Here is a 70,959-nt window from a genome sequence, read left to right as displayed (position 1 = left end):
TCGGTAGCCCCTCCATTCCATGGCAATGCATGTGGCGTTCTGACTTCCGGTTTGGTGCTGATGGACTTTTCTTGTTTCTTTCCTTCTTTACTTTCTCCACCTTAGTTTTTGCACGTGGCACTTTAGAATTCCAAATCAGCCCCTCAATTTTTTTCTTTCAAATTTGATCCCTCTTCTTTTGATTATTATTTTTATTATTTTAGATGGTTTATAGATTTTGATTATTTTTTTAATTTCATCATCTTTTAATTTTTCATCTATCAAATTTGATCTTCATTCTTTTTATTGTTGTTTATTTTGTTTTAGACAGTTTTTAGAATTAATTTGTTTTTACGAATTCATCCTCCTATTTTTTTCTTATGTGATATCCTCATTTTTTTTTCAATTCTTTTTTGCTTTGACAATTTTTTTAAATTTTTTTTTCTTATGATTTCATTCTTTAACATTAAATTGGTTTGAAATTGAACTTCTTGATTAAATCTAGATTCAGGATTTCACGGGATGCGAGTTTAAATGATTAACCCCGATTTAGGAGATTCACATGGGTTTGGTTGATTTTCTTTTTAAGCTAATTTTTTTTTAGTTTCATTCTTCAATATTTATTTATATTTAAAATTTCATCTTCATTCTTTAATCGAATTTGGGGTCAGTTGTGACTCGGTCAAGGCCATGCCGGAAAGAGAATAAGTGAAGGAAAAAGAAAGAGGCAGATTGTCCAATCAGTTTAATTCTTTATGGTTGTCCATTACCTGAGTTGTTGATTTCGCAAGTTAGCATGAGTCAATAAAATGTGTTGCCATCTTTTTATTTCACTCTGTAGATTTTTTTGTGATTTAATCCTTTGAGAGTCCGTGTCATATTTGATCTAGGGTCAGGTAGGAGTTAAAATGATGACGACATTAATTTTTTTTTTTATAACCAGATCGCCATTTGAACAAGGCGACCAATTTGCTTTTGACCTGTTAAGTTGAATAAACCACACCAACATGTTTTCCATTTATTAATGCATATGATGCTCGATTAATTTTAAGTTTTTATCTTCATTTCAAATATTTTATTGCATGCAGAAAAGAAAAAAATTGCGACACTCACTTTTGTTTTAACACAGTCGTTGGATTTTGATCTGGCTCGCAGTGAAACAGCCCCACTCCTAGTTTTTTTCTAAATAAGAATCAATTATTCTTTCTTTTTTATGTTAATTTTCTTAGCTTCTAACTTTAAATTTGTATTTATTTTAAAATATTGGGTCTACAAAATCAGTTTTTCCAAAGTTTTTAGTTTAAATTGAATATTTTTATCTTTACTTTTTTTTTTCCCTATTCTTAAACAATAATAGTCTTTAAATTCTAGAGTTTCCACATGAGTGTTTAATGGATTTTGATAATAAAATTGGATGAAAAGAGGACGAAAGTGTAGAAGTGAAAACTTGAGATAATAGTAAGGGTAAAATAGATGAATGCAAAAAGTGAAGGGCAACATTGGTAGTGAGTCTTTCCGGGGTATTTTTGTAGTTAATCCTTTTCTTTTTTGTGTTTTATCAAAAGAAAATTTTACTCTTCTTGTTGCAACAAACTTTATGAAATGTGCTAGTTATTGTCAGCATAAAGCACTACACCTTTCTAAATGCTCGACATGTTTTGTTATATTGCTTGCATGTGCTGTAAGAACACGCAATCTAGATCAGTGTTCTCTATTTAGACGTGGTGGTGAGTCATTGGTTCATTTTCTTTGTTAAACTCGTAGCTAGAGATTAGCAGTCTCTGTTTCCTTAAGATCAAGTGAAGATGCCAATAATTGTTGCTCAGATTCTTTACAACTGGGAAGCCAATTGAAATTGTAGGAATAAGTAGCATAGAAAGTGTTCATTATTACCTTCTTAGTGCCAAAGAAACAGCCATAAATTTCGGGACATGGAACTTTCCAAGCTTGTTTAGTCTGATCTGTGGTTAGTGGGATGTTTCCTCTGTGTTTGTGCTTCTATTTAATTTTCTAAAGTTTTTTTATCTGTTTCTCTAGTGTCTAAGCCTTTCATTTTCTTTAAATTTTAGTGTAAACCATATTGTTTCACTACAGTTTCCAAAATGTTCCTTCTCAGTCCCTATAAAGTCACAATGTCAGCATTTTGTTTCAATCCTAACCCAGCTGTCCTGGTCCTGTTTGCTAATGGAAACACGCAGATTTCTGATTTTATTTCTTGAACAAGACCGTCATTATTTCAATTTTTTCCAGCCCTTTTCTAGTTTACTTAATAATTGAACTCCACTAAATTGTGTTCTTTGAACATAAGTAAACATTTTTTTTCTGAAGTAAAAGGAATGGTACCAAATTGGATGGAAGGGTTAGGATTGAAATATTAGATATTAAAGCTTTTTAATGGATAGGGCCAGGAGGGGGGGTTTCCAAAATTCGTTAGTGTCAAAAAAAAAAATTGATGGGGGAGCTTCAAAGAGATTGCAGTTCCTCTGAGCTAAAAAATTGCAGTGTTGAGTGTGAGTAACTTGGCAGAAGAGACCTGGTAGTGTTATCAATCTTACCTATAAAGTGCTTAAGTGGAAGTGAAAATAATTAGAATCTATAAGCTTGCCAATCATTAGCGTGCATCAAAGCTTTCAAAGTGACTAAAAGAGTGATGAATATCTTAGAGATATAAGTTGTTGTTATCCATTTTGGGGCCCCACATAAATATATAAATAAATCAGAAAAAAGAGAATAAAGAAAAGAAACACAAAATACAGGAAAAAATTGAAAAAAGTTGGAAAAAAAAAAATATAAGTGGGAAGAACATGAAGAACATCTAGAAATTTGCCAAAGATTGGTTAAGAAGGATCAAAATATCCAAAGTTGAAAAATTTATTGTTCAACTTTGACTAGTGAAGGCCTTATTGACAAGAAAAATTCAATTTGAAAAGAACAATTCAAAATTAGATGTTCAAGAACTCAATTGAAAATTTTCAGGGTTTAATTGCAAGGAAAATTGGCTTTTGAGTTCAATTTAGGCTTTAATTGAAAGGAATTGAAGTCTAGGGGTTGAATTTCAATTTTGAAAAGCTAATTTGGTCAAATTAAGGGCTTAATTGTATAAATATTGAAGTTTGATAGGCAATTTAAGACTTGATTGAAGAAATTCAAAACCAAGGACTAAACTATAAAAGGTGCAAGACTTCAAAGACTAAAATAGGAAAAATCAGGGGGGCAAATTGAAAACAATTAAAAGTTTGATGATCAGTTGAAGGTTATTTTTCATAAATCGGGAATCAAGGACCGAATTGGAAAAGATGCTGAACTTTGAGGCTGACAATTGAGTTTGGCAGGGGTTACATTGCATGAAATTTTAGTTGGGAGGCAATTACGGGTGCAATTAAAAGAAATTGGAAGAATAAAGATTATATTGAAATTTGTCAAATCTCAAATTAAAAACCCTAATTTTTAGAGTTTAACCTAAACGATGTGTCACTCAGATTTAATGAAAGGATTAAATGAATGATAACTGTGTTGACTGATAGCTATCAACCCCTGAAGGTTGTAAAAGAAAATTATTTTTTTTTGGTTCAGTGGTGGTTTTAGGTATGTTTTGACTGATAGCTGTGGCTGTGGTTGTAAAACGTTCTTCAACATATATGCTTTACAGTGCCTTTTATTTCAAATGATGCTAAACAGCCCCCGAAGCTTCATTTTATACCTTCTACCTTCGTTATAAGGCTTTGAAAACTCTGATGAGGCATTATCCAATACTTGTTAAAAAGATTGCAGTGAAAGGATCGCAGATGCTTACAATTTTTAGTTATGAAATAATAAATCTGTTCGATATAATTATTATCAAAGTGATTATGTGAAGACGCTGCATGCACTACTGGCATATTAAAAAAAAACAATATTGTCTCTAACAATAGATTTTTTTATATAATATTTAGAACTGCTATCATGTTTTTTCAATTTTGATTATTAGCAACTCTTAAGGGAATTTATTTGGTCTCTCCGTACTATTATGGAACGGGATTAACACATAAAGGAGTAGGAATAAAGCTGGGCTATATGCACTTCGAATTTTTTAAAGTAAACAAAAAAATACAATGTTATTTTGTCTTTCAAAGCAATAAAGGGCTTCCATCCCATAAAGCATGCCACCCTTGCCCTTTTTATTGATATTTAATGTCTTATAAGTTGAATCACATTCCACGCCATCAACTTAAGCAATGGAACACAATGCTCCTTTCACCTTGTTGACCTTTGAAATTAACTTGCTTTGCTAAATGCTCAGTCTATGGCATGCAACAGCTACCCGTATAGATTATAGAATGAAAACTTGTAGAAGAAATGTGAATGATCAAAATGTGAATGATCTCTAAACTTTTGCTTCTTAGATCTTAGCTTGCATCATATTAATATCAAAGGAGAAGAAAAATGAAAGTGACAATGCCTCATTGTTTTTGTTTTTCAAAAATTTGTAGTTCCATGAAACTTAATGTGTCTTTTTTTTTCCCGTAATTTCTTTTGTGATGGTGCCTTGCTAATTAGGTGATAATGAAGAAACAGCCATGAAACCCTGTTTGTTCCCACCTTCCCTGTTTTTCTCCTTACTTGCACAATAAGTGAACACTGGGTTAGTGGACTTAAGCATCCATAAGAAAGTCTCTTATTTAGCTTTTTATTCATGGAGGTATTGAAATTTTGATATATTTGATTAATGCACTAGGAGTTCTGAATCCAGTTTGTTGCTGCATAACTTCACTGATTTGACATGTGAGCTTATATCTACCCTTCTAAGATAATTTTGTTTGTTGTTCTGGTAGTAATAAGTTATACTTCTCCTTCATTTTGTTAGATTCAATATTGCGGCAGACTTGATGGATCAAGCCAAGGATGCTGGGGAATTGGGTCTTGCTGGGATCTTTGTTTGGATGCGCTTTATGGCCACAAGGCAGCTCATATGGAATAAAAACTACAACATCAAACCACGGTAAAACATTTGATAAATGAGTATTATGAAAAACTATTTTATCTAATGAGCGTCAGAGCTTTTTGATATGAAATTTTTCACGTTCATTCCTCTCAAAAATGGACTTCAAAAGCGACTAACCCAACCCAGCTACACTTTTCATTGCTCTCTGAAAGGAATGACAAATTATTTCTTATTAGTCGCTTACCTGTGCAGTGAAATCAGTAAAGCTCAGGATAGGCTTACAAACTTGGTTCAGGATATTTATGCAAACAATCCACAGCATCGGGAGCTCTTGAGAATGATTATGTCCACTGTTGGTAGAGGAGGTGAAGGGGATGTGGGACAACGTATTCGGGATGAAATCCTAGTGATACAGGTCTATAGTGGATCTTTCTTTCTTTGCTTTCTCTATATATTTCCTTAGCATGTGAGTTCATTGTAAGACTGATTAGCTAACTATTTGTTGATTCTAGAGAAACAATGATTGCAAAGGTGGAATGATGGAGGAATGGCATCAGAAGTTGCATAATAACACCAGTCCTGATGATGTTATAATCTGCCAGGTGGTGGAAATGTGAATTTGATATACACTTTTAGTGATTTCAATTTTTTTTATATATATATATATATATATATATATATATTACTTCTTCTTTCAGGCATTAATTGATTACATTAAAAGCGACTTCAACACCAGCGTGTACTGGAAAACTTTGAATGATAATGGAATAACAAAAGAAAGACTTTTAAGTTATGATCGTGCCATCCATTCTGAACCAAATTTCAGGAGAGATCAAAGGGATGGTCTCTTGCATGATCTTGGAAACTATATGAGGACTTTGAAGGTGAGTTGTCCAAGTCATTAATATCAAAGCTTCATGTGTAGTTCACTTAGAACATAAAGACTGCACTTGATTTGTTATCAATGTCTTACTGATTTTCATGTGCAATCATTGTTTGCTACATATTTTTCTTGGTTGGGTGCTTCTTACAGATAATGGTTTTCAATCAAGTGCTAAACACGATATGATTTATGTCCTGGTCAATTTAAGAATTTTTTAAGCGTGTGGGATAATCAAATGGTGTGGATTGTATGAGCCTATGTATGGAAGTTGATATATTGTTTGAGATCACCTAGGAGGTGTTGGTCGGCTAGCCATACTCTATGGTAGTTAATGTTGGTTAATAAAGAAGCAGCATCTTGATAAGATTAGCATGAGATAAGGTATTTAGAACTTTATATTGTTTGTGATCGTCTGTGAAGTGTTGGTGGGCCATCCATGATCTACAGTAGTTATAGTTGGGTGGTGAAGAAGCAACATCTTGGTAAGATTAGCATGAGACAAGGATGTTGAGATATATCTATACTAACATAATAAAGGACCATATATGAAATGTATACATCCTTTGGAAATGCAAAAGGTGGCACCAATTCAAGACAGGTGGAGGGGAGCTCCATGGTTTAAATAATGCCTGTTACCTATTGTAAACCCATTACACTATGGCAATGCACCCTATCTTGTTGCTTCTGTTTTGACTTGCTAAATAATGACCAATTTCTCTTTCAAACCCTCGGCACCTCCTATGGAAGAATTGCACCCTGTTTAGTTTTTGGTTCTCCTATCTCTATGAATTTGACTGTTAATGCATGACACGTGCACATGCGCAACCAGTTGTTGGTTGAGATTAGAAGCCAGATTGTAGAGGGACGAATTGGTGGCTGCTTCACTTAATTGAGATGGGAAATTTGCCGAGGAAGGCACTAGAAATGCGGAAACAAATGAAACAAGCTGAAGGAATACTAGATGATTATTTCAAAGAATTGTTATGCTGGTTTTAAAGCAGTGTACAGGAAGTTTAGATAATAAGAAACTAAATGGAGGATATGGATCTAAGTAGCCAACACCAAGTTGATTGTAGCTGATCATATATGTGTTAGTGATAAGAATTCTCTATTTTGTTTATGAGTCTATTAAGCTGTAAACTATTTGCTTTTGATGTTAAGTGAACTTCCTTTGACTCCCACCCTTGGCTTCAATATTTTGATATCGATCTAATTTTTTTTATTTTGAATTTAGGCAGTTCATTCAGGTGCAGATCTTGACTCTGCTATTGGAAATTGTATGGGCTACAGATCTGAGGTAATGCCACTTGCTGAAGTTGCTGCACAAAGTTTTCTGTCCTTGGGTTTGATAATACTTTTCTCTTCCCTCCTCAGGGTCAAGGCTTCATGGTTGGAGTGCAAACAAATCCCGTTCCAGGCTTGCCATCTGGTTTCCCAGTAATGTTTTCAACTTCATTTTGAATTTTCAATCTAGATGTCATCTATACATGATAGAATGCTAAAATCAGCTGTGTATGTTCTGTATCTTTCAAACAGGAATTGCTTAAATTTCTACTAGAACACGTTGAAGATAAGAATGTAGAAGCACTTCTTGAGGTAATAGAAAATTAGATGCCAGAAGTTGTAATTACCATTTGCGCTTGTACTTCAACCTTGGCCCTTTTGTTTATTTTAATACAGGGTTTGCTAGAGGCTCGTCAGGAGCTTAGAACTCTTCTATTTAAGTCCAATGATCGTCTTAAGGATCTTTTATTTTTGGATATTGCACTTGACTCCACTGTTAGGACAGTTATTGAACGGGGTTATGAGGAATTAAACAATGCTAGACCAGAGGTAAATCTTACTTGTCAACAATTACTTTTGGCTATATGCTATGTTCACTTTGTGTTATTCTTAACAAACTTTTATCCAATTTTTTCTCTACATGCTGCTTTAGTTTCATTCTGTAATTTATATATCTTCTTGATAGCAGAAAATTATGTACTTCATCACTTTGGTTCTTGAAAATCTCGCACTTTCATCAGATGATAATGAAGATCTTATTTACTGCTTGAAGGTAAAATTTGACTTTGGTACTCTCAAATATGTGTTTTGACTTGCCTGTAAGAAAAAATATGGTATTGTAATTATTTAGATAAATGGAAACATTCCACTATCGTTTGAACTTCCTTTTATTGCATATGCAGGGATGGAAACATGCACTAAGTATGTCAAATAGCAAAAGTGACCACTGGGCGTTATTTTCAAAATCAGTCCTTGACAGAACTCACCTTGCCCTTGCTAGCAAAGCAGAATGGTACCAGAATGTTTTGCAACCATCAGCTGAGTATCTTGGATCATTGCTTGGAGTGGACCAGTGGGCTGTATGTTTCAATTGTCTGAAAGTGAAAACCTTTTTCCTCCATATTCTAGATTATTTGTTTACCCACTCTCATTATGACTTATTTCAGCTGAACATATTCACTGAAGAAATCATCCGTGCTGGATCAGCTGCAGCATTATCTACACTTCTTAATCGACTTGATCCAATTCTTCGGCAGACTGCTCATCTTGGAAGGTTAGCATGTTATTTGTGCTAGTGTCTATGCAACTAGCTCCTGTTTGATCACTAGGAAATTAGGGATTTTAATATTAATGACTGGTAAAGGAAATTTCCAATCCATTCAAGTATCGTACATCTGAACAGTAAACATAGGAAAATAAATACGTAGCAGTACCAGACTGTAGCTCTGAAATGCTATTGTGGTTGTCCTGGAACAGCTGGCAGGTTATTAGCCCAGTTGAAGCTGTTGGATATGTTGTTGCTGTGGATGAGTTGCTCACTGTGCAGAATAAAACTTACAAGCTCCCAACAATCTTAGTTGCAAAACGAGTAAAAGGAGAAGAAGAAATTCCGGATGGTACAGTTGCTGTGCTGACACCCGATATGCCTGATGTGCTATCTCATGTTTCTGTGCGAGCAAGAAACAGCAAGGCAAGCATCTGTTAGTTTGAATTTATGTCCAATTCTTTGCTGGGTAATGTTTAGAGGAGAACATTGTCAATGGCAGGTTTGCTTTGCTACATGCTTTGATCCTGATATTCTGGCCGACCTTAAAGCATATGAAGGGAAATTGTTGCATCTGAAACCGACTTTGGCAGATATAGCATATAGGTTATCCTATTGTTCCATGGCTTGCTTACCCATTGTTGCTCACAATCTGCACTGTTTCACAACTATTGTACTGAACTTTGTTTTTACCAATGATGAATCACAGTGAACTAAAGGAGGGCAAGCTAGCAGATTCAAGTTCAACTAACTTGAAAGAAGTCAGTCCTTCACCTATAAAGTTGGTCAGAAAGCAGTTCAGCAGCAGATATGCCATATCTTCTGAGGAGTTTAGCAGTGAAATGGTTAGGCTTACAAAATGGGATATAATCTATGTTTAATGAACTGCTTTATTTTTCTCATTCTAGAAATCAATACCAGGTCCCAATGGTCGTTTGAACTGTACATTTCTGGGTTAGTGAAATATTTATGAGGATTCTTTTATAGGTTGGTGCCAAATCACGCAACATCTCATATTTGAAAGGAAAAGTGCCGTCTTGGATTGGGATTCCTACATCAGTTGCTTTACCATTTGGAGTTTTTGAGAAGGTTCTAAATGAAGATTTGAATTGGGTAATTGCAATTTCTAAATTTCATTGTCTTTTGCTAGCAGTTTTCTATGTCTAAATCGACCCGACTAGCTGGCTCAGTTCAGATGTTGATTGCAAGATGGGGTGAACACCATTTTTGTTGTTTAATGGATGCATGCCAGATAATGTAGAAATTCAATAGGAGGGCTTAAAATTTTAAGAACCAACTTGCAAATGAATTATTTTTTGACAAAATGGAATTTGAACAAGGCAAATGCCTGACCTGAGAGTAATGAGAGGACATTTGTATGATGCACATCCACAAACCATCCACCCGTTAATGTTGTGCTAGGTGTCAAGATTGGTTAATGAGAGTAATGAGAGTAATGAGAGGACATTTGTATGATGCTACTGTATTTTTCTTGAAAGTCTTGATGTGGAAGAAAACAGTTACTTCTTTTGTCCTTCTTTGATATCTTTGGCAAATAGTAAGATATTGTTGGATGTGCAATATGAACTCATTACTAAAATTAATTATTATCAATATCTAAATGAGGATGACTTGAAGTTACTCAATGGTCAGCAGCAATTTAGTTTTTGTCAGCTTCAGAAGGTATCTGATTTCTGGCATGCACTCCTGGGTCCTGGGATCTAGCACTTTCCCTGGTAGATGTCATTGTTTAGAAATTTTCCACCTGACTCTCTGTCTCCCCCTCCCGTTAACTTGCAGGAAGTGGCCAATAAGTTGCAACTGTTGAAGAAAAACTTGGCAGAAGAGTCTAGTGCTCTTGGTCAGATTCGCCATACAGTTTTACAGCTGGCTGCACCACCACAGTTGGTATGCTCTTTGTACTAATGATGCCCAAAATTTATTTCAGTCAACATAAATAGATATATTTATATCTCCAGCAGAGGATATCAATCATAAACGAATATATATCCCCCTTGTTTCCATCCCCCCTTGACTATCAATCAATCACAAGTTAGGCAACATACATGCAGGCATTTCCAGATCTATATATGGGTCTTAAATCCTTAACTTTGGTTGTAAAATCCTGGCGATGGGAATATCCTTTTCATTATTTTGGTACACTTTACATTTGTTTATGGCAAATCAATTGTTTTATTAGAAGCAAAGAGGTACATATACATGGAAGTGACATGATTGGCCATGACTTTCTGGTGAACCAGTAAATTTAAATGTTGTATCAATGATCGTTACTTAAATTTAAATGTCATCATTAAGGCTAGAGTAAATTTTAGGTCCAAGAGCTGAAGACCAAGATGCAAAGTTCTGGGATGCCATGGCCTGGTGACGAAGGTGAACGAAGATGGGAGCAAGCATGGATGGCTATAAAGAAGGTAGACTGCTTTCCTTTGCTGGAAAAGACCATTTTGATTTCCAGATAATTTTGTCAATGTCTTGCTCTGTTCTTCCTAGAAGAACTCTCACATCCTTATGATGGTTTGTGGTTGACTCATATAATTCTGTTCCATCAACTCTCTTCGTGATTTTATGACAAGTGGGCATATTGTGATTTCTTATAAGCCTACCTTGGAGAGAACTAGGTCTTTGATTGTATAACTGGAATAGTATCTCCTGCTTGCTTGTTGTAGATGTTGACAGGTACCCCTTTCCTAAATGTTTGATGGTCCCCTAATTTTATCCGTGTTCAAACATGGCATGCGTGTGCTATATTTTGATCACTGTGAATGCTTGCCTGTAACTGTGCCTTGCAGTGTTTCTTCCAATTCTTGTCAAGCTTATTTAATTATGTTGACTATTTTATTTCTCTGTTCATGGCATTGATCTATTACATAATTCCTTGTCAGGTCTGGGCTTCAAAATGGAATGAAAGGGCATACTTCAGCACAAGAAAAGTAAAGTTAGACCATGATTATCTATGCATGGCTGTCCTAGTTCAGGAAGTAATAGATGCTGATTATGCATTTGTTATTCATACAACCAATCCATCTTCGGGGGATTCATCTGAGATATATGCTGAGGTATTGTATTTTTGGTTCACTGTTTGCTTTTTCCCTCTGGAAATTCTTTCACTTTAGGTGGAAGAAGCAAAAGGCATTGATTTAGTGCTCCCTCTTGATATAGGTGGTGAAGGGACTTGGAGAAACTCTAGTTGGAGCTTATCCTGGCCGTGCATTGAGTTTTATCTGCAAGAAAAATGATTTAAACACTCCTCTGGTAAGCACCTTTCATATATTTTCTTTAGGTTGTTTGAACTTTAAAGTGGACATGGAGGACTTGCAAATTCAAGTACACTAATTGCTTGTATTGTTGCTTCCAGAACTGGATCTATGCTATAGATGATGATATCCACGGTGCTAATAAAGCACCCTAGTTTTTCTTGTTATGTTTACCGTTTGCACTTACAACTTTGACATGCTGCAGGTGTTGGGTTACCCGAGCAAACCCATCGGGCTCTTTATAAAACGTTCTATTATCTTCCGATCTGACTCCAATGGTGAAGATCTAGAAGGTTATGCCGGTGCAGGCCTTTATGATAGGTATAATAATCAGAAAACTCTGAGAGGGTGGATATACAATGAGTTTAACAGGGAAGAAGGGACGGTGGATAGCCGGAGATTGATAATATCAAATCAGCACTTGAAATTTCTGCAGAAATAGCTTAATCTGTTTCAAAACATGAGTGGCAGGAAGTCTGGTAGAATTTAGCTGCAATCATATGAACCGGATACCCTTGATGGGCTTAAAACCTTTTGATAGGCTAGATGCTCAATGTAGCCCAGAAATAAATAAACCTACGTGAAAACTAAATCATACTGAAAGGATTGCATTATTATTATCATTATTATTTGCTCATCAGTAGTTCACTATTTTGCAGTGTGCCAATGGATGAAGAAGAGAAGGTTGTGCTCGACTATTCATCCGATCCATTGATCACTGATGAAAACTTTCGACGAACAATCCTCTCTAGCATCGCTCGTGCAGGAAGTGCAATTGAAGAGCTGTATGGATCTCCTCAAGACATTGAAGGTGTAATACGTGATGGTAAGGTCTATGTAGTTCAGACAAGACCCCAGGTGTGATCTTCTCTTTAGTTTTTCAGAATTGGATTGTGCTAGTCGGAATTGTATAAAATAGAAAAACCACAGGGAAATGAAGAAAGGGGAAAATATATGAATAATCAAGAAATGAAAAGAACAATAAATTCAAACTACAGCATTGAGTATAGTCAAGCTTCTGTTGACTGCAATGATATGTACACTGTCATTTACCTGCTTAATAAAACCACTGATGTGTATTTATTAGAAGTGTTCTGGCTCCCAGTTGAAACATCATATGCTACTGCAGTTCGATGCATCATGCGGAATGCAACTGCAATGTAAAGAAACGTTATGTGCCAGAAACCTAATAAATCAGTGTTATTAAACCTGGCTTAGCTGACCAGATCAGTAAGTGCTGGATAGATTGACACAATAAGCTCTTGCTACTTAAAATTGCAATGTGGATTATTTGTTACTCGTCAAATAAAAAATTTAGAACGTACACTGCTGATTGATTGGCTTGCTTGGGTATAAAATCTTAGATTGAAGGGGGTGGAAAGAAAGTACTGAATGAGTGCGTGTTGGATACATTTAAATTCCAATAGGCATAAGCAATTTTAATAAGCATAAGCAATGTGTTAATTATAAACAATGGGTTAATTCAAATTTATCCAAATCATTTAAAAACTCAAAACAATGTTGTTTAAAGTTTTTTTTTTTTTTAATAAAACAATATATAGTTTTTTTTTTTTAAAAAAAAAAAAAACCATTCATTTATTTAAAGTAAACTTGAGTGCAAACAAGATTTTAACAAGATAACTTGAATTTTACAGGTTTAACTTTTTTTTAAACTAGCCCTGATCAAATCCCAAATTAACCGGGTTTATGAGTCGAGACCAAGATTTAAAAACAATGGTTCAAATGGATGCCTAAACATGGAGCAGGAAACTATTGTTCAAATAGAAATGGGCTTTTAATGGGCCGGATTCTGGTCATCGGCAAATGGTAATTACAGCATCATCTTTAGTGGGTTTAATCTGGATCCCGTGGTTATAAAAGGCTTCTTGTCTGTTCATGAGCTGCTTTATTGAAATGGCATTATAATGCTTAATCATTCAACCCTGCAATGCTTATGGCTGGACCCTTGCAAGCAACTGTGGCATCTCCCATTTATGCATGCAGGATCTGAGAAGAATGGCCATCAATATAATTAAGAAGCAATGATGCAAGCTAGATTCTGTTTTCACGTCACAAATGACTGGCCTCGAATGATAAAAACTACATGTGCATAGCACGCAAGGTGGAAAATCAATCAAAACACATGGATTTGAATAATCATCATGTGTCTTCCCGGCAGCAAGCAGTTCCCCCTCAGCTGTACTTTGTTCGAGCAACATCATCATGCTGCACATGGCCATTTAATAAGGATCGAGAAATGGACCATGAAAACGATGCCGTAAGCATGCTACAAATCAACAGAGCACGAGTTGGTAGCAAATTTAAACATGCCACCCACCCTCCCAAATCATAGTTTAGGCATATATATAGCAATTTGGAGCAAAAGGGGAGGTCAGCGACGTATGCATTTCAATGGCTGCCTGCCTCTTTGGAAACCCTGTTGTGATTTTAGCTATAGGAAAGCTGACCATGCCCCTGGGACAAAATTAATGATCGCTGGCATTGCTGTTCCATGCTTGGAGACTTTTGCCATCTTCTTTTTTCACCTTTCAAGAACCTTTAGTGTTTAAATATTCGACGTACACCCACATTTAGAGAAAATACCATTAAATGAATCATATCTTATAGCCCTGGTGTGTCTAAAAATTACAGTCGCAGGGGGAGGGGGGCGGATGCTAGGAGTTTTGACGTTTGAAAAAGGATAATGTCCAGTGGCTCTGAATTCATCATTACCATAACCATTCTTTAGCATGATTCTATTCCATCTCTTCTTTACAAATGGGTCCAGGTGGAGTTCTCTTTATTTTCTTTGACCTTTTAACACTGTTCAAAAGCGAGATGCTTTGATGCTATTCTTCTGTAAAAGATACTGCAACATGCTCTACATGAATGTCTTATCAATTTTTTTTTGCTGTTTTGAACACAGCTTTCTCTTTGTAAGATCATGCACGACAGTTTGTGTTGTTCTTGCTTTCTAAAGTTTTAGTAATCAAGTAAAGCATTGTATACAGTAGTTATCATTTTAATCTAATTTTTTTTTAAAAAAAAAAAAAAAAAAAAAACACGTTAAAAGACAACATTCTTATTTGATAATTTGAATATTGAAACCGGCCAAAGTGGCTGACCAAAATTAGCGGCCAGTCTGATTAAGTCAATGAACTACAACAATGTTAATGATTACAAAGAACAGACTTGTCTTCCTTTGAGAGAGAATTGAATGTGAAGACCAGCAGAGCCCACTCGATGTGGTATTACATTTCATATCAGCTCATCTTTTTCGAGGTTTCTAGAGAATAAATCCACTATCCAGTTCTAAAAAGCTTGCCTTTGTTTCTTTGTGGGGTTTATCGTTCCATCAACGTGAATTGGACTTGGCCAGGCTTTCTCTAAGCCATTATATAATAATGCCATGTCTTGGTCAACCTGTTTTGAAAAAGAAACAATTCAATGTAATAGAAGAGATTTTAAACTATAATTTGTATTAATTTTTAATATATATTTTTTAAAATGAAAATTTTTTTAGACTTCAAAATTTATACAAATTTATATTACTTTGTGCAATTTTAATTAGATTTTAATTGGAAAAGAGAACGAGGATCTCAAGATATGATTTATATAATTATCTAACACACAAAGGAAATGAAAAGCACTTTCAAGAGATTTTAAGCCGAAAATAAAAGACCTTTGAACTTGAAACTCTAACAGGGGGTAATTAGATTCGAACTCGTGACCGTTTGATTATTAAAACTTTTGATACTAAGTCAAAGAATCATCTCAACTCAATAACTTAAATTATTATGAGAAATCTAAATATATGATTTGTATTACTCTTTAAAACACTTCTTCAAGTGAAAACATTTTAAACTTGAATTTGAATAAATTCATGCTACATTGTACTTAATTTTTTATAAAATAAATAAAGATAGTGAGATTCGAATTCATGACCATTTGATCATAAGATTTTAATATTATATCAAAGAATTAATTTAACCTAAAAGCTTAAATATAAATTCTAAATCTATCCTCAATTTAATCCTGTTTGTTAGATAGGGTTATTGATTAATATTTGTTATTGTTAGTGCTCAAGATTTATTATTTAGTTCTAGAATTATGATTTGGGATTAAATAATTGCTTACGGGGGTTTGTTTAGAGTTAAAATTAGGATTATTTCATGGTTTGATTTTTTTTTTTTTTATCAAAGTTGAGGTTTCCAATTATATCTTTATTAAAATTATATTTTTTTATCATGTTCTAGTTTGTGAAGCTGTGCTAATTTATTTTAAAAAAATCGCACAACAGACAAGAAAGATTATTTAGGTGTCATATTTAACTCATTATAGGAGATACTGAGAATTAACGAGAAGGAGGGCGCTATTGGCGAGGAGAAAAGGAAACGTTTCTTTTAATCCTCCAATTTCTTATTTTGATACCATGAATGAATCTTGGATTGGAATGAATCTCATTTTCCTTCCATGGAAGGACACAACCTGCCTATAAGGGCTGATCATCAAGGGATGCACACGTGTGTAGTGCAGGGGACCGGTTCTGCCGACAAAAAAACTCCGGTGACAACCGCATTAAAATCAAGGAAAATGAAATATGACCTATTACGAATACCTTGATGTGACCTTTCATGGCATTCGACTCATCGTTTTATAAAAAAAAATTAATTATTTTCATTTCATGGCATTCGACTCTACGTAATCTATGATGGAAAGGTTAATTAATTACTAATTGCATGCTTAATTACACAAGAAATTAACTTAGGCTCTACGAATACCACAATAACCTTATACTTTGAACCTTTCTTTCCTGGCTCGACATTTTCCTAAAGAAACTCACAGGTGAGTGACCTAAAGGAGGCAACAAACGACGACTGGCTTCTATAAATCCCAGGTCGATGAACAGTCAAAGTAGCAACTCTTCCTAAATTTCCTCAATCTGTGTTGTTTATTTTCATCTTTTTGGCATCACAACTCCAGCCTTTTCGTCTCTCAGAATGATCAAAGAAGGAAAACACTGAATTCCCTAGCTATTTGTAGATTCTATCAGAAAGCAGCTCGTCTCTCTCTATTATCCACGCAGGCTATATAGACAGTAAAATGAAAGGAAAGTTGATTGTGAATTCGGGACAAGAGCAAATGTCAAGGCAGAAAAAAGAAAAAGGTGACGAGAGCAGTACTGGCATGTGCAACTGGACTTTTTAGCAGTCTTTTCTATTATATTATGTAAAATCACTCGCATTAAAATTTCGTTGCCATGCAAATTAACATCATGCTTGGAAAAAAATTAAAAAAAAAAGTTAAATGTTGATTAAGGGATAAAGTATTGATTAGAGGACGTTTATTCTGTTCACGGCCATGACTGAACGTTTTAAAATTAAAGTGTTAATTCTTCTCTCTTTATTATTATTATTATTATTTTTTTGACATTGAAAAAAGTTTAAGGTCTCCGCTTACGAACATAATTGAGTGTTTTAAAATGCTTTTCCATGTCTTCTTTTATGTATTTCCACTAGACAGTTAAATTATATTGACTATTAGATTTATAAGTTTTATCAAAGAACGAAATTTTTTATTGGTATTTATACTAACAATTAATATGCAATTATTTGATCAACGGGATCACAAAAGGAAAGCATCTATCAAAAAAATGCTCGTAGGTTTTCTAGTTTGTCTGTAAATCCTTCATTAATAAATTTACTCATAGCTTTGCAAATGGAAAATAGATGTAAAAAAATTACCATCTTCATTCCATCGGTAATTCTCTTGGTACTATTTAGCATATCACCGACAGGAGAATCATATGTTATTTCGTTGGTGAGTTAACTGTTGCAGTGATATTTGCAGTCATTTTTTTTCAACTATCTGGAATATATCGACGGACTAATTTTGTTGATGAGTTAACGGTAGCAATGACATTTGCTATAATTCTTTTCCAACTCTTTGAAATATACCGACGAAATAAGTTTGTCGGTAACCCTGTCAGTAATAATTTAAAAATATTTTAAAAATATATATATTAAACAAAAAAATAAAAAAAATTAAATTTATATAAAATTCAAATATTTAAAAATAAATTATCTTAATATAAATATCAAATATTTATTACAACATTAAACATTTGTACGTTCAAATACAGTAAAACTAAAATAAAGGTGGCGCTCAAGCAGGAGGAGGAGATTGGTCGTTCTCGGGACCATAGAGCCAATAAAAGGGTCTACATGTACAATCCATCTGTAATCTCATCTCCATTATCACTCAGCAGAGTTCTTCATAATCCGCGAAGAATCGTTTATATTTTTCATTGGGATGGGTTGTACGTTCTTGTACTCCTTCATCTAAAAAGGTCATGAACTCCAAAGATTGAGTGCTTGAGATTGATTGCAAGCATTCAATGGTTGAAATACTACGGGTTATCCGCAAATTCTCAGTCGTAGTGTTAGAGAGTATGTATACCTAATTTTTATCAGGTCCATCGAACGATCTTATCTCCAACTAAAAATCTAAATCGATATCTCAGTAGGTTGAAGGATAGTCCCCGTATATCTCCTTCAACAAGCTGTTATATGTCTCCTGGAAATAAAAAAATAAAGTCATCAAATTCAAGTGAATAATAACTTTTAAAAAAATGGTTGAAAACCAACATATCACAAAGTGTTGAGCTCGGTTATCCATGAATTATTGCACCTTTTTTTTTGCGGTTATCACTTTAAAGGTGTGTTTTCACAAAAAGCTATATTAGACTTGGCTCACTTTCAAAAACCGTAGCTTGCAAGATAAAATCTTACTATCCACTCTTAATGTGAAACGAGCATAATGGACCACTAGTGTGCATGGTAACGAAATCATGAATTTTCCATCTTCGATCCCCCATACCAGACTATGATCGTCGCGTGAAATACGCAAATGTCATGTGCTGAATGTATTCTACCCATATAGTCTATGAGATGTATAATGGCCTGAAATCCTTCCAAATCACCTTGTCATTCCAGCCAAGTAGATCGCTTTCTTTCGCATATTTTTTGGATTTCTTTTGCGCCTCATACCAAAAATCATGCAACCTATATAGTACAATTGAATTATCTCTAAGTAAATGACAAATAAAATTTTAATATTTGGAATAAAAAAATTATCCTAATTTCGATGTTACCTAGTTGCAGCGTGATTCTCCCAAACCCTCCTCGCAACATTATCATTAGCTCTATCACATTCAAATTTTTCCTTGTAGTAAAACTTATATAAAAAAAAAATTCAGTAATTTCAATAAAGTAAATGAATTAACATAATAAAAATTAAGTTAATACTAACCTTAAACCTTGAAAACCATACATCACCTTATGGTTTCCATTCAGGATATTCGGAAATCTGACTCCATTAAAACAATTAAATTTTCATTGACGATTTAAATGTTGATGTTATTAATCGAGCAGCCTCAATGTTTGTAAACCTGAAATTGGATAAATTTAATGAAATATTATTTTTTTCAAAAATTATTAAACATGTCATTATGAAAGCAAAACTAACTTATATCGAAAGGTCATCCTTTCATTGCATCTCATACTTGCAAGTAAATGATCCTGCGATGAAGGGACTCCCCCTCTACGTTGTGGCATCACACTCAATGAGACAACATTATGAATCGATGCTTGTGCCTCAAGTGCCTCTTTCTTGTCGGCACCTAATGACTCATGGTTCTCATTATCGTTGTTAAAAGAACTTGCAGTGATAAGTCCTCACAATGTCCAATTGATTTTCCCCTAGGCAATTGCACAAATTTATTGAAAAAATATAAACAATTTCTATTTAAAAAAAAAAAAAAAGAAATTAGCAGCACCACCCCTACACGAGAAGCTACCCCAAAACTTTAATCCTACAAATAGACAACATATATATGCCACAAACCATTTGATTTTATTCAATTTCTACCAATAATTTTGAATAATTTAGTTTGATAGAAAATTCTCATTTTCTACGTGATAATATTTTTAATCCTAAATTTACAAGAATTTATTTTAAATGGAATACATAAAATATAATAATTAAAATTACTCCCACACATTTAATTAAATATTAACAACAAAATTAAATAAAAATAATAACTAAAATTCAACAAAATAATGAAATAATTATTTCAAAAACAATTACAATTCAACACAATTATTTCTAAGTGGTAATACTTTGATCCTAAATTCACAAAAAAATTATTCTAAATAGAATACAATACAAAATAATAATTAAAATAAAATTGAACAACAAATTTGAAAAAAAACTAAAATTCAAAAAAATAATAAAAAATTATTTCAATAACAACTAAAATTCAACACAACTATTAATTCATAAAATTATTAAGAACAAAAACAAAGACAAAAAAAATAATGCTAAAAAAATAATGGATACGGAATGAAAAATTCTTACCGTAATGGCATGCTTAATTTTAAAGTAGTCTTTCTTACTAAAGAAACTTCATTGATATCATCAACATGATTATAAAAATGCACACCGTCTATCCTCCTAGTTGAGTGATGTTTTTTTCCTTGCAAAGCTTCTCTTAACTGATATATTGGTGTTCAATAAATAGTCGGACTTGATTGAAGAGTTGTTGATGCTCTGATAGAGTAGTTATGTCAGCCGATATAAGAGGTCCATGAAACGTTTAATCTCAAGAGTATCATGATCGTCTATCATTAATGGTGATTAGGGATGTCAAAAACCAATTCTAAATGAACTATTGATGGCTTTTTTATTAGTTTCCCATAAGCAACACCAATGATGATACCCTAAAAAATTCAAGTAGCTTAGGAGCAAGGCTTATATGTTGAATAATTAGTTAATCTCTTGATTCTAGCAATCTAATCTATTTTTCCTAGCCAAGGTGCCTGGTAAGTTATGGTGACCAATGACTGGTACTTGTAAAAAGTCTTATTTGGTAGATTTGAGAACCCTCAAATACTTAAGTATCTTTTTAGAGAAAGAGTGAAATGATATTTTAGAGAGAGATGTTCTAAAAATATGTATGCATTAAATAATAGAGATAATAAATGTAAACACCCAAAGGAATATATATATATATATATATATATAGAGAGAGAGAGAGAGATGATGATGAATGCAGTTTTCGTTGCCGATGCGGAAATCGGCAACGACGCAGTTTTCGCTGCCGATTCTGGATTTGCCTGTTACGCAGCCTTCACTACCGCTACAGAAATTGGCAGCAACACAGTTTTTAGCTGTCCATTTCTTGATCGACAGCGACGCAGTTTCTGCTGTTGATTTCTGGCAGCGGCGCAGTTTTCGCTGCCGAGGCAGAAGTCGACAGCGATGCAGTTTTCGCTGCCGATTTCTCAATCAACAGTAACGCAAAGCTGGGAGGGAGGGGTAAAACCGGTTTTAAATCAACCAAAACAAGGATAAGAACACACCTAAACCAACCCCCAAACAACCCATTTCTTTTGATGGGGAGTATAAATACAAGGAGAAGAGAAAGAATGATCCATCTTATTCCCAAACCAGCAGCTGCATGCCATTCTTCCTTCCTCTTTTACAGCAGAAACTTAAATCAAACCAGTAGAGAATGCTTTGTGAACTTGTGAGGGAGAGATGAGACCTTGAGAGAGGAGTGGACAGCTGCATAGAGGAGAGGAAAAAGAGAGTTGGAAAACGTTGAGAGGAAGAAGAAAGAGGGGAACCAGCAGGAGAAGAGAAAAGAATAGTGTCAAACCTTCCTCAAACTTAGTTAAATTCAGAAGGTATGAGTCATGAAACTCCTTTCCTCTTCCCCTTAAGATCAAAAACGAAAATGAAGAAGAAAAATCCTAAGAAAAATTGATCTAAGACCTAAGCCAGCTATGAAGTAAACTGAAATTAACTAGGAGAACTAGCAAACAGAAGTGAAATAAAGTCAATTTCAGAACATCTAACAAATCATGGTAGAGGGCTGGCTTTAACTATGAGGTAGGCTAGCATACATGTGTGTGTGTGTTCTGCTGGGGTAAAAAAATGTGTTCTGTTGTGATGTTGTTGCTAAAATTAATGTGTTCTGCTGTGATGTTGTTGTGCTGAAATTAATGTGTTCTGCTGTGATGATGTTGTGCTGAAATTAATGTGCCCTGCTGGAATTTATTGAAAGATTATATGCTGTAATTGATGGTTTTCCATGTGTGTGTTCTGCTGGAATTTTGTTGAAGAATTATGTGCTGAAATTGATGGTTCCGATTTGTGTCTTGTGCAGCGAAATTCTGTTTCGCTGTCGAAAACCGAACCTCCTGCAGCGAATTAATATTCACTGCCAATTTGTGTGTTGTGCAGCAAAACTCTGTTTTGCTGCCGAAACTGAACCTCCTGCAGCGAATTAATATTCGCTGCCGAGTTGTGCGTTGTGCAGCGAAACTGTGGCACCAACAGCGATGCAGTTTTCGCTGCCGAACTAGCTTCCAGCAGCGAAACAGTTGTCGCTGCTGAACTAGCAGCCTGCGGCAAACCAGTTCTCGCTGCCGAATTGGGAGCCCGCAGTGAACCAGTTTTCGCTGCCGATTTCTACAATAAGCCTCCTAGGCAGGAATGACTTAAATGCTAGTAACAATTTCATGATATGATGGTGTAAAATATGAAACACTTGAATATGAACATATGAACTCTTGAAATAAGTGTGATGATGAATATGATTCAAAAATAAAATAAATACAACTGTGCTGATTTGTGACCATTGATGTCTTAGGTGGTGCGGTCGGGATTGGACCATCATCAAGACAGGAACAACCCACAAATGGAGCAGGTAGGTGACTTGCACCTTTTTTTTTCATACGTTGAATCTTGAAATATTTTAACTTGAGTACTACCATATTGTTAGAACCAATATTAAATTGTTGAACGCTTAAATGTTGATTAGCTTCGGCTAATGATATCCGAACGGATGGCCGGGAAAAAGAGTGATTAGCTTCGGCTAATGGCATCCGAACGGATGGCCGGGACAAAGAATGATTAGCTTCGGCTAATGGCGTTCGAATGGATGGCCGGGATGAAGGACTGATTAGCTTCGGCTAATGGTTGGCGTCCGAATGGATGGCCGGGATGAAGGACTGATTAGCTTCGGCTAATGGCATCCAAACGGATGGCCGGAACAAGGAATGATTAGCTTCGGCTAATGGCATCCGGATGGATGGCCAGGATAAAGGAATGATTTCGTTGCCGATGCAGAAATCGGCAGCGACGCAGTTTTCACTGCCGATTTTGGATCGGCAGCGACCCAATTTTTGCTGCAGATACAGAAATCGGCAACGACATAGTTTTCATTACCGATTCCTTGATCGGCAGCAATGCAGTTTCTGCTGTCGATTTTTGGATCGGCAGCGACGCAGCTTTCGCTATGGAATCCGGATGGATGGCTGGGACAAATGAATGACTAGTTTCGGCGAATGACATCCAAAAACTTGTATATCTATATGTACTACTAGCTGTTATATCAAATACATGAAGAAATTATAAATGTTAATGCTTTATTTAATTGTCAGACCGTTAGTTACCATTATTATTATTATTAAGTGTTTGCATTCTCTTAAATGTTTTGTATTGCTGCATGGACGTCACACCAACGAGATGTCTAGGAAACCCGATATACGGGAACCTACTTTTGCAAGGAATTATGTAGATGCATTCTAAATCACAATGTATTTTGTATGGATCAATGTACTGAATGTATAACTTTTATTAGATCCTTTTTGTTTAAAATTGTGATGGCTATTAGTAGGATAAGAATGCAAACTCAGGTCTATGTATATATTTTTAATATGAACTTCAAATCATGCAACCTTAATATTATATGTTTGTGTAGATTCGCTTTTAAATGAAATGTTGATTGTATGGATTGTATTTTGATGATGTGAGGATTCAAGTTCTTTGATTACCAGCACCATGTGTATTAAATATATATATATAAAAAATTTATTGTTGTTTTGGGCTTGGAAAGCCAGGTTGTTACAATAAACCTTTCGCTTAAAGGATTTATGGGGTATATATAGCTTATAAGTCTTTTTTTTTTTTTATGAAAAGAAGGAACTGAAGAGTAATTTTCTTATGATAGTAGGGATAAATATCTTTTACACATCATTAATGAGGAATCAATATCTCTTATACATCATTAATATTGACGGAAAAATGTTAAGTCTTTAGAAGACTTTTATATATCTAGGGTTGTTGAGAGAAGAGAGTATAATTGACCTTAACATTTTATGTTAATGGTCATAATAATATGCAAATGAAGTCTTGTGGTCCAATATGGGATCTACAAAGATTGTCAGTTCTATATCCATATGGTATTGGCATGATGTTAGGCTCAGAAATGTTGGGTTTAGTAGCTTACCACACCCATGTGTTCTTCAGCTCAACATGTAGCTGAGCCTAAGAAAGTTAGGTCTCTTAGCCTGTCAAACCCGACATATACTGGGAATCAGCACTTAGCTAAGTCTAATAACATTAGGTCTCACAACCCGCTAGACCTAGATGTATTGAGCTCAGCTTATAGATGAGCTCGAGGACATTGGGTTTAGTAGCTCGTCAAACCTATATGTATGTGGACTCGACTAGGAGCTAAGCCCAAGAATGTTAGACCTGGCAACTTGTTAGACCCACATCTATCTAGTCTTAGTGTGTAGCTGAGCCTCAAGGATATTGAGTCTGACAACTTGTCAGACCCACGTGTATATGGACTCAGCACGTACCTAAGCTCGAGAACACTGAGTCTTGTAGCTTGTCATACCCATATGTATATTTGGACTCGATACATAGCTGAGCCCAAAAATATTAAATTATCACACTACCTTTCACCCTTTTAATTCCAAGCTTTTAAATAAACATACCAAAGATATATTATCAATTCCACTTTCAACTTACTGACTAGTTCTTTAAAGATGAAAATCTCCGTTACAATCTCCGTTACAGGGGAGAAGAGAAGTGTGTATGGTGTCTATTCCACTAATTAATTTCTTTTATTCGATGGATGAAACCATTCAATCAATGGTTTTGGAAAGCCTCTTCCCAGTACTCCGAAGGCAATAACCTTTTTTTAATTAAAAATATATTAAAATGATATTTTTTTTTAATATTAATACATTAAAACTATTTAAATAATATTTAAAAAATATTTTTTAAAATATTATTTAGCATTGCGATTCCAACCGTGTTTTTGTAAATTTTTATTTTTATAACTTTAAATTAATATATTTTTAGTGTTTTTTTATCATTTTAATATGCTAATATTAAAAATAATATGTTGAGTTTAAAAATAAAAAAATAATATATTTTTAAACAAAAAAATACTTTAAAAACAACTTTCAAACACAATGTTAATATTTTTTTCAAAAAAAACAATTTTCAATGTAGATTTTTTCAAATATTATTTTTTAAAAATTATTTTTAACATCAACACATCAAAATAATATAAAAATACTAAAAACATATTAATTTAAAATAAATAAAATATTTTTAAAATCACTTTTTTTATTAAAAAAAAAAAAAAAAACATTCCTACTCACGAACCCTCATTCTCACCCTGTGATCACTGGGAAAGAAAAATCATTAGGAAGACCCAATAATTAAATTTACAGGAAAAGAGAGATCGGTGGGAGTGTGGGACAACCACCCGATCGGTCTCCAAGATTCAGTTTCAGTCTTAAAACCAGTCTTTTCATGTAGGGACTATAAATATGCACCACTATCCATTTTTTTGTCAGAGGGAGTACGTATGGACATTTTTTTTTCTTGAAATATATATACTCCTGTAATATATATTGGGGTGTCAAAAACTGATTAAGAATATCCTAATTATTCTTTTTAATTTGTAATTAATATAGATGTTCCAATCAATTTACCCGTACCTTGATTAATCCTACAGGTTTTAAAATTAACTATTAAAACAAACTCGACTTGAGAGAACTCGAACTCGTGACTAGTAGAAAACAAACTTTATAATCTGACCAGTTAATCTATCATCAGGATTCCTAATTATTCATTCTTGATTTAATTATTAAATTCATCCTTGTAGCATTATTATCAAACCGGATCCATTCTAATATTACAGTTTAACTTGGTAGCCTACTTTATTGGTCTAATTTTATATCGAACTAGATTGCGAGTTAACTCAATAATTCAATGAATTAATTTATATTTCAATTTAGATATGTCAAAGAATCATCTTAACTCAATAATTTAAGCTGTTAGGTGAAGTTTTAGGATATGATTTATATTATTCTCTAATACACACCCTCAAGTAAAAGCTCTTTGGGCTTGAAACTTGTACTTGATTATACTACTTTATACTTAATTTTTATCAAATAAATAGAGATGGTGAGGTTTGAACTCGTGACCGCCCGCTTAGTCATCAAGGTTCTGATATTATGTTAAAGAATAATTTAATTTAATAACTTAAGCTGTTAGGTAAAATTTTAAGATATAATTTATATTATTATTTGACAAAATGTAACCTAATTTAACTAAAAAACACCCAAAACCATATAATTTTAACCTTAAAAGAAATCTTGAAATGAAAATGTTTTGGATTAACTGATAAATATACATTGATCCATAAACGAGGCCTGGTTTATTATTATGCCCCCAGGGCCTGTCACAGGCACGGCTCCACCGGTAAATATGAATTACCTTTGCTAATTGATTTGGAATGAGAGTGACACCTTGTGGGCCGCCATGTGTTTATAAAACCTTCCATTTTATTTTCCACAGGTGCATGCCTGGGCACAAGAGACTTGGAAAAAACAACCGAAATAAGAAATGACAAAGGGACAGCTAGGGAAGTGGTAGGCATCATTGCCTGAACCCTAAAAAGAGGCAGTGGAATGCTGAAAAGGCACATCCTTGCCCTAAATCTAAAATGCGTTTAGACTTAAAATTGACTGTATTAATGAGTAATTATTCTTCTTCTTGCTGAGGATGCCGCCGAAGGAATATGCCCTTCTTACTACAGAAATGGTCTCCGAGAAAGCAATATATCAAGCGAACAGAGCATGCGTGCCCATGGCAAAGGTGAATAATGCATTGTAGGTGTTTGACGAAATGATCAGCAAAAACAAGAGAGGGAGGAAACAAGACAGGATCTTAGCATTTATTTGTCTTAGTGATTACTTGTATGATACTTAGAAAATCAATTATTTGTCGAGCCTCGTAAATGAGCAATGCCTAGCATCTGTATGGATACTCAGACACCCAACAACAAAGTTATCAAAAATAATCACTATAGATTACTAAGTGTAATAATAGTTTTGTCGTTCATTATGCAAAAAAAAAAAAAAAGTCTTTATATGGGAACAAGATAATCTTTTCCATTGGACTCATTTAGTTATATGAAATTAATCGGGGTGTAATGGGATGTTGATTTTTTACACAGTTAAATGACATAAATATCCTTAAAAAATAAACAAAAAATAAAAAATTAAGAGAGGCTTTTATATCATTTTATTTTTTTAAAATAAAAAAATTACTTAATTACTCTTCAGGTAATAACAAATAGAGGAGTGCATGTGTAGTGCTGAATTTTTTTTCATCTTCCCCCTTTTTTTTCTCTCTATTTTCTTCTTGAAATCCATGTTGGATTAGCGATAATTAAGAATTGTCCTCCCATTTATTTTTATTTATTTCAATTGTGGTCCTTTTTTTATTGGTTTTTGTTTATTTTGGATTCATGTTTTTTTTTTTTAATTTCATCAATTTTTATTTGATTTTATCTAATTTTTATATCAAATATTGTACTTATTATTTTGATTTTTTTTAATTTTATCCTTTAATATTTTATTTTATTTTTATCTAATTTTAGTCCTCATTCTTTTAATTACTCCTTTTTAATTATTTTTGTAATTTTTTTTATTTTAGCCCCCAATCTTTTATTTTATTTATTTAGTATTTAATTTTGGTCCATATTCTTTCAATTAATTTTTTTATCTTTTTTTTTAATTTTGTCCCTCAACATTTTATTTTATTTTATTTTATCTCATTTTAGTTCTTATTTTTTTAATTGCTTTTTTTTTATCCTTTTCTTATTTTATAGGTTATCTCGGATCATGGATTAGTTAAGTTAATCCGGGTTGTTCTGGATTTTTTTTTTAATTTCATCATTTGAAATTAAGTTATGGGTCTTGAGCTTTTTTTTTTTTTTTTTTTTCTTTCTATTAGGTTATCCCTGGTTGCGGGTTAGTCGGGTTAATTCAGAATAACTCGAGTTTTTATTCAATGTTTTATTTATTTATTTAACTGTAATCCTTTTTTCCATTTCATTTTAAAAAAAAAAAAAATTAACCCTAAATCCCATGTCGCAAGTGGTGAGTTAGTGAATCCGGATTAACTTGGATTTTTTTCTTCGATGTATTTTTTTCAATTATATCATTTGATGTTAGGTTATTGGACAATAAGTTTTGTGGTTTTTTTGCTTTTCATTTTATAAGATATCTTGATCTAATATCTCATGTATTTGTCAAATTAATTCGACTTAACTTAAGTTTTAATAGTTTAAACATCTTTTTTTATGTTAAAAAACCTACAAAGCCAACCTTTTATATATATATATATATAGCCAAGATGCTGGGAAAGACTGAAACCTATAAATTTGAAAATAATGTTGTGAGAACCGAACCTGGACTTAAATATTTGAATTAAACTCCAAATTCTGCATTCCAAAATTTTCTCCGATTACAGACTGAACTTTTCGGCCATTCCTTTCCAACAGAAATATGCTTATTTTTTTATTATTAAATTTCTAATATTATGTTAAAAAAAATCAAATCAATCTAATAATTTAAACTATTATACATATAAAAAATAATAATAACAAAGAATAAAACTGTAACTTATCATGATATAGGTTTTATTTAACTGTATGGTTATATTTAAATATATTTTTAAAATATGTTTAAATATTTTTAATATGAAGAGGTTAAAATTATTAAAATATATTTTAAAAGTATTAATATAATATATTTAAAACTGAAACGTGTGTACCTTATTACCCCACACACATACAAATTATTTTACAATATTATGTGCGTAAGCATAATGTAAGCATGCAGGTGCGCGTGCCACCACGGAATGCTCAACACAATAAGAAATTACCTTCACTCTTGGAAAACGACGGCTTGAACAGCTACGTGGTTCTTGGAGAAACTCCATTAAAGTTAAAAAAATAACCATTAATGGTGTTATGTTTTGTTTTCCCTCAATAATATCTATATATAAATAATTGAAAAAATAATCAAAACAAAGTTATTTTTTAATTTTTTTTTAGAATTTTTGTTCACAAAGTTTTATTTATTAAAAGAATATCAAAACAATTTCGTTTGAAAATTCTAACTCGGAAGTCAAGCCCTCGGCTAGAGACAGGGCCTGGATGGGCTTGAAAAATATGCTAATATATTTTTCTAAATTATCTAAACTCGAAAAAATAATGAAAAAACAAATGTTGGGTTGATGAAAGTAAGTAAGCTTTAGTTTGTAGAATAATGGTAATTAAATGGAGAATCATAAAAACAGAGTTGCCGAGACAAGGAACGTCTAGGGAAGTGAGAAAGAGAACACGTCAAAGCAAAGAACTTTGGAAACCCAGAATCAAGTGTAATTCCTATCTGTCCTCAACACCGAAGTAAAGAATAACAGAACTCAGGACCCCTATAAAATTAACACAAAAGCTAAAGTTCCAGTCCTTGTATTCCAGACTGGAGACATAACCTCCTCTCGTCATCATCTCTCTCTCCAGTTTCTTTTTCGACACAGTACTTTTTCTCAAGGGGAAAAAAAATCTAAGAAAAGCCAGCTCAACAGTGTGTTATTTTAATCAGCTCGTGCTTAGGAGTTCAAGGTGTCAGACACATAAAACCAAGGAAGAGTGTTAGAAGCTGCGACTGGGAGCGAATAGAGAGGGGAGAAACACAGATAAAGAGAGGAGAAGTCTTAGTTTTGTTATTTTTGGGGGGTTCAAGAGCTTTGGAAATGGTGAGGGATTGAGTGCAGTTGCTTAGAATGGTGATTATGTGCTGGATGGATACAAAAACTAGGAATAAATGGGGTTATTTTGATCACAGAAGAAGACAACATCAATGTACAAAACGAACGAATACCACTACAGATTCGGCGAAAGAAATGACACCGGGAAGTTTCTCAAACATGGCTTCTAGCTGGTGTAATAAGAAGATCTCATCTGTCATTTCAGTTTTTGTATGCTTTCTTCTTGTTGTTTCTTCAAAGATTTGTCCTGTTTCATCCTCGGAAACCGGCAGTCGCCATGCAACCAACCAGACTTTCCGACCCCAAGAAGAGTTACAGAAGTTGAAGTATATAAGAGAGCATCTCGAGAAGATTAACAAGCCTGCTGTCAAGACAATTCAGGCATTCTACTTTTGTCCCTAACATACAACCTCATTCTATCTGGTTTTGTACTTTCAATTCCCCCTGTTTTTGCTCTGTTTTCTTGAGGTTTGATATGCTGGTTGGTTCTTGTTTGTCACTGCAGAGTCCTGTCGGTGATCTTATTGACTGTGTTTTGTCCCATCAGCAACCAGCCTTCGATCACCCTCAACTTAAAGGACAAAAGCCATTGGTACTTTAATTCTACCGTTTTACTTGATACATTTCAACTTTGATGGTTCTTCTCGGAAAATTCATGCTTTCAAGCTCAATTATATATGTGATGTTAAAAGTGTTCTTTATTTTAAATTTCTCGAATGAATTTGCAGGAGCCTCCAGAGAGACCAAAAGGTCTTGAACCAACAGGCATGGTAACTGAAAACTTTCAGTTGTGGGATTTGTCTGGTGAAGCATGCCCAGAAGGGACAATTCCTATCAGAAGAACAACTGAGCAAGACATGCTAAGAGCAAGTTCCGTTAGAAGATTTGGCAGAAAATTAAGAAGGCATGTTAGAAGAGACACAAACAGCAATGGCCATGAGGTCTTCTCTTCTCTCTCTCTCTCTCCCTCTCTTCCCCTTCTTTTCTGTTAATCACAGCCTTAATAAAAGAAAGTGGTCAAACAAAATGGCGAATGTCTGATGGACCTGCTGATTGTCTCTTCTTTTTCATGTTGCTTTTTCTGAAGCAACTATCGTATTAAAAACACAAAGAAAGATTAAAAGCTTAGAGAAACAAAAAACTGCTTTTTGAATTTTTAAAAAACCTTCGTATTTATTAAAACAAAGGGCATTAACCTCCCCTATTATTATTATTATTTTCCTGCGTGGAAAAAAATAAACGTCCATTTACCTTACAGAGTATGTGATTTGAATGCATTTCCCAACATGAGAGAAAGGAATTCTGGCTGCTGAGCAGATTTCTATTGAAAGTAAATCCATACTTTCTTGGTCTTCTTGCCAAGTAGTGGTCACTGTTCTTACTTCTTTCACTTGTTTGAACTAAATCGTTTTTGGTTAATGAGTTCTCTTTTGACTCTATGTGTGAACTCATGCCAACGCGATCAAGTTCTGTAAATAGACCTGACAGACCCACCATTTTCGAAGAGAAAGAAAAGAGAACACATCTAATCTATAGCTATTCAGGTACCGTCAAATATACAAGGTTATTAGACCTCAAGGGCCACTAATATTACTACCTTGAAAGTGACAGGAGGCTGAACACTTGAAGTTTCCATCGTGTATTTATTGTCCTTTGCTTTCAAATTGTTGGGTTACAGCATGCGGTTGGATATGTGACTGGAGATCAATATTATGGAGCGAAAGCCAGCATCAATGTGTGGGCACCCAGGGTTTCCAGTCAGTATGAATTCAGCCTGTCACAGATGTGGGTCATCTCCGGTTCATTTGGCGATGATCTTAACACCATTGAAGCTGGATGGCAGGTATACAAGGGACTAATCTCCAGCAAAAAGTCTTCTTCTTCGAAGAAAATATATGCATACCTGCCTGCATCTTCATCTTTTTCCTCCAACAAGCCTCCATTCTTGCATTTACCATATCACACATATAGCCATGACAGAGCAGTAGAGCTTGCGAATTATGGAAACAAGCTAGAGTTTGAACACATTGGTTAATATCTGGAATTCACATTTAAAGCAGTAACAGAGCTCGATGAACAACCTCTCACTGTAATTAATTTTTGAGATGCAGCAATAATGTGTAATCCATTAAGTATGTATTTGCAGGTTAGCCCAGAACTGTACGGGGACAACTATCCACGGTTCTTTACATACTGGACTGTGAGTGTATATATGTGAAGAATTTGGCTTCGTTTCCCTCCATTAACACTTTCCTTGCCCTACCTTCAACTGTAACATCAATCATCATGACGGCTTTCTAATTAATAGCTTAATTTCTAACAACAGTCGGACGCTTATCAAGCAACTGGATGCTACAACTTGCTATGCTCAGGCTTCGTCCAAACCAACAATAGAGTTGCAATTGGGGCTGCTATCTCTCCAACATCCTCCTACAGTGGAGGACAGTTTGATATTAGCTTATTGGTTTGGAAGGTAAAATAACTTCCTTTTTTTTTTTTTTTTTTTTTTTTGCTTTCCATTCACTCACTGCCTCTAAAAACATCAAGAGAGAACATCAGACATGAAACTAGCTAGTAACATCCTATGCCTTGTATGGTGAAATTAATCGCTATTTTTTTCATAAAAAATAGTTTTTTAAACAAATTATTTTTTAAAATTTTCCATGTGTTTATTTACCATGGAAAATATTTTTAAAAAAAAATTAGTTTGATTTTCAGAAAAATATATTTTTTTAGAGGAAAAATATTTTTTGAAAGTATGTGAGAAACTAAAAAATATTTTGTTATTTGTTAATGATATCAGTTTTTATTATCATTTTTTTCATTTTTTTTTTTAATTGAATTTTTTTTATTTATCATATTTGATCTCTATTTTTTTATTACTATTTATTTTATTTGAAATAATTAATAAAATTATTTTTTTTTAATTTTATCCTCTTTTTTTTATCCGTTAAATTTGTTTTTTATTCTTTTGATTGTTATTTATTTTATATGAGATGATTTATGAAAAAAAAATTCATTATTTTTTAATTTTTTATCTATTAGATTTTGTTCATATTTTTTTAATAAACTTGAATAAAATTAAAATATTAATAAATTATTTCTTAATTTATTTTCTATAATATAGTTTCAATTTATTTTCTATAATACTATCAAAAATTACCAAAAAAAAAAATTACTTCTCAGAATTTTACTTTTGTTTTCCTTGTAAACAAGAGTAAAATTCTACTGTTTGTGTGGATCACCATTTATATGCATGTGTGCCTGGATTGTAACCTTGCATCCACTGCCTAGACTTGCTGGACCCATCACTTCTTTTTATATATAAAGAATTCAGTAAGAGGTGATTTTAGATTTAAACTCCCTTGGTATCCAAATGGGGTGGTCAATGATGGACCCTAGCTCTCAAGAACACAACTTGCTGACAGTACCAACAGCTTGGAGACAATTTGTCAAATTCTACTGAGCAAAATAATGTAGCAATAGCATAAATGGGCCAAAATTGGCGTGCACTCATAACTTCAAATAGTGTCTGTAATTCCCTTGTGCTTTTCTGCTTTGCTTGTTTGATTCTCTTCTTTTCCGAGTGAAAGAGCTTCCTGACGCTTGACCCCTCTGCTCTTGCTTTTTTTATACTTTATCATCAGTATTTACTCTCTCTTTTTTTCTTTTTCTATTTAATTACTAGCCTTGTAAGTGAGAAAATCATCATTTTATATATCCCTGGAAGAAACTTTCCTTTTCATCGCACCCTGTTTTTTTCCTCCCTTGCTTGTCACCATGAACACGGTCATAATTATTGTTTGCTACAAGGGAAACAGCAACGATTTATTTTCACTTTTGTGCAGGATCCAAAGCATGGAAATTGGTGGCTAGAATTCGGAAACGGGGTTCTAGTAGGGTATTGGCCATCGTTCTTGTTCACTCACCTGAGGGATCATGCAAGTATGGTACAGTTCGGCGGCGAGATCGTCAACTCCATGCCTTCAGGGTTCCACACCTCTACTCAAATGGGAAGCGGCCATTTTGCCGGAGAAGGTTTTGGAAAAGCCTCATATTTTAGGAATCTGCAAGTTGTTGATTGGGATAACAACTTACTTCCATTATCAAATCTTAGGGTTTTGGCCGACCACCCAAATTGCTATGATATACAAGGCGGTATTAATAGGGTTTGGGGCAATTATTTTTACTATGGAGGACCTGGAAGAAATGTGAGATGTCCCTAAGGGAATGGTATAGGGTGGGAATTCTTCTTCTTCTTCTTCCTCCTCCTCTTGTTGGGTGATATTGGTTTTCATCTCGAGATCACTCGGTCAGTTTGGGGCTATTCTTATACTTATTTCCTTTGTTAATCCATATTTGTTTTCTTATTTCTTCTCAGCTAACAGCCAACAGATGATTTATGATGTATACCTCCCTTAGGGACTGATGTAAATGTGGGGAAAAAAAGGAAAGGAAAGGAAATATTAGTGAAGTTTATACTATGGTTTGTGGTTTTATTCTCCTCTACTGTCATTGTATGCAAGATTTTCAAGAACATGCAGAGGGTGGCAGCTTTATATTTGTTTCTAACAATGGTGAAAGGGATGAGACGGGGCCCTCGAAGGCTAACCACTATCTTGAATTCTCGATAGGCTCATTAAATTAATCCTGAACAGGAGATCATGGGTCCTAGAAAATAACATTAATCTTTCTTTTTTTATACGACTTTTCGAAGAGATCGCCGCCTCGCTTGACACACGGTGACTGCTGTCGTAACTTTAAGTAAAAGGTTGTTTTATTTTTATGTAGAAGTAATTAAAATGTTTGTGTTTACATAATTAATCCAATGTCTAATCACTTGAAATTATGTTTGACATAGATAATATTGTTGGGCCATGCCTCGAAGTTTTTCAAGAACGCGGTTTCCACGTTTTTATTTTTAAAAAAATTAATATTTAATATATTTTAAATAAAAAAAACACTTTAAACCTTCATTGTCATCCATGCAAATCTTGAATATATTGCTTCTATTTTCTTTGTTTTTCCGGGGGGACAATATTATCTTGAAAATATAACAATATTTTATATATTCTTTTAACCCAGATAGAAATAATATTATAATCTAAGGTAATAAGATACAATGAATCTTACTATTTTTATTAGGGGAGAAATATAACGTATAGTCTGATAAGGAAAAAAGATTATGATAACGCATCTTGTTTAAAGCTTAAGCCAAATGATACATAGTAGAAGTACTCTGGACTCCACCCAAAGCATATAATTAGCGATTTGCCCATTGTGTCTTGCTTCCACAAGAAGATTTAATTTATTTGATGAACATGTATAATTACTAGCATGTATGATTTGTCATCCTTCTCTTTCTTGAAGTTTACGTTAATTACCACTCCCCGCTAATTATTATAATTATAATTGTAATTATTAAAACAGCTAAAAGATGTGCATTTATTGTTAGTGGCACTCCGGTACTTTCTTTTTTCTTTTTCATTTTTTTTAAAATTTAATTAAAAAAAACTCAATAAAAAACAACAAATAAAAAAAAAAGGTTTAATTATGGTGGTTTTGTTCTATAAACATGCCCCCAAAAATATAGATTGATCTATTTAGATTTTTTAATTCAGTTAATTTTTGTTTTTTGAGTGATTTTTGGGTTGTTGTGTGGTTTGTGGAGATTTTATGGTATTTTTAGATGAAAATAAATAGAAAAATAAAATTTTAGATCAAATTTATTTTCCTTAATTTTCCAACTACCATAATTTTGGCTGGAATATTGGCACCAATCTAGTAGGAAGAAAAAAAGAGTGGGCAACATGTCATTCACTCTTGAAAAAAGGATGGGTTCTTAAGCCCAACTATACATGGACTTTTTAACTAAGGTTAGGCACATAGACCTAGCTTGATAGGCTAGTGTGTCTGGGTTTTTTTTAGAAGGCCAGACGTGCTGAGCTATATAGATCTGCTTGTATGGCTTGCTTTTTATTTTTCTTTATTTAAAAAAACCTAATTAATTTAAAATATTATAAATATATTAATTTATTAAACATTAAAATTAATTAGGAATATATTTTAGATATTATTTTATTAAAAGCTATTCAATTTTTACTTTCATTTCGAATAAGAATATAATAGTTTTTTTATAATATTAAAAAATTTTATTTTTCACATTCTATTATTATTATTATTATAATAATTATTATTATTATTTTATATGTTTTATCTTTTAATGGTGTATATTTTTATTTTCATATGATTAAATGAAAATCATTTAAAAAATGGTATTCAAATCTAGTTGTATCCATGATCTGAGTTGCAGATTTAACATATTATCTTAGATTTAGAATATTAATTTGGGTTTAAAATAATATTTTTTTTAATTTTTAAAATTATATTTTATATTAACATATCAAAATAATAATAATAATAATAATAATTTTAAACAAAAAAAAGTTATATTTTTACAAAAAAAAAAAAACATTTGGTCCGTATTTCCAAACCCATATAAAATCAGCACGGACTCATATCTGATTTCCGAATTTGTAATCAACATCAAATTGCTGTGAGGAAGATAAATTCCCAAAAATTTCCAGGTAAGGAAGAATCTACAGACTACAAAGTGCTGTAAAGTTTACCGATCTAAAAGCATGAACTCAATCAAAATAAATAAGATTATTTACAATAACTTGGAGCCGCTACACCGTTAAAGTTGGCTCAGGTGGTGAACGTATCATCTTCAAAACTGTTGGGTTCAACGGTGTGTTTGTTTTTATGTTCAGGCTGTGATATACTCAACCTAATAATATAAATTATATTTTAAAATTTTATTTAATAATTTCAATTATTAGATTGAAATATTGTTTTAATATAATATTAAAATATTAATAATCAAGTAGTCACAAGTTTAAATCATATTATTTCTATTTATTTAATAAAAAATAAACATAATATAAAATAAATATGTACAAGTTACAAACTCAAAGGATTTTTATTTAAGGGAGTGTTATAAATAACAATTTAGATTATTAAATTAAGATGATTTTTTGATATTAATATTAAAAAAAAAATTATTTTAACATATTTTAAAAAAAAAAATTCATGCACCCGGTACTTCCACGCGAAATGGATAAAAAAGAGAAACATGGGCACCGACCAGAAAAAAGCTAACATCTGCTCTTTCTGATCCCAGCAGAGTGTTTGAAATTAGATCAAACAGCCACCCTGTGCATCCTCTTAATTGAATTCACCAAACAATATATGCTGTGTCAGCATGTGGTCACGTGTTAACTCTGTTAAAAATAGACATTACGAACACGTGGGGTTGTGGCCTAGTGATTGAAGGGACTTGTTTCTTTGCTCTACACCAGGGTTCAAGCCTCACTTATATACGTCTGTCACCCCTACGGTGTCTTACATGCTCACTGGGATTGCAAGATATTCAGTGAACCCGGGAATTAGTTGTGGTGCGCGCAAGCTGACCCGGACACCCCGGGTTAAAAAAAAAAAAAAAGGCATCACGATATGTAATTCTTTGGAGAATATTTGTTCCATCCAGATATTCTAATAGATTATTGTATCTTGTGAGAGAAACTTATTATAGGTTTTATCTTATTTATTTTTCATTAATTCTCCCAACAATTTTAGAGAGAAAATAAAATTGATTTGTTTGCTTGGTTTTTTATATAAACATTATAAATTCTTTATCTAGCAAACTTGAAAAGTTTTCTGATCAAAACATTTTTTTATTGACGACAATAAATTAAATTTTGGTTTACTATATCGTGTTTGTTTTTGGTAATAATAAATGGTTATAAAAATAAAAAGTGATGAAAAAACAAACGCTAAAATACCACCTTTTGCAGTTGTTTCTTCAAGTGATGCATCTTTTTCTAATACTAAAAATGCTTTTGAGTCATGGGAAGCACTACACACACACACACACTATTATTAATAAAGATATTTGTGTCATGATAAAATTTTAAGTGATTTATTTAATAATATTTATCTTATATACTAAAAATGCTTTTGAGTCATGGGAAGCACTATATATATATATATATATATATATATATATATATATATATATATATATATATATATATATATTATTCAATTGAAAAGTGTCTTCATTTCAAATGGTTATCAGAAAAAGTGTTTCTATCAGCTCCATAAGTTTAAAAATATTATTTATTACATTAGGATACTACTTGGTAGTGATATTCAAGTTATAAATATTACTACCAATATTATTTTAGGAATTAAATTATTAAAAAAATTATTATTATTTTGCTTTGACTCACTTACGTTGTATTGAAAAAATATTAAAAATATTTAATTTTTTTGATGTGTCTACTGCATGTAATCCTTTTAGTCCTTATACTAAATTAAGAAAAAATGATGGTTAAAGGGTATCTTTTTACTTTTATTTTCAAATAATTGGATCTTTATTGTATTTAGAAAATCATGCTAGACCTGATATAACATATATAGTTGATAGATCAGTTAAATATACCCATAATCCAAATGTTTTTCACATTAGAATGCTTTAGAAAGAATTTTTAAATATCTAAAAGGAATTATTGATAATGCACTTCATTTTTCTGATTTCCTTACTGTAATGGAATGATTTAATGATGCTAATTGGAATCTTGATTTAGAAGAAACTACGTCTGTTTAGCGGGTATGAATTTATTTTATATAGCAGTACAGTTTGTTGAAAATCTATTAAACAAACTATAATTACTCATTCCACCATAGAAATAAAATTGATTGCTAGTTTAGAAGCTGGGTGGCTTCACAAATTTTTAATTGACATACCATTTGTTTCTAAATCAATACAACCTATATCAATATATTATGATAGCCAAACTATTATAGCTAAGACTAAGAGTAAAAATTTTAATGAAAAAGAAAAAGACATATAACTGTTAGATATAAATCCGTCAGACATTTGATATTTCATGGAATTATTTCTTTGGGTTTTGTTAGATTTAAAAACAACATTATGAATCTGTTCGTTAAAGGTATGGTGTGCCATTAGTTATTAAATCACTGAAAAAAATGGAACATTAGCCTTTAAATTAATCACTTATAGTGGAAACTTATCTTCAAATGAATGGCAATCTCTTGAATGAAGTTCAACTAGTAAAAACAAAATTGCTAAGTGATTGGAGAGAGCATGAATTTTACATGTAAGTTTTGAAGGGTGGTCTCGGGTCTCATTTATATGATATTGTGCTCTTTGTTATGACGATTAGAAAGATTTAATCTCTACATGAATTCAAAAGCATATTTTTTTTGTAGGAATGTTGCTCACAAAACATCATTAGAGATTATCCTATTTGAGTGTGATGGTGGAGTTATCATTATAAGAGCTCAGGTAACTTTTTTAAAAACACTCACACTCATAGGATAAGATAAGTGTGCATAATCCATAAAAAATACAACATTGATAGAGTTTTAATATCACCTGTTGTTGTGTGCGCGATAAGTTTATAGTTGATCTAGAGAAATTAATTCAAAACATTCTAGTTATTATGGTTTTTTAAATTGAGACTTATTCACATTAAGTGTTAATTCAAAACCTGAAAATACCTAACATATGTTATATAATATTAATTGCTCATTTAAATTATTCATTATAATTTAAAATGTATCTTTAATAATAACTATTAGTAATAATTATTATATCCATTTTAATTAATTACTATAACCATTATAATTAATTATATAACAGTTTTATGTTTTAATGGTATTAATTGTCTATCATTAATTTATCATATTTAATTATTGTAAAAATGATTTGTAACGGATATTTTATTATTTCTTTTAATTTAAGTGAGTATTAAGGATAATTAAGGGTATAAAGAATTTTTATTGCATCCAAAAATCTTAATAGACCGTTGTATCTTGAGAAAAAAGATGCGAAAATTCTAAACTCTTATTCTTCTCAAATTTTTTAGTTAAAATTATTTTTATTTTTTCTTTTTAACACTAATTCAAATCAAGGAATAATTACTGCATTTGTTGTTCTTATGTACTTTCATTAATTCTTCCAACACTATCGTGTGCGTATTGTTACTTATGTCAGATTGATTAACCATCATCAGGACATGCATGTCTTTTGACCAATGAGCAGAATTCTATGACAAGCTAACAGCCAGGATTCGTAAAGGCAGGTGATATCAATACCTCATGCCTCAAATAGTCAGGTTTAAGATGGTAATAATTACGGTTTAAAAATATTTTTTATTAAAAAATATATTAAAATAATTTTTTTAATTTTTATATATAATTTTTAGTAAAAGAAAAATTAAAAAGTAGTAGCCCGGAGTACTGCATGGCTATACTTCTAGCGTGTTTGAGAATGTGATTGAGGTTACTTTTCAAAATGTTTTTCACTCAGAAAAGCATGCCAATAATATTATTTTATTTTTTAAAAATTATTTTTGAGATTAGTACATCAAAATGATTTGAAAACATCAAAAACATATTATTTTAAAAAAAAAAAAAAAAAAAAAAAAAAACACTTTTTAACCACAATGTCAAATGCCCTCGAAATGGAATATATCCCATACATTACAAGTCAGGGGAGGGGAGAAAAACAAAGGGAAACAGTTTTTGGGACTTCAAGAATGCATGCATGATATAACTGCCTAATAGGCTAGCTCTAGAAAAGCCAACCTCAAGTTCAATTATTAACTTAGTTGGACCGGGCCGACAGACATGTGCCCGGCCTATCGACCAGCATTGTCCCCCAATTTAGACACCTAACTAGCTACTACTAAGGGTGAGCTTGAAATGTTACTCGACATTATTTTTGTTATAGTGTTTTGGTGAAAGAGAGGTCAAAATGTTGACATGGAGATGATAGATTAATTTGCCAGATTAACCATGTGATTCAGTGATAAGAGATTGGGTCAAGAATTTGTTTTTACTGTAATTACTAATATGATAATTATCAGAAATTTATATAATCGTTATGATATCTACACTTTTTATATAGAAATAAAAAAAAAAAAACGAGAGAAGAGAAAGAGTACGATCTGTTTTAAGGGCTAATGATATTATTAAGTAATACTTTAAAAGCTGTGTGCAAAGCACTTAGCTTTTTTACACTTTTCACTTATTAATATATTATATTATTATATTATAATATATAACAAATTTTTTTTTAATTTTTTTAATAATTTTTTTTGTTTAATTTAGTTTGTTAATATTAAATTTTTTTATTTAATTATCAAATTTTTTGTATCTTCCCCACGCCTTTCACTTATTAATATATTATATTATTGTATTATAATTATTATTATATTATATTATAGAATTGTCTTTTTCTTCTTCTTTTTTAATTTTTTTTTTGTTGTTTTAATGAATTTTTTTTGTTTGATTTAGTTTGTTAATGTTAAATTTTTTTTATTTGGTTACCAGATTTTTATGATACGGATCTCGTGTTTGATGGATTAATTTGGTTTGACGAGTTAACCTGGATTTTTTTTCTTTTTAATTAATTTTTTTCGTTTAGTTTATTTTGTTAATGTTAAATTGCTTTCTATTTAATTATTAAACTTTCATGACATGTATCCTGGGCTTGACGAGATAACTTTGTTTGATGAGTTAACCTAGTTAATTCTAGATAAACCTATCAAATTATTTTTCTATTTAGTTATCAAACTTTCATGACGTGAATCTCAAGTTTTACGGGTTAACTTGATTTGAAATGTTAACCCAATTAATTCAGATTTTTTTTCTTTTTTTTCATTAGTTTTTTTTTCCTGTTAGTTTTTTTTCTTTGTTTTTTTAATTAATCTACTTAATTATCACACTTTTATGACACGATCTTATATCTAGACCCACATTCAATATTCTTGGGTCCGGTGTTGAAGCCGAACTCACTTAAACTTGAGTCATGCAAGTTTAATGTTATTATTAATATTATAAATATTACTCTTAGATCAGGCATTGCAGCCAAATCCAGGACTCTTGGATATAGTTTTACAAAAAAATCTAATACTTTTAAAATCTTATTTTTTATATATATATAAAAAAAAAAAAAACCCGGAACATTACACGGGTTCTTATAACTAGTTATTAATAAATCATGTGATCCCAGCTTAAATCACATGGTTTGCCGAAAACTTTGAATATTTTTGTTGCTTCTTTTACCAGGAAAAAAAAAGTCTGTCTAGAAACTTCCAGCGTTTTCCATGGGCTGGCGTCTTCACTACGCGGCATTTAGACTTTGAACCGTCTCACCTCTCTTTTTTATGGGGTTAAATCATCGCGCGGTCCCGAGGTTTTGGAAATTCATTAAATCAGCCCATATATTGTTAGTTTTAGACATGCAGGTCCTCGTATTCTTAATTTGTGGTAGCCAAGTGCTTCCTCTGTCCACACGTGTGATCGACATCCAGTGAACATGTTTGTACTGAGATCGCGTTTGACTATGATTTGAAAGTATGAGAGATCATATAATGATGTTACCATTCTCTAATATGTGTTTTTTCTTCAAGCGGAGTCAAATTTTATCGAGAGAAAAAGGAAAGCAACACGGAACACTAATGATGTTTATTAGAAGAGGAAAATAACTAGTGATGCTTAAAATCATTTAATTGTAAACAAATAAATAAATTATACGTTGTTATAAATTACTTAAACAAACTTTAAGGTTTTGTTTAGAATTATTAATGTGTTTAAAAGTATAATAACATTTTTTTTTAAAAGTAATTTTCATTAAAAATATATTAAATATTTTTTTTTTAAAAAAAATTATTTTTAATATCATTATATTAAAATGATCTAAAAATATAAAAAAATAATTTAAAAAAAAAATAATTAAATTTTATCCAACTCCTTTTAATGATTGAAAATTTGTAAAAATAAAATTTAAAAAATAAAAAATATATTATTTTTAAATAAAATGTACTTAAAAAAAAAACTATTTCTACCTTACCGAAAGGAATCTAAATCTCCATACAAGATATATATGTACTGGATTTTATAGGCTTAGCGAGGTGGGGACCATGCTCCTCGCCGACACCTTAATCCCTCCTCCATCAATCACATCCGTTCTCTCTATTCCAACCTCTCTAGCTACCTTCTATAATATATATATATATATATATATATATATATATATATATATAGCAGATGCTTTTCTTTTCTTTTTTGTATTTCTTCTTTTAATTTCCCATCAATTATATGTATGAATTCATAATGCATGCACAATAAAAACATGTTTGGTATTATAATAATTTTTTTGATTGTTATTTAAAAAAATTATATTTTAAAAAATATTTTTAGTTATAGTTAAAAAAAAGTAGATTTTAAACAATATATGATTTGTTAAAACTTGTATAAGATAGATCTTTATGTGTAAAATAAATAAATATAATTTATAAATATAAAAAATTTATTTTAATTTTTATAAAATTAATATCTGAAATGCAATTATACAAGGAATCAATTGCAAAAAAAAAAAAAAACAGAAATCATTTTACAAATCAAATTATTTTTTTCCTTATGGTTGGGTGATACAGCACTACATGCTAGTGACATTTTGTGCTTTTTTCAAGGATTTTTTATTTTAAAATATTTTAAAATAATACATATCTTTTTTATTTTTTAAAATTTATTCTTGATATTATAATATTAAAATTAAAAAAATTAAAAATTCAATTTAAAGTTTTTAACCAAACTCCATTTACACCGCAATTCCAAATTACTACTGACTGACAGTAAAATTTTCTGGGAGATGAATTGAAATGAGAGGGAAGAGAGTGGAGGTATGGAAGGGTATTAAATTACATTATTACCCTTTTCATTTTGTGATAATGAGAAGTAAGAGTTTTTGTTCTAGATATTTCTTGAGGGCATTTGTGCAAACTAAAAAATAAAAATGTCGCCCCATCTTTCTGTCCATTTTCTACCGATCTGGGGAGATTGAATTTTGGGGCCGGGTAGAAACATGTTTAAAGTAAAAATAGGGATATTTTCAAAGATATTTTTTTTTTCAAGAGATATACTTCAAAATATTTCAAAATTTCCCATGTCGATCCTATCTTAAGATGCAAGCCATTAATTTTAAAATATTCCATTATCGGGTGCGTTTATTTATTCTTAACTTTTATATTTGCGTATAAAAAATGTATTTAAGTGTTTAATAATATAATTAATTATGTTTTATTCTTGTGTAATTTATTAAAAAATTGAATTTAAAATATAATTTTTATAAAGCAATTTTTTATATTTTTTTTTCAAGTGAGTTTTTTTTTAAAATTTTAAAAATTTATTTTTTTCTGTTTATTTTTGTGTTTTAAAAGTATATCTTTTTTTCAAAAAATTTAATACATTTCTAAGTAAAAAATATTTTTGAAAAGCAACTACAACCAAACATTTTATACATGTTTTTTGCTGCATATAAACCTCAACCATAATTTTTATCATACACGTATCTAAATCCAACTAACCACACCTAACTATATTTTTTTAAAACTTATTTTTTTAAAAAATTATATTTATAAAAGCTGTTTAAAAAACAAACACACTCAATAATCTAAAAATAAGAAAAATATTATAAAAAAAGAGAGAATTGAGAGCATTGAAAGAACATTTTTGAACAGCGGTCACGAAACTAGTCTCTGCTGTCATCAAGTGAAAACCATCATAGTAAAGAATTTATACACATAATACAATTTCATCATGAGAAAACTAATTCCTCTCCTCTTCTTCTTCTTTTAATCTTTTCAAATTTATTTATATATGTTTTTTTTAATTCCTCACATATTTGGGTTATAAAATTTTATTTTTCATCCCATCAAATAAAAATAGAAGAAAGCTAACCAGGTAGATTACCAAAATTTTCTAATCTATACCAATAAAAAAACCAGTTAACAAAATTAAATTACATTTTATTAGACATTTATTAGATAAATATATTTCTTATAAGTTATATTTAAAATAAAAATAGTCAATAAATTAACAATATATAGAATGAGTATTTTTTTTTTGGAATTTAAATAATCACTTAATTAATAATTTGTTTTTATCGTAATAATTAATAAAATACTGCTCACCGGATATCATAATGTATTTGTCATCATACTTTAGATTTTATTGTGCTCACTTGTTTCTCCCTATCATAACTTGTTCTTTGCTTGCCCGTCACCACTACTTCTTGCATAAAATCCTTCTCATGTAAGATTTGATTTTATTTGCATATTGAGATCCAATGTGAATGAAGCAGCAATTTATGGACGATAAAAAACTGCTTGTTTTGGAATTGAAATTTAATTGTTTTTCTTCAAAATTTAATTATTATTTTTTGTATTCTTTAGTGTTTTTATATATTTTTTACGTGTTAATGTTAAAAGTAAATTTTAAAAAATAAAAAATATTATTGTAATGTATTTATAAATAAAAAATATTTTTTTCTACATTCTCATAAATATATATATAAAAAAAATTCCCAAAATTCAGTTTAGATGGTAACAGGCTTCGCAATTAATAAACAAGTGACTCATGATGCGATGATGAAATGTAATCTAGTGATTTAAAAATAATATGAGCTTTGAATTAAATAAAGATGAAAAAAACGATTTTAAAAGTAGGAAGTAGATATTTGTATAGATAAAAATAGATAAGAGGATACTAATACAAAATCATGAAAAGAAAGCTTTTAATCTGATAGAAAACATCATTGATTGAAAATAAACTATTGACAAAAAAATTATATTAAAAATATATGAAATGAAATTTACCCTAATTAAAATAGAAAATCTCACCACATGGCATCTCGAACAAATCTTTGCCGATATATCATCATGTGTTTTAGCTAGGGTGACTTGGGGTAAATATGAAACTCGGGACTGTGTTATTTATTTTTTAATGTTTATATCTTTTTAATAAATTAAAAAAAATAAATTTTGAATACCTAGCTAACTTTTCCATGTGAAACAAATATTTCCAAGTTTTTTTGTTCTTAAAAACAAAGAGTGTATAGGGGAGACAAATCAAAAGTTTTTTTTTTCTCCCACCTAATTTTATACATGTGAGCCCACCATTTTTTTTAATTTTTTTTAGTTTATATCAAAATTTATTATAGAAACACTAAAATAATATTTTATTTTTCTAATGTGGAACTTAAAGCTCATTAATATATATATATATATATATATATATATATATCTTCATAATAATTTTTTTTTATAATGTGGGATAATAATAATTTTTTATTTAAATACTTTAACTAAAAAAGAAAAGATAATATATTTATAACTTGAGATAAAAAAAAAAAAACCATTTTAAAATAATTTTTTAAACTTCTCTATATAGTTGATGATGCTTTATAATCTAGTAAGTTAAGATACATAATCACACGCTCTAGAATCTTTTAAATAAATAAATTTTAATGATGACCATTTTTCTATCCATAGATCTTTTGACTAAATAAATTTTAATATAAGAAGCGCTGATTTATTAATAGTTTATATTTATATAGATTGTTATTAAAGTTTTATGTATAAATTATTAAAATTTTAAATATATTTTTTAAAAAAATTTCAGGTCAATATCAGCCTATATAACCTAATAATTAACCCTGTAACTAGGTTAATAGTTGTCGAATTTAATAACTATGGTTAGAAGTTACAAGACACCAAGCTTTAAACGATTCGAACGCTTCTTTTTATCCAAAACGCATCCATTGTCACAGGCGTAAGCAAGTTGTTGCCTAATTAATTAATACAAGACAGCTAATTAATAGAGCCGTGTCTTATAAAATAAGATGGAAATCAACGGTTTAATGACATATTTTATCTCTAAATTACTGGGTTTATGATAAAATAAGAGAGGTGTCAATTTAGTTTATTGTATTATTAGGCAAGTTATAGTATGCCCTCAAATTAGTCCAACAATGCCATTCTAAAACAATTCAGTTGTTTTTTTTTATATAAAAATAATTGAAGAAATTGAAAAAAGCAAATGATGCTTCATTCAATGTGGTCCTTTTAGCTGCTCGAATAAATTTAGAAAAAAAAAAAAGATTTTTAAAAGGATAATACTAATAATATGCTGTTCAATATTTTTTTAGATTTTTTTTAAAATATTTTACGTGTAAATGGATCAATTTGTTTCAAAACGGTATTGATTTTATCATTTAGATTAATTGTCAAAGTTTGACAGTTAATATTAACGGTACAAAGACTAACAATAATTTAGAGATAAAATGTGATATTAAAATAATATTTGATAATGTGATAGTGTTGCTTTTTTTATTTAAAAATATATATAAAAAATATTTTTTAAAAAATTTATCTTCAATATTAATATATCAAAATAATTTAAAATATAAAAAATTAATTTAAAATAATTTTTTACAAAATAAATAGTCGCACTATGAAAAAACAGGCAAATAGTCGAATCAAACGCCAGCCAGCCACCAGGGCTGGGGTGAATTGAAATCGTCAGGGTCACGAGAAGGTACAGTCCAATTTCCCCTTTAAACGAAGAAAACATCGAGCATATGGCTGCCATTCACCGATCATTTTCCACGTGACAAGAGCCAATTCGAACACTCTTCCCCAACGCGTGTACTACACTCCAGCAGTCTAACGAAGTGCTTATTGAATTTTGAATAAATTTAAGAGAAATCAACGAGTATCCTTACATTAACGATTAAATATCTTCTAAATAAATTTATTATATTTATTAAGAATTATATTTTGTTAAAATTCAAATATATATATATATATTTTTTTACATTAATACATCAAAATCATAAAAAAACACTAAAAAACATTAATCAAACACACTTTAAAAAAATACAACACTAAATAGACATTTAGTGCGTGTTTTGTAATGCAATAAAAAATATTTTTTAATTAAATATAAATAAAAATAATATATTTTTAATTTTTTTTTAGTTTTCAACACTAGCATTTCAAAACTATAAAAAAACAATTTAATATCTTTTTTAAATTATCAACCAACAATGGCATGATGTTGAAGATGGTTTCCAGACTGGTCCCTAGCCCTAGGCATTAATATCCAAGAGCTAGCAGCATTGATTTTAAAAGGATAAGGCTATAAGATATAGTTTGGGACTGCTTGTTAATTTAATAAACACACTTTTAAAATACACTTAAACATAGATAAAAAAATACAATACCAAACAGACACCTAGAGTGTGTCTAATAATAGAGTAAAAATATTTTTTAATTGAAAATATATAAATACAATATGTTTTCAGATTTTTTTTATATTAACATATCAAAACTATATTACAAATAATATTAACAATAGCATGATAAATGTTGAACGTGGTTTCCAGACGGTCCCTAGGCGTTAATATCCAAGAGCTAGCAGCATTGATTTTAAAAGGACAAGGCTATGAGAGATAGTTTGGGGCTGCTTCTTAATTTAATAAACACACTTTTAAAATACACTTAAACATAGATAAAAAATACAATACCAAACAGACATCTAGTGTGTGTCTGATAATGGAGTAAAAATATTGTTTAATTGACAATATATAAATATAATATGTTTTCAGATTTTTTATATATTAACATATCAAAAATATATATAAAAATATATCACAAATAATATTAACAATAGCATGATAAATGTTGAACATGGTTTCCAGACTGCCCACAGGCGTTAATATCCAAGAACTAGAAGCATTAAATTTTGAAGGACAGCGATTTAAAAAGGATAAGGCTATAAGAGATAGTTTGGGGCTACTTGTTAATTTAATAATCGCGTTTGTAGGAAACCCTCCACCTCGATACAGCTCAGCAAACAGCCCCCTGAAAGAAACGCCTAGAATCATCTTAAACCTGGAAAAATAAAGTAAAAGTAATAAAGTATCCACTAAAATTCCTCTGTGTTTGGTTAATGCGGGCTCGCCACGTAGATAAATAAATAACATCACGAATAACGAAGGGTGCTAACAACGCAAGCAGGCTAGGGGTTATTTGATTAACTTCTGAGCTATTAGATTAATTGTAATTAATTATTTTTGTTTTTTATAGTCAAGATAAATTTAATTTCGAGTTATGGGTTTCTCAAGTAAACTCCTTCACTTAACAGCTATGGTTAACACTAACACACAGTCTAAATTCCTGGATTTATAAACAATAGAGATTAGAGAGGCTAAGTTTTTGTAGATTAGGCTCCCATAAATAGTGGGGTCCCTCCTTGTGGGCAGTGGTTACGAAGAAGACACGTGGCAGAAACCCAGACCATGATTTTTGAATGAATCCTGGAGGCTGTTGGTGCTGTGCTTGTCCATATTAAAAATAAGTTTATCATAAGAAAATATTAAATCAATAATTTTTATATATTTATATTAGAAATATAAAAAAATTATTATCATATATATATATTTTTTAAAATTAAAGTAATACGACGAGTAAAACGTGTGTGATTGGCTTGCTGGACTGGTTTAGACTTTCTCTTTCTTCTATATATGTAATGTAAGGTAGGAAATGAGAAAATTGTGGGAAACTAATATTTTAATCATTTTACCAAAATAAATATACAGACAACAACATCAACGGCAACAGCTTCCTTCTGTGATTTTTTTTTTTTTATGAATCATAGGAGGGGTTGATGAGAGAATTTTGATCCTTTTAGGAGGAGGAGGAGTAGGAGGCTTCTTTTGAGTCTGTGTTTTACTTTTTATTTTTTGGTTTTGAAGAAGGCTCTTGCTGCTTTGAATTACCTTTCTTCGATTTGTAAGCTGAAAAAGCAAATGATAAGGTGGTGGGTTTCTGTTCTGCAATTAACAGAGCTATTTGTAAGCACGGTAGTGCATTTGCTATTTGGGTTTTACATATTTAGCACAGCTTTGGCTGGTGATCTTTCACAGGCTATGAATGAATGGTTTTCCAAGCCTAATGTGCATGTTGTTGTTAAAGACGAGGAGACCAGAGAGACGACATCTTCATCAACAACGAAGACGACGACCAGCGTTGATGACTTGCCACCTATTGTGTTGGTTCATGGAATCTTTGGATTTGGCAAAGGGGTAATTTATTTTTTCTTGTCATGATATATTAAATAGATTTTTAGTTGCATCTTGTGCCTTAAAATAAATCTCGTTTTGGTCCCCGGGGTTTTGATTTTCTATTTGATTCCAGAGATTGGGAGGTTTATCGTATTTTGCTGGAGCAGAGAAGAAAGATGAGAGGGTCCTGGTGCCTGATTTGGGGTCTCTAACGAGCATCTATGATAGGTAATTAGTTTGCAAATGCTTGCAATTCAGGGGTTTTCATACATTCTCTTTGGTTTGTTCTTAATTCGAGTGCTTCTTCTTTCTGGGTTTTAGGGCACGCGAATTATTCTATTATTTGAAAGGTGGGCAAGTTGATTATGGAGAAGAACACAGCATGGCTTATGGCCACTCACAATTTGGACGGATTTATGAACAGGGTTAGATGATCTTCCTTCCTTCTTTTTTTATTTTTTATATATATAAAAAAATTAGTTTTTATTTTTGAACTATTTCTTTATGTTGTCTTTTCTATTTGATCATTATCTGTGCTTAAGTATGAAATGTCTTTGATTGTTGTGATTTGAATGTAGGGCACTATCCTGAATGGGATGAGGATCACCCTATTCACTTTGTTGGGCATTCTGCTGGAGCGCAGGTTGTTCGCGTACTGCAGCAAATGCTTGCTGATAAGGTTAGTCTAGTTTATGTTTTGAACAGTCATCGAATAATGTCTTAGAGTTTCAAGTTTGATTGCATGTTTGTTCATGATGACTTTGTAGGCATTTAAGGGGTATGAGAACACTTCTGATAAATGGGTGCTAAGCATCACCTCCCTGTCCGGAGCATTCAATGGGACTACAAGGACCTACTTAGATGGGATGCAGTGAGTGTGCTTTCCAAACTTGGTCGTCTATTTGAAACTTCTCTCTAGAATTCTTAAGGTTTCAATTACTTAAACGATATTGTCTTGCTGACAATGTGCAGAAAATTAGTATGATATGAAATTTCTAATGACTTCAGTATGTAGCTGCAAGATTTGGGACTCAATGATGCTTATATAAAATATTTTATTTTAAATTTCCCACTAATGACTGAGCATATACTACCATAGATTTGGTAATTAGAAAATAATCAAACACTGGTATTCACCTCCTTCTTTAGAGAGTTTCCCAAATGATGTGGTGGTTGAATTAATGAAACCCTTATTTCTGGTTCGATGTTTTCCTTTCCTCTTTCCCTTTTCATATCCTTTGTTTGGTTTTTCTCAAAGAAAAATTCTGCTTTGTACTTAATTGACACTCCCTTTTCGTTATTAGTTGCTCTAGAATAGAACTCTTATCAATTTGCATCTAAATTTGGGACTGCATTTTCAATATTCCAGGCCAGAAGATTGGAGAAACATGAAACCAATTTGCCTGCTTCAGTTCTGTCGCTTAGGAACAATAATTTATGATTGGGTTGACATTCCTTGGCTGAAGGCTTACTACAACTTTGGATTTGATCACTTCAACATGTCCTGGAAAAAAATGGGCATTCGTGGTCTTATTGACTGCCTGTTGGGGAATATTGGACCCTTTGCTTCTGGAGATTGGATACTTCCTGATCTTACAATTCAGGGGTCTATGCAACTCAACTGCCATTTACAAACCTTCCCTGATACGTACTATTTCAGCTATGCCACCAAACGCACTAAAAGAATCTTCGGTATCACTCTTCCTTCAGGCATCTTTGGAATCCACCCATTGCTTTTTATAAGAGTGTTGCAGATGAGCCAGTGGTGTCATCCTCCGGATGTCTTTCCCCCCTATAAAGGATACAGGTGCATTCTTTTATCAATATATCATTCGCAATTGATTTAATTAAGAATAGAACGCAAAAGCTTTCCTATGAATACTTAATGTTTTCATATTAGGATCATTTTAATGACTTTGACTTCACGTTTCATTTTCTCATATCATTAATGAAAAATATTTTTAATTAATCAAATTTTACTTAAATCATCAGTGAGCTTGTGAGGACTATTGCACATGTCTTTTGATTGTAGAATTCCAAATGAATTATCCTCTGTGATATGCTTAGTTTCTAGCAAGAATTCAGGAGATGGAGCACTGTACTGAATTTCAACAGCAATGAAATATCTGAGAAGCATAATCAAATTGCATTATTGCTTACACCTTGAGTGAATGTGTGCACAGGGATGAGGATTGGCAGGACAATGATGGAGCACTCAACACCATATCTATGACCCACCCTCGCATTCCAGCTGAACATCCAAGCCATTTTGTTGGGAATGATTTGGAGTGCCAACCCTTGCAGCCAGGAATATGGTTAGTTATAACACTTTCAATGTCTCTGTCTTGGATGGATACTTAAATACTAACAGTCACTCACATTCTTTTAGCCTGACTCTTCATGATGTTCAATGATTCGACTTGTTCTCCTTGCTATATCTTGCTTAGTAAATCACAAAACAATAGCTACCTTTAATGAATACCCAAGTCATCTTGTTGGATATTATTCAGTGTGTCAACCCTTGCAAGCGAATGCCTCTTTAATTTTAACACTTCCAATGTCTGTCTTGGATAGTTGGACAGGTCATGTGCTAACCTCAGTTACTAACATGGATGTAATTTTTTAGCATAAATCTTAGTCATGAAAAATAGTTTTGTTATATGGAGTATTTACGTCATAAACATTTAACAAGAGCTACAGAGTAGCAGCCATGCAAATGCCTGTCATTCGAGTTTTTCATGTAAGACATTCCAAATCCCTAGACATTCTATCTTAGTTCTAAAACTATATGAAATTCTGCCTTCTATTCTGCAGCATTTTTATGTTACCAACTAGTAGAAGACAGTACATTGCCATGCCCGTATATTATCTGCAAAAGTAAATATTGCAAGGGTGTTTAATTGGCTGAAGGAGGCCATTAGAGTCACACGAAATGTGCATGGTTATCACAAATTTTTTTATTCAAGAGCTCTGAAGGCATGAAACTCTAAGCCCATTTTTCTCCTTTGAGAGTCGTGCCTTCTTGCTCCTTGCATGTTTATAGAATGATTCCCCAAACTGTTTGCTGCTTGCTTCAAGAAAGAAAAAATAGATGTTTTGTTAAGGTAGCTTACACACGCAGTTCATTTGGGGAACTTTTATAAAAGCATTTCAATATTTAGTGGACATGCGAAAACTGTTGAATTCAAGTTATAAGCTGAGTCAAGTTTTAGTTCTATTTATATGTTAAAATCAGATTCAGTAATCATTTTGCACTCCATCCTAAGCTAACATGGAGGTTTATCTGGTTTAATGCAGGTATTACAAGATTGTGGAAGGTGATCACATACTGTTCGTTGTGAATAGGGAAAGAGCAGGGATTCAATTCGATATGATATATGATAGTATTTTTGAGCGTTGCAGAAAATATGCCTGTAGGAAGAGTCGACAAACTTTACCAAACGAAATCCATCAATAGTTCAGAGTCTTTTACTCAATATACAACTTGGAAAACAAAACCCATCACAGGACACAATTCTTTGCCTCCCTCACTTGTCTCTGTAAATGTAGTTTTTATTTTTGTAAGGAATTATCATCTTCAGCAACGTTAAAACTGGTTGGAGGTCACAGCTTGAAAGACACTCCTTTGCTTTCTATTACAGTCATCTCATCCTGTTTCCGTTCTATTTTCTGGTGATGACTTGTCTAATTTGTAGCCTTGCAGAAATAATAGATGTTTTTCAAGTTTTTCATTTAGATGTATTTTCTTTTTAAGTTTTTTATTTAGAAAAATATTAAAATAATATATTTTTTTATTTTTTAAAAATTATTTTTGATATTAATGGATCAAAATGATCTAAATATATAAAAAAAATTAATTTAAAAAAATTAATTTTTTTATAAGTGTTTTTGAAATGCAAAAATAAATAGGGTATAATAGTTTTTTGATTGTTATTTTTTTTGTTTAAAATTAATATTTTTAATTAAAAAATTAATTTTATAATATTTTTAAATTGAAATGCTAAAAATAAATTATTTTTTTTAATATATTTATGAAAGAAAACACATTAAAGCACAACTTGTAACAATATCATGGCATATTTGATCAAATCCTGTTTTAAAAGGTTTGTGTCTACGGATAACATGGACGGGGTTAGCAACAACCACGGATGTGATGTTGTTTGGTTGCGTTGTATCTTCCGGTCAATGATAATATGGAAGGAGAAGCCATGGATGGAAAGTTGGAAACAAGCAAAATTGCATGCATATCAAAAAGCATATATATATATATATAAACACTGAAGGATAGATAACGAACACAAAAAACACATAATCTAGACGCTCGATCTAAAAAAGCATACAACAAAAACCAAAACAAAAAACGTAAATATTAAACATGTAGCACGCTGAATATAATGGTGTTCGATACTGAATGGCTTGTCCTAAATATTAAACATGTATCTTGTCTCATATTTGGATAAAGGATAAAGGGAAGTCACTAGATGGATCATACCTCTTACCCTCTTATTAAAAAAAAGAGAAAAAAAAAGGACAGGATACAAGGAAAATCGGATGCATACATGTAAAGGGAGGAGATATAAACTAGATATGTTTTTGTTTGCTAAAAAGTAGTTTTATTTTTTTAAAAAGTAAATTTTAAAAAAAGTAAATTATTTTCTGATGTTTGATAGTGTAATAAAAAATAAATTGAAAAACACTTTCCAGTATTTAGTTATGTTATGGAAAATAACTTATTAATGTTTTATTTTTTTTCAAGTTTATTAAAATAATAAGGAATAAATCTTACAAATTAAAAAGTTGAATGAGAATGAAATTGAAAAAAAAATAATTTCATAAATTATCTCAAATAAAATAAATAATGATCAAAATAATAAAGATCAAATCTAAAAAATAAAAAAAAAAAAAGATGAAGAAATTAAAATAACAATAATAATTCACATTTTATAAATTATTTCAAATAAAATAAGTAACAATCAAGAGAATGAGGATCAAATTTGATAGATAAAAAAGAAGCAAATAACAATTATAAAAATGAGAACCTAAGTTAATATAAAAATTAAATTTTAAAAGATGAAATTAAAAAATAAATATTCAAAATAAAATATATATAGCAATCAAAAGTTTGAGAATCAAATTTGATATAATCAACAAATAATATGAATATTTCTAAATTTTTCATAACTTTCGAAAAATGTTTTCCGCCCAAATTTTTTAGGAAAACACTTTTCTGGAAACTTAGACAAATTTTTCTTTAACTGGAAAGTATTTTTTGTTAACCAACTTTTTTAATAACAAACAAACACATGAAAATTTAAAAAATAAAGATAACCTAGATCTTTTTTCATTCATATGACAAAATCCAGGAAAATAAAAACACTCCAATATACAGTAGTTAAAATCTTAAAAACAGAAGCACTGACTGTGTAGTAGACAATCGAGAGGAAGCAAACATATACAGCAGCAATTCAAGGCAAATGGGTGGTTCAGAGAATGGAGCAACCGATAACGAAAGCTCATCTCCTTCGACCAATAAGGCCACCGAGACAAGCCTCTCACCAGATTCCATAATCAATCTAGACCAGTAAGTTCACCTTCATTAATATTGATCCTGTCTGTTCAACTAATTTGTTTTTCTATCGAAAAATATCAGCACTCGTAGTTATAATCAAACCACCTCCTGTTTTCCTACGTTGTTCCGGTGCACTGGCCTGGCTCTGCTCTGGTTGCTAGCTGCTCATTTAGGGTTTCACAGTTTTGATCATATATATATATATATATAAATGTATATTTGAATGGCTAGCCGAGTAATAAGGTGCTTGAAAGTGATGCATAAATATGGAACTATTGCAGGGGCGATCCAACGTTGTTCGAGCCATACTGGAAGAAGATGGGAGACAAGTGTACGTTGGTGATTGGAGGGTGTGATTTGATGAGTTATTTCAGTGATATTAGCAACATTTGCTGGTTTTTGCAGCCACAACTTGGCGATGCCATAAAGGGACTGCATCGTGTTGTTGGAAACGCAGTCACCGACGGTCGCCACATCGTGGTTGGGACCGGTTCAACACAGCTCTTAATGGCTGCTCTTTATGCTCTCTCTTCTCCTTCCGTTGGTCACCCCGTCAGTCTCGTGGCCGCTGCTCCTTATTACTCGGCAAGTAGCTTAATGTATATGATCTCTTGTGTTTTTAAAGTGTTTTTAATTTTAAAAATATATTAAAAATATTTTTATAAAAAAATTTATTTTTAAATCTGTAAATCAAAATGATAAAAAAAATTAAAAAAAATATATATTTTTAAATTTCTTAAAAAGCATAGCCATGACTAGGATCTAAGTTCAAGGGAAAGGGGACATCTCTGAAATTATTTTACATTTTAGTACTAGATTTTTCTTTCAGTTCATGTTTTATATCTTGCTCCTTAGTTACTGCATCCTGAGTTCAAACTTCACCGTGCATGTCTGTCACCCCCGCGGTGCCTTACATGCTCACTGGGTTTGTAGGATGTTTAGTGAGCCGTGAGATTAGTCGTGGTGTGCGCAAGCTGGCCTGGACACCCACATAAATAAAAAAAAAATACGCACAATCAAACTAGTTCCAAAAAAAAGTTTAAATTAAAAGTGTCTTAACTCCTAACGAGAGTGTGAGTGCTCAATTTTGAGCTAGGGATGCCATGGCACCTACAACACATGCTGTAGGACGGCCCCTAGTTTGTAGGTGTAAAGTAATGCTTAGAGATGGCTATTGATGAAGATGTTGGCATGCATGAGATGCTTTTTAGAGAGGTTTATTGGCTAGAAACAATGGCCTCGGTGCAAGGTTCGGCTGGGACATAATCTTTTTTTCTTCTTTTTTTTTCTCTCGTTTTTTTTCTTCCCTGCCTTCTGTTGGGTTGAAGTTAAGGGTTGATTGGGCCAGGACTGGAGAGAATTAAACAGGAAAGAGACGAGCAAGGGGGAAGACACAAAATAGCCAGCCCTAGCCCTAGCCCAACATGTTTCTTAAAGAGAAACTACTATCTGTAACATGAACATGTCTGGTTTGTGTCAAAGCCAGGGAGAACTAATACTACAGGTTCAAGCTTCAATAATGTGATTGCTTCCATTGGTGTTAGCAAGTTTTCTTCATTATAATGTTACTTAACTGAACAAAAAATTGTATACAGGTTTCTCACCTCGTGGTGTGCCTATAGTAAAAAAAGGAAAGATGAATTCTCTCTGTCGATTATTCTCCGTACAAGATTAATTGATATATGTGGTTGCGACATTTATTACCTGCAGGGATATAAGGATCAGGCAGAATTCCTGCGTTCAGGACTCTATAAATGGGAAGGAGATGCACGTACCTTTGATAAGGATGGACCTTATATTGAGGTCGTAACCTCGCCAAATAACCCTGATGGTACTATCCGAGAAGCTGTGGTGAACCTCGGGGAAGGGAAGCTTGTGTATGACCTGGCCTACTACTGGCCACAATACACGCCCATTACTCACCCTTTGGATCATGATACCATGTTGTTCACATTTTCCAAATGCACTGGACACGCTGGCTCCCGGATAGGGTGAGCAACACACATTCCACTGTAATCACGTCGTTGTTAAGAGAAAGTCGCCATGCCATGATTTAATGTTGGTGAAAGTGATAAGAAAATCGCCATAATATACATGTTATTCTACTTAAAGTATGTTTGCTTGGTAGTTCATCTTGTTCTTTTCTGCAAATTCTTTTGTTTCCAAATTGAAGCTGGGCACTTGTCAAGGATGAAGAGGTAGCTAGAAAGATGACCGAATACATGCAGATCAGCTCCATTGGTGTATCTAAAGAATCCCAGCTTCGAGCTGCGAAGATTCTTGGAGTACTCAGCGAAGGCTGTCAACACTTTAGGACTGCTGATTCAGAGAACTTCTTCGAGTATAGCCATAGAATTATGAGAGAAAGATGGGAGAGCCTGCAAAATGTTGTCGAAAACAGTAAAATTTTCAGTCTGCCAAAGTTCCCACAAGATTACTGCAACTTCACCGGGAAGTACACAGATTCAAATCCTGGTAATGCTCGTAATAAGATGATTATTATTATTAGTTTTGAAGGAGGACAACCTAACTTTGCTGTATGCTCATCGGTTGAATGGATTTTTTTAATATATTTTGCTTTTTTGCAAACAGCTTTTGCATGGTTGCACAGCAAGGAGGATATAGACTGGGAGAGTCTTTTGCGAGAACATAAGATAATAGGAAGAAGCGGGGAGCGGTTTGGGGCTGATCCAAAATATGTCAGAATCAGTATGTTTAGTCCACCAGAAGCGTTCAACCTTTTCTTGGAGAGGTTATCAGCAATCATCGACAACACCAATGGAAATGTAGTGGGAGGAGAAGAAAGCTCGATCATCAAATAAATGCTCTTAACCTACCTGTCTCGGAGAGCACTGAAAGAATGGGAACAGTAGTTTAAATTCATACATTCGATAAGGTTAATGCTGAATTTAAATGCGATATAGACATATTTGCTACAGCTTTGGACTCTATTTTTGAACACAGTATGGGATGTATAATTTCTATAAACTGTTGCCATACATTCATAATCAAAATATTTCTTATCATAGAGGATCTCTGTCGAAGAGTTAGGCTGTCATATGCTATAAATCATTACATTTAGAGAAAACATTCCTTCACAACGATTCCAAACTACCATAAAATAAATTTAGGAAACAATTAACTATAATTGATGCCGGGGAAAGTGAATTGTAAACCTTTAAATTTAGAGAGGTTTGGGGGGGATTCACTGCATTTTTAACAATTTGATTTGGGGGAGGGGGGGTTCACTGCATTTTTAAGAAATAAAATTTTTTATCAGTATTTACACTAACAATTTATTTATAATTATTTTATTGATGAAATCACGAATAAAAAACTCGTCCGTAATTTCTGGCCAGTCGATAAGTCTATTGTTAATAAATTTACCAATAGCTTTATAAATAGAAAAATGCACGCTAAAAAAATTATTAAGGTTTAATTTAAAAAGTATTCTAATAATTTTAAAATATTTAAATATATTTGGATGTTATCGATAAGATACTAAATAGTTTTTAGTAATTGTTGCTTTAAATAGTTTTAAGTACTAATTTAACTATAAGAACAAAAAAATATTTTCCAAAAATAGATTGAACATCAAGGAGATTAATATGATAATTTTATATGTTATTATGAATATGGAAACATATATATTGTACATGAATGTTTGGTATGAATAAATTGATTGACATGTATATCATGTATTGTTAACAATATTGTAAAAAATTTATGTAATTATGGTAGAAATATTCTGAAAGTTATTATCCTTGTTGACTTTGAGCGTGTTTGAGAATATGATTACGGCTGTTTTGCACATGAAAATATATCAAAATAATATATTTTTTTATTTTTTAAAAATTATTTTTGATAACAGCACATCAAAATGATCTAAAAATATATATAAAAAATATTAATTTGAAAATAAAAAAAAAATAAAAATAAAATTTTTTTTTAAATTTTTTTCAAAAATATTTTTAAAATACAAAAATAATATTGTTGAGAAATAAGAAAGAGTCAAGGCATTAAAAATAAAATAAAAATGATTGTACGTATAAGAGTTTAAAGAGAATAAAAAAAAACGATTGAGAAATCAATAATATTTAATGGCATTGCAACATGTGAATGCTTACATGACTATTATTTTAAATTTATAAAAATGTTTATTAATACTTAATATTGTTAAATAATTTGTAATATATTACTACCTCACACATTCCATTAAAAGAGAATAATACGAGTAATAAAAGCATGTGACTTAAATTCTAGTTAAATGTCTAATAACCTGCGGAAGATGATATTTCAGAAAGCAGAGCAAAACTTCAGCTTTGGAATGTGTTTGATCTTGTAGTTCTCCTCACCTTTCAATCGCCTTGCAAGGTCTGGATGCATGGAGTCCAAATACAGCTCTTGAAGTGTGGAAATGTTCTGCAAGCCTTCAGGAAGAAAAATCAAGCTTAAACAACACCTAAACCTAAGAGATCTTAAACTTGGAAAAGCCCCTGTTGCAATCTCAGTCCACTCCAACAGGAACTGAGAAGCAATCGTGAGAGTTTCCAGGGCCGGGAAGCCGCCTGCATTGCAAAATTCTTTACCAATGAGCTTTGCTCTGTAGGCTTCCCAGAGGCTGAGATGCTTCAATTTCGGAAGCAACTGAAGGACTGAGGTTGGATTCTCCCATAAATAAGAGAAGGATAAAGTTAGACGGGTGAGGTTTTCCATGGAGGCAAGCCACATTGGAATCTCAATTAAGCCCCCCTGTAAATAGAACTCTTGAAGAAGAGGGGGAGGACAAAACGCATCCAATGCAGGAAAAAGAGCGCAATTTGTTTCATCAAAAAAGCATTCCTCTGCTTCTAACGATAGGGATGCGAGGCTTTCCATCTTCTTTATTGCTGCAAACAACTCACTGGCATGATCTTCAGACACACGCTTAACGCCAAGATCTTTGATCTGAGTTAAGGCACTCAATTCTCTAGCAATCCCGTCTCCACCATAAATACCAGACAAAGTGTGGAGATTTACCATCTTTCCAATTCCCTCCGGAACTCTAATTTCACAATCATCAATGCTTTTGGACATTAGAAGGTGTCTCAACTGTTGGATATGCAGGACTTCTGTTGGTAGCTTGCTCAGATTACCACACATTGTTATATCCAAAGTTTGCAGTTTTTGAAGATTACCTAAAGTCCGAGGAAGCTCATCTAGATCCGAGTTAGCCAAGCCCAAGTACCTCAGGTGAATCAAGTCTCCCACTTCTTCAGGCAAGCACGCTATCTTGCCATCCAAATCCAACACCAACAGAAACCGCATCCCACAAACATTTCTCATATAGGCCCGCGAGAGGCATCCGGTAGAACCAAAAGAAGCATGATGACGTTCTGCAGTGATTATAAATAAAGATCGAACTAGACGGCCTTCGGGGTTAGGAAAGATATCCCTTCCATCATCTCTGATCGCCAAACGAACAGGTGAATTTGCAGTTTTAGAAACAAAATCTTGTTTCTCCAATTTAAGAATAGATAACTGGAGATAAGAGGCAGGGACTTTTACTTCAGTACCATCGTCTACTTCTTGAAGCATTCCTAGGTCAATCAATTCCTTAACAACATTTGCTGCTACATCCTCCATGATATCCCCTGGCTTGTCTTGTACAAGACCTTCAGCCAACAAAAGCCGAACTAGTTTTCCTATCTCTACAGGATATCTATTGGTAACGATGGACGAGTAGTCCAGGCAGGATCTAAGATAATCAGGAAGCTTTGCATAGTTTGATTTGCAAGTTTTTGAAGAAGAACTCTCACCTGTGTTTTCAGCGACTCTTGATGAGCTTATTCCTGCTGCTGTTGATGTACTTGGAACAACACCAGCTTGAGATTTACTTCCATGAAATTCCTCAGGAACCAAGTCAGGCTTACCTATCTCTTGAGTGCAATTGAAATAAGGCATGGTTGGATATCAGCTCAACCAAGTCCTAATTTGCACCTGTTGTGCGTCTCAAAACAGACTTGTATTATGAGATTATTTATTTTGTTTCAAATTATCTGTCGACCAAAGTCAAAGTTAGAGATAGCAACGAACCCACCGCCACCGAGGTGCTTTCTGTGCTTGAGCGGGGTGGAGATGAAGAAAATAATGCTCGGTTAATTTAATACTCCCAACTTTCCAACCTATCCATTAGCCTTGATTTCAACATTTGTCGAGGGATGATTGGTGCATATTTTGATTTTTTTATCTAGTTCCCAACAATAAGAGGAGAAGGAAGTTTGGAGTATAGTTTTTAAATTTATTCTGCCTGATGAGTTGATTCAGGAACTGAATCTGTACTAAATTAAAAAAAAAAAATACTTGGCTAACCCAGTAAGTTACCGATTACAAACCTGTTAACTTTATTTTTTTTTGTATTTTTATTAAAATAATATTATTTTAATTTTTTTAAAAAAAAAAAAACCAGACTAATCCAATTAAAACCCAAATCTTGAACTGACCAGATCTTAAAACTATAGCTTCGAGCGCTCTTGACTATCTCCTACTGTTGAAAATTAGCTCCCACCACCACCACAACCACCACCAGATAAGCTAAACACGTCATGGCCCGCCAAACAGTAATGTCATCAGGACTTTGCTGGCAGCTCTATGCTCATTCCTCTCCGGGACTCCGACTCCGTCCCCACTCTTTGGTGGCCGACATGGAAATATCACACGACTATCATTTTTTAAGCTGAAATATTGACACCATTCACTAAGGAGGGTAAACTCTAAACTAAAGAGTTTGAGCAAAGTCGCCCATTTACACTCATCTCAAGGAGTAAAATTCATTCTTCAGTCCACAGAGAAGGGCAATCAGATTAACTACAGGCCCAAAGAACCAAATTTCCCCTTGTTCCCCCTTGTCCCCAGCACAAAATTCGAATATACTGTAGGCTGAAAATATTGAAATCCAATAACTGATGCAAATTTGCACAGGAAAACCAAAAAAAAACTGTTTCAACTCTTCCAAAAACACTAGATAATACAATAATGATGCACAGACAGAAAGTAACGGCCAAAAAGAATAAGGTGGTAAAGCTTAATCAGCCATTTGACTAGCACAACCAACTTCCCATGGCTCCCTGTTTTTCCACCAGTTTTGTCCTAAAATATTCAACATTACAGATTGGTAACCTCAAAGATATTGGAAGCGCATCTTGATAGAGCCCTTTTGATGGAGCTCCTCTAGATAAGCCTAAGCTCATACTCGCCAGCCATTGTTATGTATCTCACCCATGGGAGAGCCTGATAACCACTTTTCTCAATAATCTTCAGGTATCGAACCTACAAAGCACCATATTTTAATTAAACAAGATTACATTACCTGAGCTTGCTCAAGCAATATTTTAGAAATTTGAGTATGATTATATAAAATGAACTTTTATCATAATAATCTCTTATAGCAAGTTCCGATTAGACAGGAATTCACACTTGAGGTACCATAATTCAAGGTTTGTAGTCAACACTAGCCCTAATTTGGAAATCGTAGCCCCTTTAACCTCATCCAAATTAAGACAAGGGAAACCAATTCTGGAATGAACTTCACGATAATTGATAATCCAAATCAGAGAGAGAGAGGGAGGGATAATTGATAATTCCTGGTTTGTAGTCAACGCTAGCCCTAATTTGGAAATCTTAAGGCAAGAGGAAAGCACTTCTGGAATGAACTTCATGATAATTGATAAGTCCAAATCAGAGACAGAGAGGTCATGCCATTCACCACAGGATAAATAGAACAGGTAACTGTGTTTGTGTAGAGGTCATGCCATTCACCACAGGATATCATAAAATAGAACAGGTAACTGTGTTTGTGGAGGCATACCTGTATTCCTGAAACAGTAAAATATGGTATTTCAAATTTCACACGTATAGGAGCTTTTCTCTCAGGAGTTGCTTCTTCAGCAGTTATACTGGAAAGACTGAACTCTGCCCTCAACATGTACTCCTGAATAATATTTATATACATATAGAAAAAAAACCAGGGAAGTATCATAATTACATGAAAGAAAACATTTATAATTTACAATCCATAAAACAAACTACAAGCAAAAGTTAACAAACTACAAAATGATCCCATTTCTTTTCGGGAAAAATTAAAGTACCTTTCCACCAGAAAAAGATTTAATTTTCCACAATAATGCATCATTTTCAGGTGCATATGATGCAGACCCCATTGATGTCCGGATATTAGGATTGGAAGCATCAACTGGCACAGGCAACTCAATCTCAACATTTGTTGCAGTGCTGTACAGTTAAACTTTTATAAATACTCAGAAAACACAAACATCAGCCAGCCCAAAACTCTGAGCAATTGATCAAATAGAAACATAGCTACACTATCAATGGTTAAAAACTTCATACCTACGCTCCTTGAACTGGCTCCTAGCCTTTACCATTATCTCAACACGACTTCTCGAATGCTTTTCAACTTGAGCTTCCACCCAAATCAGAGGCTTAACCTGAAAGAAGACACCATGGAACTCATCAAATGCTAATAAAAGTACCAAGGTTGTCCTCCTGTTTTTAAGAAAAGCTTTCAAAAACTACAGAACGAACCTGAGTGCTAAGTCTATATGTCATGAGATCAAAAGCCCCATCGGGTGGTATAAATGATATTGTCCGATCATTTTCAAATCGAGCCAAACGTACACACCTGAACCAAATTGCATATTTAGTTTTAAATGTCTAGATTGCCATGAGCAACCTTCACTCATAATAAATTGGCATTTACATCCACCTCCAAAAAACTATACAAACCAACACGAATTCAAGTAGACCTGAGAATTAAGCTACATACTGATGAAATTTGATGTCCTCCAAATCAATGGCCTTTCCTTTTGTTGTTCGTCCTTGGGCCTCCAATAATATTCTATCATTTAGGCCAAGCTTACACTCAGGCATGCCACTGCAACATAACAACAGAAACTTGCAATTAAACATAAAGTTCTTTGCACATCATGCAACACATTGAACGTACATATTAATACTTATATAGAATGGTGCAGTCACCTATGTAATATTGCTAAAGGGTGGGACTAACTCCAATGTTCCTTTTCTAAGACAGTAAGACCCCATTGACTTTGGTGCCATCATAGTGAATACTGGCTCTGTTTTTAGAAAAGTGAGCATTCCCCTCATGTCAACTGATGCAAGCTAGTCGTTGCATTATGTAACTTAATTCATTGGGGGGGGGGGGACAAGAGGAAGAACTTGTGTAGCTATGTGTCGCAAAAAACTAAATTGAAATCTACATTTGAAACTAAATGTGTAGTTGCAACATTTCTCTACCACATTAATCAACAATAGTTTCTGGTATATTAAACTATGAGTTCCACAGCACATCAACTTACAGAAGTTGCGTAGCACATTGCAAGATTAGCATCACTAATGAGTGGGACCAAGCTTACAGAATAGTACCGGCAAGTAGCTGCTTTATAAACTAATATATATACCAAACCAACATCTGAATATCCTAAAAGTAATCTTCAGAAGGCAATATGCAAGTACACTACCTTAGAGAATGATAAGCTCAGCCATAAATGAACCAAGAAAAACTACTAGCAATGACTTATGTTTTCTGATTGTACCTTAGATATGTTCTCATTTTTAAAGCCCCAACAACATCGGACCTAATGACTTGCCCATTGGTGTTGACAAGTATATTGACACTCTCAACCACATCCAAGAAAACCTGAACAAATAACAAAGCTTCATTATCATCCAGTTATTAATTATTTATTAAAGAAAAAACAACAAGAAGCTCTGAAAAAAGAAAAGAAAAGATAAGAAAATACCTCGTTCTTCTTGTAATTTATCCCTTCGCTGCGCCAAGACACTGCATTAGTGACAGCCATGGGAGGCCTCTGTGAAGTTTCCATCCTGTAGGCATCCGTCTTGATAAATTCACTAAGAATTTTTGCTTCGGTGTACTGAGGGTAACCGAAGTCCATCATTTCATCAAGTAACTCATACTGACAAATGCACAACAAGGTCATTACCTCAATAATAATAATAATAAAAATAGCAAATGAGAAAATAAAATTCATTTAAAGAACTTACCACTACCACAAAGTTATCCCTAAGTGATTCTTCTTCTAATTCTTCAAAATAATGCTTAAAAACCTAGAGGTTAAAAAAAATCAAGATAGAAATTATAATTTAGTAAATAAGAAACGGCATGGAAAGGATAATAATAAATAAATGACGGAATTACATCAACAACGCGGTGGAGGAAGGAGATGAGACTGGCAGCATTACAATTCTGCCTTGATGCGGCCATTAGATAAACATTGCTGTGTTGTATGAACATGTACGAGACTCCATTATCATACACCACTGGATCTTGAGATTGCGGATCTCCCTGCACTCAACCGTAACCATAACCAGATCGATACACTTATTCAATTAATTGATTGATTCTAACTAAAAATTCAATCCAATTAGGTTTAGATAAAGGAGAAACGAAGCAGGAGAAAGGAAAGGAAAGAAACCTCCTTCTCGATGAACTTGGTGAAGAAGCGCTCGGCCTGGACAGCAGAGACATCGCCACGGTAGTCGCGCCACACCAGAACGCGCCCCTTTATATCTAATAGAAACAGCGCGGACGCTGCCCCAGCCATTACTAGATCAGATCAGATCAGATCAGATGAGAACCGATGGTGATGCTGCTTAATTAATTGGAAACTGATGATGATGATGATGATGGTCGATGGACGATGACAACGAATTGCAGCAAAATTTAATTTAATTTCACTTTAATAACTTGAATCATCGCCATCTCCTTCTTCCCTGTTTTTTAAATTTAATTTATTATTTCTGATTGGCGAGGATTCTTGACAGCTGACTCCTGACTGAATGTGTTTTCGCTTTTATATTTGAACCTAGAAAATTCAGCAAAATGAAGAAACGATTTCTATGTGAAATTACACAACTAATCCCTTAAATAATATCACGTAAATTATTTTAGTAACATATTAAATTAAAGTCTTACTTGATTATTTTTATGTCTAAAATTATAATTTTTTTTGTATAAATTACATTTTAATATTTAATTTATTTATAATTAAATTACAATAATTTCTTACCAATATTTTTTATATGTATGATTTATTAAGTTTTTTAATAGGTTAGTCAAATATAAATCATAATTATAAATAAAATAAAATAAAATAAATTCAAAAATTGATTAATTTATATTTGAAAATCAAATATAATATCTAATAATTTGTCATGATCCCTTAAATATTAAAAAATTTATAAGTGCTTTGACTTAATATTTTAATGATAATTTTCTAAGTGTAATTATTACCCTTTCATAAAAAATATTATTGTTTAGATATTATAGCATGAAGCATGTCTGATTTGTTAAATTATTTTTGTTCTTAACACTATAGTCATTGATTTTTTTAGTAAAATTTGAAACTATTTTCAAATTTTATTCTTATTTTAGCTAAGAATTTCACAATCAATACTATTTGAAACAAATAAAATATTTTTTTCTAATTCATTTAAGGTGATGAATTATCTCTAAATTACTCAAATACCTTAATATAATTTATATTATACTTAATATATGCTTTTTTATTACCTTTAATTATAACAACGTGGGGTTAGGATTAAAGTATAAAATATAAAATAATTTAATAATATCAAGTCTTATAGGATCACTTAACACAACTATCACATGAATCTTTCTATAAACATATGTTATCTCTTCATATAGAATTCTTTACAAGTCAATTTAGTGTACATGTTATTTGACAAGCACCTATATATTAGTTTCAGATATCCTTTGTATCTCAATTTATAAGAGCAATTGTTTCCTTTTATAAATGATGAACATAATATATATTAATCTCTACATTTCTAATTAATGTCTAGTTTTAATACAATATTAACCATGAACATTTTAGGAATGATAATTTAATGCAATAGGAATCTTATAATTATAACAAATTTATAATTTTCTATGCAAAATATTTTTATTCATGGATTTTATCTTTACTCTAGATTCATTCACCAAACATTAGATTTATTAATCAAATATAAATTAATATTAAAGATAAAAAAAAATTTATTAATAATAAATATATTTTAAATAAATAAAATCATTATCACTTATAAACAAATGATTGACTACATGACATATTCACAGCACTTCATTCTTTATTCTAGTATTGAGTTGTGCAAGTTTTAAACTTAGAAGACATTCACTTAAAAATGTATGTTAAATAATTATATCTTGGATTGCATTTAATAATTTAAATTAAAATGGTTTTTTTTTTGTTATTTCATGTTATATATATATATATATATATATAGGTAATTTACATATGTTTGTGTTTTATTGATAACCAATACAACTTCTAAATATGGAAGTTATGACATTTTTAAAGAACATGTAATGTAACAAACTTTGATAATAACAAATCTCAACGTATGATTGTTTTTCAAAACCAAATACAAGCACCTAAAGGCAATTGTAGTGCTATAGCGATCAAGAACAGGACATAAACAACCCATATAACACACTTGACACTTAAGGAGACATAATGGATATAACAAAAAAAAATGTTGTAACTGAAGGGTATAACTTAATTGATCAGGTCTTGAGTTTGCTTTCTAGAGGTTACTAGTTTAAGTATTATAAATCTCAAGAATGGAGCTTACCTAGTCATTAACCTCAGAGTCTTGGAAGATTAGTTGAGGTGCGCATAGGCTGGCCAAGAGAAATTTCATTTTCAAATCCCGCTACAAGCAGATCTTATTGTTTAGTTATGGCTGATCAATGGTGCAATAGGGTGCTTGCAGCATTTCTGGTGGTAATTGTGAAGAAGATGGAGGTTGTCTTTATGGTGATTTTGATTCAGGGGCGGTATCAGAAGAAGAAGGTTGTGGTTGTGTTTGCAGCGATTGCAATTCCATGCCAACATTTGGAGAACGTGATGATTTTGATGGCAGTTGAGATGTTGTTAGGTGCCAGAGTTGCGACATGGTTGCTGTAATCCAAAGGGAAAAAATATTGATGATGGATGGTGCTGAAATTGGCATGACTATAAAAATAAGAATCAAATTTTAAAGATTAAAAAACTTATATAGGGTTAAAATTAAAAATATATGTAAAAATCAAGTGAATCCAGACAAAGATGCTAAATATAGTAAAATCTTAAAAAGCCCGTAATCTATGAGACCATGGATCTATGTCATATCAAGAAGTTTATTATAAACCAATTTAAAAATATAAAATTTTTTAAAAAAAATTAAAAGCAAAACAAAAACATATATATATATAAAAAAAAAAGCCTCGAGCAAACCCAGCAGCTAACCCAAGTCAACAAATTAAACATATGACCTAATACATGAAATTGAGATGACCCTATAAATAGAAAAGTGAAAAAAATACTGGAAAAAATATTCAAAGAAAAATACTTTAAAAAAATATAAAAATCAACTCGGGCTAATCTTTTGGATCTATGACCCGAGTCATAAGATCTGGGTGACCCTATTCAAGGCAAATCCAAAAAAATAAAAAAGCAAGAATCTTAGTCAAACAAATATTGAGGAATGAAAATGAAAAAAAAAAAGCAAAAAAAAAAACAACAATTAAAAGAATTAGAAATAAATTCAACATAAAAATTAAATGATTAGGGATAGAATTGTAAAAAACAAATCCATTAAGAAAATGATTAAAAAATAACAATTAAAAGAATTTAAACCAAATTTGACATAAAAATTAAATGAAAATAAATGTACAGGGTTGGAATTGGAAAAAAAAATCAATCAGAAAGATGATTCAAGACAAAATAAATAGTAATTAAAAGAATGAGGACTAAATTTTAAAAAAAAATTAAAAATCAAATGACCAAGGATGAAATCAAAAATAAAATCTAATTAGAAATAATCATTGTAAATAAAGCAATTGCAAATAAGAGAAGATGGAATGAATCAAAAGAAAAAATAATTTGAAGGGCCGATATAATTTTTTGGATGACCAGCATGCAATTTGAGAAAGAAATAAAAGGAAAAGAAAAAAGAAAAGAAAATCAATTTTGGGTCAAACTACACCGAACCACCATACACACTACCTAGAAAGGAAGAGAATTTCAAGATAAATCAAATGATGCGGTGAAATCATGGCAACCATCGAAGAGAGTCACATGCATCACGAAGCTTTCGTTTGTTTTTTTTATTTGGAAAAAACCAAAAATACCAACATTATCAAGAGCGCTAAAATAGCCAGTTATGCGTGTTTAATATTGTGATGTAATATGTTTTTTAAAAATATTTTTTGATTGAAAATACATCAAAATAATTATTTTTCAGATTTTTAAACTTTTTGACACTACCACTTCAAAATCATTGAAAAGCGTAAAAAAACATTAATTTAATAATTTTTTAAGCAAACATGCTTTTAAAAAATATCCAAAAACAAAAACCACTGCACTCTTAAATGGGTAAAAAAGTTAGTGGCTAGTACAATTATGATAGAAAATTAAATTAACACTGCAAATCCTAATTACACATGTTTTTGGGTCTTTTAAAAACTCTTACAATTAAATGAAAAACGTTTCAAAAACACACCATAGACTTGAACAATTACAATTTGTTCATCTTCCATTAAAAACCCCACTGAATATGCTGCTCCCTCCCAGTGAAGCCTCCCACTCTACTGAGGACGCTACGATCATGGATAATTTTTGAACTACTTCTCGCATTTCTGGTCTATTAATTGCTTCTTCGCTCAAACACCAGTCAGCAATTTCTGCCATCTGCAACCAAATAGAAAGAAAAATCATGGTTATATATATTATTATCAACTTTTTTTATTAATTTATCATATATTAAGTTATATACATGGAAAATGATTTATAACATCATGATGTTATGCTGTTGGATTTGGTCAAAAACATTCATATTCAATTTCATAAAAAAAAAAAATACATAATAGGAATATACTGTTATTTGTTGAAACTACACTGTAAGTTATCAGTTTTGTACTGTTATTTGACAACTGCATTTTTTAGTCCTGATGTGTGCTTATACATCATGAAATTCAGTGTAAAACATTCGCACCTAAATTTACAAAAATACATAATAAAAATATATTATCATTTATATAAAAAAAAAATTGCAAATTTGTCCTCTTTACAATCTGTACTACAATTTTGTAACCTTTAAGGGTCTTAGATCCATCTTTCCTAGTATACTCTAGTCCAGGCTTGGCCGGTAGGTCAACTAGGTTAATCTAGGTTAGGTTTTATCTTAAACTAATTTGAATATTATCTTGATCAATGATTTAATATATTGACCTATACTATGATTGATGTTAGCTGAATCTAGGTGTGACTAGTAAATTTTTTTAAAAAAAATAAAACAAAAACATTACTGTTTTGAATAAAATAGCTAACTTGAATTCACCCGATTCCAAGACTTTTGCTAAATGTATCTCGGATCGAGTCTGCAATCTAAGCCATTCACTGATTTTTCTTTGTTGTTGTTTGCTAATGTGTCTTATGTATAATTTTGAAACTCGGCCTGACTCAACTCAAGACATAGCTCGAGACTGGAACCGTTAAAGAAAAAACAGGAAAAAAAAACCGATGTGACCTGACTAACTTAACGGGTTGACCCAGTTGGTTGCAAACCCGTTGACTTCTGGATGCCGTTTTGATTTAAAAAAAAAATTAACTCGGTTAACCCGACGGCTGAAGGATTGGAACCGGGTTAAATAAAAAACGGGGAAAGAAAAAACCGATATGACC

General features: G+C 32.0%; 7 protein-coding genes across 18 annotated transcripts in view; 5 read left to right on the top strand and 2 right to left on the bottom strand.

The window, feature by feature from the left end:
• The window catches only part of LOC118037876 (alpha-glucan water dikinase, chloroplastic), a 17,529-nt gene extending 4,857 nt beyond the window's left edge, over window positions 1-12,672 (top strand). For all 9 annotated transcript variants that reach the window (XM_035044040.2, XM_035044045.2, XM_035044025.2 and 6 more), the window contains 21 exons: window positions 4,823-4,957; window positions 5,153-5,315; window positions 5,413-5,502; window positions 5,599-5,784; window positions 7,018-7,080; window positions 7,158-7,220; window positions 7,320-7,379; window positions 7,464-7,616; window positions 7,756-7,839; window positions 7,970-8,146; window positions 8,234-8,340; window positions 8,544-8,757; window positions 8,834-8,937; window positions 9,041-9,176; window positions 9,319-9,444; window positions 10,132-10,239; window positions 10,665-10,763; window positions 11,235-11,408; window positions 11,512-11,604; window positions 11,812-11,927; window positions 12,266-12,672. In XM_035044040.2, the coding sequence (XP_034899931.1) occupies window positions 4,823-4,957; window positions 5,153-5,315; window positions 5,413-5,502; window positions 5,599-5,784; window positions 7,018-7,080; window positions 7,158-7,220; window positions 7,320-7,379; window positions 7,464-7,616; window positions 7,756-7,839; window positions 7,970-8,146; window positions 8,234-8,340; window positions 8,544-8,757; window positions 8,834-8,937; window positions 9,041-9,176; window positions 9,319-9,444; window positions 10,132-10,239; window positions 10,665-10,763; window positions 11,235-11,408; window positions 11,512-11,604; window positions 11,812-11,927; window positions 12,266-12,470 (2,656 nt within the window). In that variant the 3' untranslated portion in view covers window positions 12,471-12,672. The remainder of the gene's footprint in view (window positions 1-4,822; window positions 4,958-5,152; window positions 5,316-5,412; window positions 5,503-5,598; window positions 5,785-7,017; window positions 7,081-7,157; window positions 7,221-7,319; window positions 7,380-7,463; window positions 7,617-7,755; window positions 7,840-7,969; window positions 8,147-8,233; window positions 8,341-8,543; window positions 8,758-8,833; window positions 8,938-9,040; window positions 9,177-9,318; window positions 9,445-10,131; window positions 10,240-10,664; window positions 10,764-11,234; window positions 11,409-11,511; window positions 11,605-11,811; window positions 11,928-12,265) is intronic.
• A 16,499-nt stretch (window positions 12,673-29,171) lies between these two features.
• Window positions 29,172-34,106, top strand: LOC118037907 (protein neprosin). Its single transcript, XM_035044068.2, has 7 exons — window positions 29,172-29,984; window positions 30,109-30,195; window positions 30,332-30,544; window positions 31,282-31,446; window positions 31,750-31,803; window positions 31,930-32,076; window positions 33,452-34,106. Exons 1-7 carry the CDS (start codon window positions 29,619-29,621, stop codon window positions 33,827-33,829), a joined length of 1,410 nt encoding a protein of 469 aa, XP_034899959.1. The 5' UTR covers window positions 29,172-29,618; the 3' UTR covers window positions 33,830-34,106.
• A 14,981-nt stretch (window positions 34,107-49,087) lies between these two features.
• Window positions 49,088-53,340, top strand: LOC118037915 (uncharacterized). 2 transcript variants are annotated; one of them, XM_035044092.2, is made up of 9 exons: window positions 49,088-49,361; window positions 49,468-49,626; window positions 49,739-49,833; window positions 49,927-50,030; window positions 50,184-50,284; window positions 50,373-50,476; window positions 50,975-51,412; window positions 51,789-51,920; window positions 52,903-53,340. In XM_035044092.2, exons 2-9 carry the CDS (start codon window positions 49,471-49,473, stop codon window positions 53,060-53,062), a joined length of 1,290 nt encoding a protein of 429 aa, XP_034899983.1. In that variant the 5' UTR covers window positions 49,088-49,361; window positions 49,468-49,470; the 3' UTR covers window positions 53,063-53,340. The 2 variants fall into 2 exon arrangements, with proteins under 2 accessions (XP_034899983.1, XP_034899971.1); XM_035044080.2 differs by having other exon boundaries at window positions 49,088-49,626.
• Window positions 53,341-55,079: 1,739 nt separating this feature from the next.
• LOC118038235 (L-tryptophan--pyruvate aminotransferase 1) lies at window positions 55,080-57,169 on the top strand. The gene is made up of 4 exons (XM_035044554.1): window positions 55,080-55,186; window positions 55,456-55,513; window positions 55,580-55,759; window positions 56,885-57,169. The coding sequence occupies exons 1-4, from the start codon at window positions 55,080-55,082 to the stop codon at window positions 57,167-57,169; spliced, it is 630 nt and encodes a 209-aa protein (XP_034900445.1).
• LOC118037932 (disease resistance protein RPM1) lies at window positions 56,326-61,405 on the bottom strand. 3 transcript variants are annotated; one of them, XR_004685688.2, is made up of 4 exons: window positions 59,454-61,392; window positions 57,706-58,026; window positions 56,950-57,552; window positions 56,327-56,878 (listed from the first exon to the last, which is right to left on the bottom strand). XR_004685688.2 is itself a non-coding variant. In XM_035044122.2 (2 exons), exons 1-2 carry the CDS (start codon window positions 61,115-61,117, stop codon window positions 57,989-57,991), a joined length of 1,626 nt encoding a protein of 541 aa, XP_034900013.1. In that variant the 5' UTR covers window positions 61,118-61,405; the 3' UTR covers window positions 57,888-57,988. The 3 variants fall into 3 exon arrangements, 1 of the variants encoding a protein (XP_034900013.1); XR_012170464.1 differs by having other exon boundaries at window positions 56,326-56,878; window positions 56,950-58,026; XM_035044122.2 differs by lacking the exons at window positions 56,327-56,878; window positions 56,950-57,552 and having other exon boundaries at window positions 57,888-58,026; window positions 59,530-61,405.
• Window positions 57,390-57,996, top strand: LOC140955838 (L-tryptophan--pyruvate aminotransferase 1-like). Its single transcript, XM_073410763.1, has 2 exons — window positions 57,390-57,649; window positions 57,767-57,996. Exons 1-2 carry the CDS (start codon window positions 57,397-57,399, stop codon window positions 57,994-57,996), a joined length of 483 nt encoding a protein of 160 aa, XP_073266864.1. The 5' UTR covers window positions 57,390-57,396.
• A 678-nt stretch (window positions 61,406-62,083) lies between the features above and the next one.
• LOC118037947 (AP-1 complex subunit mu-2) lies at window positions 62,084-66,073 on the bottom strand. Its single transcript, XM_035044134.2, has 11 exons — window positions 65,689-66,073; window positions 65,412-65,558; window positions 65,258-65,320; window positions 64,993-65,169; window positions 64,786-64,889; window positions 63,996-64,103; window positions 63,755-63,851; window positions 63,560-63,657; window positions 63,301-63,442; window positions 63,021-63,143; window positions 62,084-62,482 (listed from the first exon to the last, which is right to left on the bottom strand). The coding sequence occupies exons 1-11, from the start codon at window positions 65,815-65,817 to the stop codon at window positions 62,384-62,386; spliced, it is 1,287 nt and encodes a 428-aa protein (XP_034900025.1). The 5' UTR covers window positions 65,818-66,073; the 3' UTR covers window positions 62,084-62,383.
• Between the last annotated feature and the right edge of the window lie 4,886 nt (window positions 66,074-70,959).

Source organism: Populus alba, chromosome 8 (genome assembly GCF_005239225.2).
Source record: "Populus alba chromosome 8, ASM523922v2, whole genome shotgun sequence".
In the NCBI taxonomy this organism is placed as follows: domain Eukaryota; kingdom Viridiplantae; phylum Streptophyta; class Magnoliopsida; order Malpighiales; family Salicaceae; genus Populus; species Populus alba.
The sequence above is the reverse complement of the archived record's forward strand: the minus strand, read 5'-3'. Positions and strand labels throughout refer to the sequence as shown.

Coding starts and splice junctions, on each gene's coding strand:
- LOC118037947 (XM_035044134.2), bottom strand. CDS start 65,817: ATGGCTGGGGCAGCGTCCGCGCTGTTTCTATTAGATATAAAGGGGCGC. Junction 63,658..63,754: donor CATATAGACTTAGCACTCAG/GTTCGTTCTGTA, acceptor GTCTTCTTTCAG/GTTAAGCCTCTGATTTGGGT. Junction 62,483..63,020: donor TTACTGTTTCAGGAATACAG/GTATGCCTCCAC, acceptor GGTGCTTTGTAG/GTTCGATACCTGAAGATTAT.
- LOC118037932 (XM_035044122.2), bottom strand. CDS start 61,117: ATGCCTTATTTCAATTGCACTCAAGAGATAGGTAAGCCTGACTTGGTT. Junction 58,027..59,529: donor CCTTGCAAGGCGATTGAAAG/GTGAGGAGAACT, acceptor CCATTCTTTCAG/TGCTCTCCGAGACAGGTAGG.
- LOC118037915 (XM_035044080.2), top strand. CDS start 49,351: ATGATAAGGTGGTGGGTTTCTGTTCTGCAATTAACAGAGCTATTTGTA. Junction 49,627..49,738: donor TCTTTGGATTTGGCAAAGGG/GTAATTTATTTT, acceptor ATTTGATTCCAG/AGATTGGGAGGTTTATCGTA. Junction 49,834..49,926: donor CTAACGAGCATCTATGATAG/GTAATTAGTTTG, acceptor TCTGGGTTTTAG/GGCACGCGAATTATTCTATT.
- LOC118038235 (XM_035044554.1), top strand. CDS start 55,080: ATGGGTGGTTCAGAGAATGGAGCAACCGATAACGAAAGCTCATCTCCT. Junction 55,514..55,579: donor TGGGAGACAAGTGTACGTTG/GTGATTGGAGGG, acceptor TGGTTTTTGCAG/CCACAACTTGGCGATGCCAT. Junction 55,760..56,884: donor CCGCTGCTCCTTATTACTCG/GCAAGTAGCTTA, acceptor TATTACCTGCAG/GGATATAAGGATCAGGCAGA.
- LOC118037907 (XM_035044068.2), top strand. CDS start 29,619: ATGGTGATTATGTGCTGGATGGATACAAAAACTAGGAATAAATGGGGT. Junction 30,545..31,281: donor CAAACAGCAATGGCCATGAG/GTCTTCTCTTCT, acceptor GTTGGGTTACAG/CATGCGGTTGGATATGTGAC. Junction 31,804..31,929: donor GGTTCTTTACATACTGGACT/GTGAGTGTATAT, acceptor TTCTAACAACAG/TCGGACGCTTATCAAGCAAC.
- LOC140955838 (XM_073410763.1), top strand. CDS start 57,397: ATGCAGATCAGCTCCATTGGTGTATCTAAAGAATCCCAGCTTCGAGCT. Junction 57,650..57,766: donor GTACACAGATTCAAATCCTG/GTAATGCTCGTA, acceptor TTTTGCAAACAG/CTTTTGCATGGTTGCACAGC.